Here is a 72,089-nt window from a genome sequence, read left to right as displayed (position 1 = left end):
TAATCTATGGCTGTTTTCCTTTGGGACAAACGTAAGAGGTGCTAATACCTTCCCCAAACGTAAATACAACTCCCGAATCTGGAATAGTCTTCATGACTGGTTTCCTTCGGTTTTTCCGACGTTTTCCAGAAATAAATGTTGGTGGCGACTCCGCGCATTTTCCTCCTTTGGAAGACGCACCCGTGAGCCTCACCTCGCTCGCCCGCAAAAGGATAGGTTGCGACAGTTGGCGACTCCACTGGGGACTGTTTTTGTGAGGTAGGCCTATTTTAGGAAATTGTGGAATTGTAAAACTTTGTGTGTGCATTTTTTTTGAACTATGTAAATATAATAAATGTTGTCTTTTCCACATTTTTACATTGCATTCTAAGCACCCACGAGTTTGAGTAAAAAGGGGGGCCCTATACCCGGGTTCATGGAAATCTAAGGAGTGGAGGTGAATCTATGGTCATGCTAGGTCTCCGACTTGCTTGATAATAGTGAAACCTCGTCTAGAGCTTTCTCTCTATATAATGTGTTGTCGTTGGTATTCCATACCGCCGCAATATTATTATCTTGAGTGATGATACCTCTAGAAAACAGCCATGTGAGATATGGATCGTTGGGAGTAGTTATTAGAGACCCCTAGATATTATCCTATGGGTCCCCAAATAGGGGCACGGAGCAAACACGCTGCGTGCCATTTTAAACACTGCTATGCATGTAGTCCTAAATGTCATGTACGCCTTTGCTTGTAATTATTTGTGGATATTGTCGTACTATGTGCATCCCCGTGTTATGCTTTTGCGCGTCTACATCATGTCGTCACACACGTGGTGTATGTTGGTCTCATCCTTTGTCATGGGAAGCTGGAAGATCCATATCACCTTCTTAAACTGCACACGTGGGGCACTGCACCCCTGAATGCGCAAGTAAGAAGAGATAATTTTCCGAGCCCTCGTGTCCGTAAATGCATTCATATCATGCATCGCATAAGCATCTCTTCATGGCATCATAATGAACATATCATTCCTGCATTTGTCATTTATCATATTCCAACATCACATTTTGCATGAGTCATTGCATCATCATGCATATGCGTTCAACATACTTTTTGTTCTACAAACTGCATACCTTTTGTTTTCATGTTCGCTCATGCATGATCCTTGCATTTTCCTTTGCAAAACAAAAACAAAAAGGGAAGCATGAAAATCCATGATGCATTCTTAGTTGCATATATTCGGTACCATGAGCCAATCATGTTGGGATCATAAACCCGTTTCACTTAAAAACAAAATGATTGAACATGGTACCTAATGCGTGGTTAACTAGGAAATGATGTTTCTTTGGGCATCTCAATCTCATAATTACATTTTCCATGCATAGCATGCGTATTCCCGAGTCTTTCATCTCTATGAAATGTTGTCAAAGTATTGGCGGTCGAAATTGCCATTCCTTGGATTATGGGGTTGAACCAAGCTCATACTTTTACGAAAAGGTCCATCATGTCAAGTTGAAGTATGGAAATAACCATCTTGCAAAAAATTGGGGCAAAAGATGGATCGTGTTACATCATTGCTTCGTCTACTGCCAAACACGTTTAGGATTGTTGATATCCTTGTTACTTCCAGTTTCACCTTGACAAAGATATCATGGACCATGTTGAAAATCTAAATTGATTCAACCCCATGTCCTGCGTAAAAATTTGCAATACTTCAACTATGCATCATTTGCATACATCCATGCTTTTCATTGGTTGCATTGCTCATTGCATTCTTTCCTTGAAAAAGAAAAAAAACGAACTTAATCACTGTTATAAAAAGAAAAAGAACACGCTTTACGGCGCCCTTACCGAACCTGTGCTAGAGCAAGAGTAATAGGTGAAGTAGAAGAGGTGCAAGAGCAGATGGAGGCCAACATAGGAGGCCATGAAAGAGAAAATGGCCACGATAATGGAGGTCATGATGAGCATGAGGAAGATAATGGAAGCCAATGCGGTTGCAGTTGCCGCTACCAGGGCTGTTGCTAAGGTAAACCCGATGCCCCATATGGCCTCAACCAAATGAATCATCCAACCTTAGCTATGGTAGGCAAAGATTTGGAAAGTACGAATGGCCCCATGATGTGCAAATTTAAAACGAGCACGCCTTCCCGCCATATGGCTTGCCTCCCAACTTACACCGGCCAATGTGGCGTACACTCCCAATGAGAATGTCAATAACTCCACTTCTATACTCATTGAGAGCCAACAACCTCAATCTGATCATGCACATGTCTCTTGATCCATGGGGGAGGCACATAAAATGCCCCACCACAATCTAGCCGACTTCGAGCCTTGCCTCGGATATGCCACTAAAGGGCAAGTAGTTGGTGATATACCCCTGTAAAACACTTGGGAGGGCCCTCAGTATCACCCACAACTACACCTCTTGCATTCCACAACAAGTAAAAACCCTCATGCTATGGCAGAAATGGGAAAGTTGGATCATCTAGAGGAAAGGCTCAGGGCCATTGAAGGAAGTGAAGATTATGCCTTTGCTAACCTAGAAGAGTTGTTCCTAGTACCCAATATCATCACCCCTCCCAAGTTCAAGATGCTGGACTTTGACAAGTACAAGGGGACTACTTGCCCCAAGAACCATCTAAATATGTATTGTTGGAAGATGGGGGCATACACAAAAGATGAGGAATTGCTGATACATTCCTTCCAAGAAAATCTTACTTGGGTAGTTGTTACCTGATACACTAACTTGGAACCTTCTCGAGTCCACTCTTGGAAGGACCTAATGGTTGCCTTCGTTAGGCAGTATTAGTATAATGTATTCGGATAAGATGCAACTACAGAACATGTGCAAAAAGGGGGCACGGATCTTTCAAAGAATACGCCCAAAGGTGGAGAGACCTGGCAGCTCAAGTGGCACCTTAATGACGAAGAAAGAAATAATAACAATGATAGTAGCCATATTACTGGTGTTCTATTATGGAAAATGGTGGGTTACACACCTTCAAGCTTTGCGGATTTGGTCTTCGCTGGCGAAATGATCAAAGTGGGTCTAAAAAGAGGCAAATCTGATCATCATGCTTTGATAAATGCAAAAAAACTAGGGCAAATGAAGAAGGTGAGAATGAGGGAGAAACCTATGCTGTGACTGCCATTCCTATACAGCCATGTTTCCCACCAACCCAACAATGTCATTACTCAGCCAATGACAAACCTTCTCCTTACCCGCCACCCAGTTATCCACAAAGGTCATCCCTAAATCAACCATAAAGCCTGTCTACCACACTACCAATGCTAAACACCACCTTTAGCACAAACCAAAACACCAACCAAAAAGGAATTTTGCAGCAAAAAGCCTGTAGGATTCACCCCAAATTCTGGTGTCATATGCTAAACTTGCTCTCATATCTACTCAATAATTCAATGGTAGCCATAATCCCTGCTAGGTTTCCTCAACCACCATTTTTTCGAGGATACGACTTGAACGCAACATGTGCATATCATGGAGGAGCCCTGGGGCATTCCATTGAGCACGGTATGACCCTGAAGCATAAGGTGCAAAGTCTAATTGATGTGGGCTGGCTGAAATTTGAGGAGAATCACTTGTTGAATCCTAACACTAACAAGCGACACCACACATGGGGCAATTTTGAAAGCTGTTGTTAGATGTCTTTAATGACTCATCTGGATCTTCAAGTTTATGCCACTATTGTAAACCATAGTTACAATGCTAAATAAAATGGATAAATCTGACATCTTTGTCCCTCATCCTCTCGTAATTACATCTTTGCTTCCACTGGAATGTGGGTGCAAGCCATTGGTTTGTTTGCTAGAGCGACATGCGCTCCTGAGTGCTGACTTCCAAGACCGTTCAATCAGAAATTACTCGTCTTGCACGTTGGTGGGGGTGCCGTAAAACAACGAGTAAAGTTCAAAAAGAAAAAGAAAAAAAAAGCATTTGATTGACTGTGTTTCCAAAACGTTCATGTGACCTCATTTTATCATTCCGGAAAGTTTGTCTTTTTAGAGAGAAGTGAGTTATCAATAATAGTATGTGGGAAAAATAGCCTCAGTTATCTTAAGAAGGGGGGGTTGAATTAAGATACAAAGACTATTCCCCAATTAAACTTTCACTCTCTCTTTTTGGATTAACAATGCACCCTTAACATGAATTACTCCAAAGACAATTCAAAATAAACTTCTTTAAAGCAAAAGATAAATAGCAATAAATAAAAGAAGTTTAAGGGAAGAGAGGAATGCAAACTTGATTTATATTTGTTCGGCCACTTCTCGTCCAGTCCTCAAGCAACCCACTTGAGATTTTCCACTCTCTTTGTAAAACTCCTTCTACAAAGTCTGAACCACACAGGGACAACCCTTCCCTTGTGTTCAAGAGTCCTCTACAACAAGAGACCCACGGTCTCTTAATCCCTTTTCTGAAATAAGAAGAAGAGAAGAAGAAATCTCTCTTAAAAGAGATAGATTGTACAATGAAGATCAATCAAAATTCCTTATTGGATATACAAGTGGTTGACCAAGGAATCTTTTTGAGAGGATAAGACATTTCTGTTCAGAAAAACTTTCTTAATCTTTTGAGAGGATAAAACTTTTTGGGCAATGAAAACTCTCTTTAAATTCGTGTTTCCAAGTCACCTTTGATGGCCATTCATAAACCATTTGAATAGATGTGACTCTTGGAAATTATTTTCTGAAAATCCCCTTTGGTAATCGATTACAAGACTTGTGTAATCGATTACAGGCTTTAAAATTTGAATTAAAACGTTCAATAAACTGCTAGTAATCAATTACCATCCATGTGTAATCAATTACACCTTATAAATTTTGAATTCGAATTTCTAGTGACTGTTATCAACATTTTCAGCTGCTGGTAATCGATTACCAGAGAGTAAATCTCAATTTAAAAAGATTTAATAGAATTCTTTGGCCAAACCTTTTGCTTTTTCAATTTGGAAACTTCTTCCTAAGATTCTAGAGATCAACTTGATCATATATCTTGATTTTCTTGGATTCTTGGATTCTTGTCTTAGAAGCACTTGATCCTTTGGCATCATCAAAACATAAAAACATCTTGCTTCTACATAGGAGTCATTTGACTTAATCCATCAACTGAAAAAATCCTTCAACTATTTCTCGTCCTTGGAAAATTCTTTTTGCAAGAATCAACTGCTTCTTTCGTTCTTCCTCACTACGAGGTTGTGAAAACAAGACAACGATGGTTACCTCGTAGCCCTACACTGGGGCAATGAAAGGCACCATGCATAAACCTCAAGCGAACCTAAGGGCAAATTAGAAGTTCTCACGCAATAGGTTCCCAGCTACAAGGTCATGACGAAAGATAACAATTGGTACCTCAAAGCCTTACACTAGGGCAATGAGGGGCATCGTGCATGAGCCTAAAGTGAACATAGGGGCAGATCAAAAGTTCTCACCTGTCGATGTTTTTAAACAAAAGGGAATAAACCCTAGAATTTTAATGGATTTATTAAACATCAAAAAACTCCATTGTCGTCACTCCAAAATGGTCAAGTGACTAAATCAAACAAAACATACACTCTGAGGGAGTTCACGGAGAGATTTGCAAAAAATAGGATGAGGTTGCATGAATTATCACCTCTTTCAAAAGGACAGTCAATCTGTGTTTTCCAAAAAAAAAATTAAATCAAAATCACAAAATAGGGAAAGAATGTCATGAACATTGTACAACTTTCCAATACATTGCATTGTTGCATATGAAGTCCGCGTTTACCGCATTTCAAGACAAAGGTTGCATGCATCTGCATCCCTAAAAATCATGTTAACTTCATAGATTTCCTACATCTAATGTCCAATCTTTTGAATTTGGGATAATCGACCCTCTCAATGAGTCGATCTCTTGCTTTCTCATAAAAGTGGACCCTTGGGTACTAGTACCTGTCACCTTTAGAGGACTACATGTCCTCGCCTTCAAAGGGTTGTACGCCTTCGCCTTCAGAGGGCTACACGCCCTCACCTTCAGAGGACTATACGTCCTCCCCTTCAGAGGACTACATGTCCTCACTTTTAGAGGACTACACGTCCTCACCTTCAGAGGACTACATGTCCTAACCTTCAGAGGGCTGCACACCCTCACCTTCAGAGGACTACACATCCTCGCTATCAAAGAGCTGCACGCCCTCGTCTTTAGAGGACTACACGTCCCCACCGTCAGAGGACTACACGTCCTCACCTTCAGAGGGCTGCACGCCCTCGCCTTCAGAGGGCTACAAGCCTTCACCTTCAGAGGACTACATGTCCTCGCTTTCAGAAGGCTCCACATCTGCGCCTTAAGAGAATTTAAGGTCCTCTGCCCTTAAATGCTTACCGAGACTTGCGCTCCCGGTTATGGGGCCAGTATTTTTCTTTTATCAGTTCCTAGGCCACCCCCTGATATTGAAGGGCGACCAACTGTGCAAGCACAACCAGAGAGGGAGGCTATCACGCAGCTACTATGCATACCGAGGCAAGATTTCACCCGTGCCGCTGCAAAGAGATGAGTGCGGGTTATGCGCACCAACAAGACCACTCTTGCACAGATATGGATGACGTTGCTGCTTAGCAACATTCCACCCGGCGACCGCAATGCCAATCTCCCCCTACGGAAATATCAGTTGGTCTGTGTCGTTCCGACATTGGTAAGTATGCACTTCTCTCAACTGGTTTATGATGTCATCTATTATTTGTAGGGATCGCACCCACAAGACACCCAGTGGACCCGAAGAAGTCCAACAGGGTCCTAGGGTTTCCAGCTCTGATTACGGGCCTCTGTCAATTTTACGGAGTACCCGTCGCCCCCAGCAAGGTAATGCCATCATGACATAGGTAAGTATGCACATCGCTCAACTGATTTCTGATGTCATCTATTGTTTGTTTGCAGGGATCGCACCCGCAAGACATTCAGTGGACCCGAAGAAGTCCAACAGGGTCCTAGGGTTTCCAGCTCTAATTACGGGCCTCTGTCAGTTCTACGGAGTGCCCGTCAACCCCAGCAAGTTCATCAGGCCCCTATTAATTGGGCTTTCATCAAGAAGTACTGCGCCCCCAGGCAGGCGCAGGGCGAGACACCACAACAGCCTAGGGATGGCCGGCAACGGGCAACAAACGCACTGCCACCCCCTCTAGAGTTCACCTCAGCTCATCCACGAAAAGGTTAGAGCGTTGCCTATGACCCGTGGCCGACCAGCAGGCGACCAAGTCCAAAGCTAAAGGTAAGCAAAAGTACTAGGTCCGTGATTGACAAGTCATCAAGCGTCCAGCTCAAGACGTTAAAGAAGCGCTACTAGGAGGCAACCTAGTACCCTTTAAATTTCTGCTTATTATTTGATCACCCTTTGTTTCTCAAGTCATAGTAGGATACACCTAGTTGCTCATGATCCTAGGAATTTAAATAAAACAAGCACAAGCTCGGAGGGTAGTCATACCTCACAAAATATATATGTGTATGTTTAGGTAGCAAGATACCTTAGATATGCATGTATATAGCAAAATACCTCACAAAATATATATGTGTATGTTTAGGTAGCAAGATACCTTAGATATGCATGTATATAGCAAAAATACCTCACAAAATATATATGTGTATGTTTAGGTAGCAAGATACCTTAGATATGCATGTATATAGCAAAAATACCTCACAAAATATATATGTGTATGTTTAGGTAGCAAGATACCTTAGATATGCATGTATATAGCAAAAATACCTCACAAAATATATATGTATGTTTAGGTAGCAAGATACCTTAGATATGCATGTATATAGCAAAAATACCTCACAAAATATATATATATATATATATATATATATATATATATATATATATATATATATATATATATATATGTATGTTTAGGTAGCAAGATACCTGGGATATGCATCTATATAGCAAAAATATACATATGTTTAGGTAGCAAAATACCTCATGAAAAAAAAAAACAACTGAAAACAGAAAAGTAAAATATTGTCTAGCTGAAAAAACAAACATGCTTTTGGAAAGAGATAACTTCCAGCTTTTCTTTGAAAAATTCACTGATCATAACCAGTTTTTGAAAAAAATGTGTATACACCTGAAGGGTGAATGCTGTGAAAATTTTCCCGAATGCCCAAAATGGACTCGGATGAATGCATAAATTGATAAATTAGCATATTTTGGAAACACTGGGTTGACTTAAAATAGGGAAAATGAATCCTGAGCCCTAATGTCACATGACCATAAAAACTTGATGCTTGAGTGTCCACATGGGTGCATGCATGACCAATTTTGCATAAAATTTCCTAATCATCATTGTTGCATGTGTATCATGGAAATAATGTAGGACATCCCCTTTATCCCCGAACCGCTGGCCAAAACCCTGACATATATCATGACTAGCCGTTCTACAAGCCATGAGCCAAAATCCCAACTTATCATAAACCTTGACCCAGGGTGAGAATGTCAATCCTTTCCCTCGGAAGAAAACAAAAAAAGAAGAAGAAAGAAAAGGAAAATTCCAATCAAAGAGTGGGAGAAAGCAAAAAAAAAGAAAAAAGAAAGTTCCTGATCAAAGATCGGAAGAAAACAGAAAAAATATGCAGAAAGGCCTTTGGACTAGACAATATCTGAACAATACATAATTGTCACCAAGTAAACAAGAAAAGAAAGGAAACCACGACCTAAAGTGGTCCTCTCCCTTTGATTGCCAACCAAAATCCTATGCGCTAGCGACTTTCTCGCCCCGCACTAAACAAAAAAAGAAAAAGGAAAGGCAAAAACACTCAAAGCCAAATTCCCCACCTAAAAACCATTCCAAAAAAAAGAAGTCCTATTGATCCATGATCAAGCATGTAATCTTTGATTTGATAGGAAATGATTTTCAAAATCAAGTCATGACATATCTATGGTTCGGAATTAGGATAAAACACTTACCTGTGTGAGATTGATACACTTTGAGTGATTTTTTTCTATTGAACTCAGTGCTTCCTCTAAATGGTCATTTAGAAACGAAATGTTAACATCCAAAATCTCATTTACGGTTATGAGAAAATTTCATCAGCATACTCTCCTTCCCCGATAGACACATTGTTTTTCATCCAAAAAGCATATGTTGCTCTGATCAATTGGAAGTTTTGTCTCTTTACTAAAGCATGTTCGCATTTTAGTGAAGAAAGCACCGAGGCTATTTTTAGTCTCACAGTTACCAAGAACTATGTAGGTTTGAGTTCCTCATCACAAATTGAGGATACGTAGGAGCAAAAGTCCTGCTTTTGTCGACCACCCCAACTTTTGTTACCGTGACCCAAGAGTCCAATGGCGTGCGGAGCCACATGACCGTGGGATCCCCAAATTCGTATGTTCCATCATTTATCATTTGTATGTTATCGTGTTTCTATGACTTGAGGACTAACATTTGTTTTTGTTGTTTTTCAATTGTCTTTTGTTTTGTGCATACATTTTGTTTGGACTGTTGCGTTAGTGCTTACTTCGTTATTGTCGATAATGTTTGTTGAAATTCCGGAACCTTGTAGAGTTTTCCTTTAGGAACGTCGTCCTAAAAATAAAACGAACAAAAATCATGATAACACCAAGAATTGAAAAAAAAGAGGCGTTGTGAACAAATGTCATGTCTATATATAAAGAAAAGAAAAGAATTTTTTTATGTAAAAAGTGTATGGAAAGATTTTGTGTGTGTGTAAATAATGTGTGAAAAGAAATTCTTGTGTGTGAGCAATGAGTGTATATAAATAAATTCTTGTATAAACCACGAGTGTATGTTGAAAAACGAAAAAGAAATCTTTGAACAGGAATAGAGTTGTTATATAGACCGTGTTGATATAAAGAGAAAGAGTTTTTGATACGTGTGTATACAGAGAAAGTTTGTCGTGTATAGGAATGTAGGTGTACAAAGAAAAAGAAAGAAAGACCTCGAAGGTCGGCATGCTATGGTCATAGGAAGCATAAATCATTCGTAGAGAGCAAACATATCTTTTGGAAACAAGAGACTGATGCTAAGAGTTTATTTTCCAGAATAACCGAGATGAGAATGGATGGATTCATTGAACCGATGAAAGAACATAATTTGGAAATATTGGGTCTACTTGTGTAAATCCCAAGCCTTAGTATCACAATTCCATAAACTGGATGCTTGAGTACCCACCTAGCTGTAGCCATGACTAATTTTGCACGTTGTTTCCAAATCATCATTGTTACGCGTGCCTCGTGGAAATAATATGGAAATTCAACCCGAGACCGACACCTTGACACGTGAATTTGTTTTGCCCCAGATATCAAAATCGGGCTCGCGCGATGAAAAGACCATGTTGAGACACAACCTTAAGCTACCTTGAACCTTGGCCCATGAAAAGAATCCTCATCCTTTCCCTCAAAGAAAAGGACAGCAGAATCTCCTCAAAGGAGAGCGAATAACGAATGCTAAAACCCGAATTCCCAATCAAGGATCGGAAAGGAAGAAATGAAAAGAAAGAAAAGAAAAGGAAAAGAAGTATTCCCGATCGAAGATCGGAAGAAAGTAAAAAGAAAAAAGATCGAAGGAAAAACAGAATAATTCCCGATCAATACAGGAAATCAGGAAAGAAAACAGAAGATCTTCTGACCAAATAAATTTTCGGCAGGGTAAATGACTGCCGGCAAAGGAAAACCCATTTTTGGAGTAGTTCTTTCTTTGGGATTGCCGTTCAAAGTCGCTCTCGACTGGCGATATCCCGCCCCACATAAACAAAGAGGAAAAGACCGAAACACCCAGCTTCCTCTCCAAAAAACACTACCTTCGAGAAGATCCTATTGGTCCGTGATCGTGCATGTGATCTTTTGGTTCGATAGGAAATCATGTGCAAAATAAAGTCATGGTGCAACTATGGTTTGGGATTAGGGTAAAACACTTACCTGTGTGAGTTTTTATACACTATGAGTGATTTTATTCCCAGTTTCAGTTTGACCCGACGTTTCCCCTGAATGTTCATTTAAAAGCTAAATGTTGACATCCTGCCCTTCATTTTCGGTTACAAGGAAAATTACTTTTGGCATAAGTATATTGTTTCTCTAAAATATGGTGCTCTCGTGAATGATTTATTTTTCCCTGCTAAAGCATGTTTGCCTTTTAGGTGGAAAAAACCAGTGGACCATTCGGTCCTGCCAACAAATCTTATCCGGAGCCCCATGAATTGATTGTCATTCATGCATCCTCCACCATCGAGTCTGGAGCTCCACGAATTGATTGCCTAGCGTTGTTTGTCTATCCTCCACCCTCAAATCTTATCCGGAGCCCCATGAATTGATTGTCATTCATGCATCCTCCACCATCGAGTCTGGAGCCCCACGAATTGATTGCCTAGCGCTGTTCGTCTATCCTCCACCCTCAAATCTTATTCGGAGACCCATGAATTGATTGCCTAGCGCTGTTCGTCTATCCTCCACCCTTAAATCTTATCCGGAGCCCCATAAATTGATTGTCATTCATGAATCCTCCACCATCGAGTCTAGAGCCCCACGAATTGATTGCCTAGCGTTGTTTGTCTATCCTCCACCCTCAAATCTTATCCGGAGCCCCATGAATTGATTGTCATTCATGAATCCTCCACCATCGAGTCTGGAGCCCCACGAATTGATTGCCTAGCGCTGTTCGTCTATCCTCCACCCTCAAATCTTATTCGGAGACCCATGAATTGATTGCCTAGCGCTGTTCGTCTATCCTCCACCCTCAAATCTTATCCGGAGCCCCATAAATTGATTGTCATTCATGAATCCTCCACCATCGAGTCTGGAGCCCCACGAATTGATTGCCTAGCACTGTTCGTCTATCCTCCACCCTCAAATCTTATTTGGAGTCCGATGAATTGATTGTCTAGCGTTGTTCATGCGTCCTCCACCATCGAGTCCGGAGCCCCACGAATTGATTGCCTAGTGTTGTTCGTGTATCCTCCACCGTCCTATTCGGAGCCCTATGAATTGATTGCCTAGCGCTGTTCATGTGTCCTCCATTATCAAGTGCGGAGCCTCCGGTGACTGGGAAATGTGGTTTTTTTGTTATTTTCCCGATCGGTTCCTTCGCCAAACATGTGTATATGTATATATTATGTTATTGGTGTCTTTTGTTTGTGTTTGTTTTGTGTTGTGCAAAGAAAGAAGAAAGAGAGACGGGAGTCGTCATAGACTAATCACGGAGAGGGCAAAGACGGACGAAATCAGTGTTTTATCTTTGCTTTCCTCTTATCTCCGATAAAAGGTAAGTAAAGAGGGGCAACAGTCATACCCTAATTTCGTCCGGGTACCATTGTTTGATGGCATGCAACCTTTGTTTGACCGCTTCGAGGTACTGGGCACCCTGTGTTGCACAATACGTGAAGTTCCGTGACATGCCGGAGATCAAAAGGAAGCATTGTTACACAGTCCGTGAGTTTTCGTAACATGCCGGAAATCAAAAGGAAGCATTGTTACGCAATCCGTGAGGTTTTGTAACATTCCGAAAGCCAAAAAAGGAGTAATTGCGTGACCCGTAAGGTCCCGTAACCTTACAGAAAGAAAACAAGTATCATTATGAAATTCGTAAAGTTTCGTAATGTTACGGAAAAAGAATCACCAAAAAAGCAAAGAGAGTGTATTTAGTTAAAAAGGGGTGCAAATAGCAACCCGGCCCACTTGGGCCTTCCAGGATGTTCCTCCAGAAGGCGGTTGCTTCTGGAGGAAGCAACCTGGCTCGCCTGGGCGAGCTGGGTGGCAAGCTCCTCCCCTATTTTCCTATAAATAGGGGGAGGAGTGAAGGAGAAAGGGTTCAGCCCTTCTAGTACTTCGTAATCACTTAAAATTAGTGAGGAAAATTGTTTCCGTGAAGAAAATTCAAGCCGAGGCGCTTCCGTAACGTTTCCGTGGGTGATTTCGCGAAGATTTTCAACCGTTCTTCGTCGTTCGTCGTTCGTCGTTCGTTCTTCGTCGATCTTCAGTCTTCAACCGGTAAGTTCCCGAAATCGAACTTTTCAATTCATTCTATGTACCCTTAGTGGTCCCCACTTGTTTCGCGTGCTTTTATTTTCATTTCATTTACTTTACGTACCCCCTTTTGACGTGCTTCAGTCATTTACTTAAGTCATTTTCTCGCCTAATCAAAAAATAAAATAAATTTTCACCGATCATTTGATTTGTAATATCCGTTAATTTCTGTTAAAATGAAATCCGACTGTTCGGTCATGCCGTAACCACGTTGGAAACCAAAAAGAGGTAAAATAATAATATAATAATAAAAAAATATCTTTTAGTAAAATAAACCAAAAAAAGCAATCAGACGTTTCTCTTTGGGATTTCTCTTTCTTGATTGAATTGACTAATAATTAAAGTGAAACTAAGGCTAAAATCAACTCGCAAAGTCAAGCTCGTCCGCAAAAAATCACTAAAATGGATTTTAAGGTTCGATACCTCAGTTTTTCTCACCAAGTAAAAATGGGTCATTTTAAGGTCCAACGCCTTAAAAGGACCTCCTTCCAAGTAAAAAGAATCGCTTGATTTCCCCTTTAGAAAGAACTATGTAGGTCTGATTTCCTTTTCGATGGAGGGTACGTAGGAGCAAAAGCCCCGCTTTTGTCGACCTCAAAAAATAAAAAGAAATAAAAATTTAGATACATAATTTCACACAATTCTAATCTAAGGCTGTTGTCCTTTGGGACAAACGTGAGAGGTGCTAATACCTTCCCCAAACGTAAATACAACTCCCGAATCTGGAATATTCTTCATGATCGGTTTCCTTCGATTTTTCCGACGTTTTCCACAAATAAACATTGGTGGCGACTCCGTGCATTTTCCTCCTTTGGTTGCGACACCACTTCTTCCTTACAGATTCTTCTTTGTTGTTTTCATGAGATTTTGTCATGAGACACAAGTTGACCTGGTCTTCATCATGATCTTGGAATGACCTATTCCTGAAATTACTTTTGAAAAACAGAGAATTTAAAGAGGCCATGAATCTTGAAGTTGTAAAACTTTTCTCAAGATACCTACTCTGATACCACTTGTTGGATCAAGTGGCCTCGGAATAATTAAGAAGGGGGGGGTTGAATTAATTATTAATGAACCAATACTAATTAAAACTTATCCTTCTCAATGTTATTAGATTTAATTAGGCTTTTACTACTAAGTTAAGAAAGTAAAGAACAGGAATTGAAACTTAATAAAAGTAAAAGCGAAAATTAAAGTGCACAGCGGAAATTAAAGAGTGTAGGGAAGAAGAAGACAAACACAAGAATTTTATAATGGTTCGGCAACAACCCGTGCCTACATCCAGTCCCAAGCAACCACCGGTTCTTGAAATTTCTTTCAACCTTGTAAAATCCTTTACAAGCAAAGACCCACAAGGGATGTACCCTCCCTTGTTCTCTTTGAACAACCAAGTGGATGTACCCTCCACTTGCACTGATCCACAAGAGATGTACCCCCTCTTGTTCTCAGTTACAACAACCCAAGTAGATGTACCCTCGACTTGTACCACAAAGGATGTATCCTCCAATGTGTTAAGACAAAGAATTCTTAGGTGGTTAGTCCTTTGAATCTTTGTAAGGGGAAACAAAGGATATCTCAGGTGGTTAGTCCTTTGAAATCTTTTGTTTAAGGGAAAGGGAAGAATCAAAAGAATTCTCAGACTGTGTCCTTTTGAATTCTCTTGAAAAGGGAGAAGGGAGACACAAAAGAATTCAGGCAGTTAGTCCTTCATTCTTTTGGAAAAGGGAGAAGAGAGACACAAAAAGAGTTCAGGCGATTAGTCCTTGTTGAATTCTTTTTGGCAAAGAGAGAAGAGAATGAAAAGATATATCACACTTTTGTTTTCTGTAGAAGAACTTGGTTTGGAAAACAGAAAACTTAGAAAGCTTTTTGGCAAAGGAAGAAGAAGAAGAAAGATGAGTAGGAAAGGTTTCAAGATTTCTCAAAAGTTGTTCAAAGAAGTTCAAAAAGTTATTAGAATGCAAGTCAAGGTCTTGCTTTTATAGACTCTTCATGTCTGGTCAAGAAAACTATTGGAAGAGTTATAACCTTGAGAAAATCATGTCAAGAGTTACATCTCTCGACTTTTTATTCAAAATTTGTCACTGGTAATCGATTACACAATGTCTTTTATGAAAAGATGTGACTCTTCACACTTGAATTTGAATTTCAACGTTCAGATACATTGGTAATCGATTACCAATATATTGTAATCGATTACACCATTTAAAAATCATTTGGAACGTTGTAAATTCATTTAAAAGCTTTTGAAATCAAACTTTATCACTGGTAATCGATTACAAGAAACTGGTAATCGATTACCAGAGAGTAAATTCTCTGGTAACTTAGAAAATTTTGAAAAAACTCTTTTGAAAAACAAAATTGTGCTATGTTTGGTTTTTGAAAAATCCTTTTCAATACTTTCCTTGTGAAGTCTTCTTGATTTCTTCTCTTGAATCTTGAAATCAACTTCTCTTGAATTCTTGAATCTTCTTGATTTCTTCTCATGAATCTTGAAATTAATTTTGATCTTGAACTTGTTGACTCAATCTTGAAATCATTCTTTTGGGCTTTTTGTCATCATCAAAACTACTTGATTCATACTTGAATCATCATCATGAAACTTGCTTCTACACATTTGCCTCTGCAATAATATCCTATAACACCATTTAGTTTGGTTAAAGACTAAATCTTCATAGGTATTATTCATATCATAAGATTTTTCTTAATAATTTCATTCATTGTCTTTTTTGATTTTTCCTTTTGTCACAAGACTAAAAACCACATGATTCCATTTATGCCCAAAAGGAGGTGATCGAAAAGAAAAAAATACAGCCACAACGAGAACAACATTGAAAAAAGAGGGTGAAACTAGTTTATTTAACTAACATATATAAAGGATAAGAACTGCTTAATACTAGTACCAAAATACTTAATATCAATATTCCAACAGTAACTCCTTGTGAAAAGGATTGGGAATCAATAGAATCTCTTCCTCTTTCGTTGAGCAGTCAACCCCTTTAATTTGGTCCGATAATCTCCACCGTGTGGTTGGTTTCTTGGTTCTTGGTGAATATCTTCCCCTAATTTAACATTTTCTTTGTCCTACGGAACGAGAAGGCAAGAGAGAAGAATATGTAAGATATTCACTAATGAAAATATAAATTAGAAAGGTTATCTCACTTTTACAAATTATTGATAACGGAATTTATAACAGATAAATTTGAAGCAATATAAGATAAATGTGCTGCAGATCAGAACATATAACTCATAACAACATAATGTATTTATCAACAACATAAAAAACAACACAATGTATGATTTATTAAGCAATCTCTAAAAAACAACATAAATGTGCTGCAGATCAGAACATATAACTCATAACAACATAATGTATTTATCAACAACATAAAAAACAACACAATGTATGATTTATTAAGCAATCTCTAAAAAAAAAAATAAACGGCGTTTTAGGATCACATTTCTTCCCCAACTTTATCCCTCCGATTCTATGTAAATTTGCATGGAACATAACTATAGGCCATGCAGAAAGCAGGAAAACTATAATCATCGATTTTAATTTTTTCACTTAGATCACATATATTTACTAGTTAATTCAATCGGGTTCAAATTAGGTAAGATTATTAGAGTGACAAAACTTATTTTTTAAATATTTAATATAATTACATATTCAAAACTCAAATTTAAAACTATTATATAGGTGAGAATAATCTCCTCTCGCCGGTTAATCCTCAAGTTCAGTAGATAAAAAAAAATAAAAATATAATATCATATATATATATATATTGGAGCATGGTACTTACGAAGCGAAGGCAGTATTCAGAGGGAACACGTTTCTCCAAGCTGAAGAATTTATCAGTATCGGTTTCTGCCAAATCTCCCAGTGGCAGGACCATGCATGGCAACTGCAAGATTATTTAATTAAGCAGTTTAATTAGGTCCCAAATGGCCTGTATACTTTTAAAAAAATATATTTATAATTAATTTGAATTATAATGTGATATTTTATTATGATATATGATATAGATTATATTTTTATTAGTAAGAATGTAGTTTTAAGATTGAATTGATTCAACAATTGAAAACTTCGGATGAAGATGGAATGAAAAAGATTTGGTATTCATCTTAAAATGATTTTAAGTTCTACTAAATACTATAATATTGAAGATAAAGATATTTTCAGACGTATAAACAAAAGAAGATCACATTTCACTGAAAATATTAATTATTTATAAAATATTAAAAATACTTAATTATACAACTATTTGATTAGTACTAATTTTATAGTTGAAAAAAATGAAATTTGAGAAATTATATTAAAATTAAACTTTAAATACCAAAAATCTTCCTGTAAAAAAACAACCTAATATCTTAAAATTTTTAGACACGCCTTATCCAAGTGTACTTGCAATCACATTCAAGAATGGTATGAGTTGGGTGTTCTTTCTTTAACTTTTTTAACACAATTGTTACTATAATGGTTGTGATGCTTAGTCTATGAGTACTTGTGTTAGTTATTATAATTTTTTATTATATTTGTGTTCGATTCAAAACGATCTTGTACACACACACAAAAAAAAAGAAAGAAAAAAGACACACTAAATAATCAAGACTCAAAATCTTCCTGAGAAAGTTAAAGCCTTAAATGGGAGTTTCTTTTTTTAAACAATTCATACATAAAAAGTTATTATATTATTTAGGCACTTTATTAAGTACATAACATATATTTAGTAAAATTTCACTCCACCAAAAAGATGCAGCACCAGAATGAAGCAAAATAGCAACAACAGATTCCACAAAAGTTTTATTTTTTTTCTTTCAACTTTGCAATTCATTTCAAGAGAATATGATGTGGTTTTCTCATAAATTATTCCATGGAAAATGTAAAAATTCATTAACAATTTCATAATCTAATTTTGTTGCTTTGTCACTATGCAATCTCTTTATTTTCTTATTTAATTAATTTTCTTCTTGAGAAATAAATCATTTAAAATATCAAAAGCATCGTCCTTCCCCACAAAAACAAATCATTTTAAGAAGAAACAACTTTATTCAATTTAAACATTTTATTCGTAGCATAACCCTTTCCCCCAAAAAACATTAATCTGGGTAGGGGTATACAAATCAGCCTTTATGGTGTGAGTAAATCCAACTCTATTGAGAAGATAGCATGAAACTAAGTTCTTCCTCACCTCTAGAGTATGCATAACATCTTTAAGATTTCTTCCTAGAGGTAAAATTCAATTTCACTTCTCTTGTCCCAACAACAACAATGGTGTAAGAATCACACAATAACACATTTTGGTTCTTAGCAACAACATAGGTCTTAAACAAAGATCTATCATAGCAAACATGACAAGTTGCATCAGTGTGTATTCAACACCCCTCATATCCATCAACTACATTGGTTCTAAAAATCATTTTAATAATTTGATTCTCGGTAAGATATGCGTATGGAGTAGGACAGTTCTTAAGGCGGCAGTTTCTAGCGTAATGACCAAAATTATGTACCACACTTATAATAGTTGAATTGTCCTGAGTGGGGGTTTCTGCCCTTTTTTATTACTCATATTTATAACTTTTGGTTTTAGGACAACAAAAGTTGATTTGATGATAGTAAGAACTTCCTTTTTTTATCTTATTTTGGGCTTCTCCCTCAATACACAATTGAGTAATCAAACTTTTCAGAGAAAACATTCTTGTTCACTTTTAGAAACAATGTTTTTATAGGTCATTTTTAACATCAACTATAAAAATTGATGTTAAAATCCACTATACAACATCGATTCTCCCTAAAATCGATGTGGTACAGTAGTAGCAAATAGAAAAAAAAAAGCATAAAAACCGATGTTGTATTGTTCTATACAACATCGATTTGGGGAGAACTGATATTGTATGGTACATTACAACATTGGTTTTGGGGAGAACTGATGTTAATTTTGTATTTTTTAATATTTTGTTTATTTATTAAATGAACCCAAACCTGCAAATTAAAAACAAAACCAATCCAGGCCAAAACCAAATCAATCCATGCAGTATATATTATATTCAAATTATTATTGACCTCTTCTTCCACATGCAAGTTTTACTTATCAGCTTCTTTTTGGTCTTTCCAAATATAGTATTGATGTCTTCAACCTGCTCAAGAACCTGCTAACCAGTTAAGGGTAACTTCCATTAAAAGCTTTTTTAATCACTAGTAAGGGTGATAATGTTCCAAAAAATGTCGATGTCGAGTGTACACTTTTTTTCTTCCATGTTTCAGTTGTACACAGCTTGTGTCTTCTTCACAAATAGGGCATGCACAATGGCCCTTAACATTGTATCCACTCAAATTCTCACATGCTAGAAAGTCATTAATGGTACAAAATATCATTGCACACAACTTGAATGTCTTATTTTGATTCCCATCAAACATGTCAACCCCCTCATCCCACCACTTTCTCAAGTCTTCAATCAAGGGACTTCGATAAACATTGATGTCATTTCTTAGTTGTCTTGGCCTTGATATCATCATAGACAACATCATGTATTTTCGCTTCATGCATAACCAAGGAGGCTAGTTGTAAATTACTAGCAAAACAAGCTATGAACTATACTTAGTGCTTAAACTGCCAAAGGGATTCATTCCATCAATGGCAAGTTCAAGCCTAAGATTTCTTGTCTCTTTCACAAAATATGGATAAAAATGATTAATTTTCTTCCATTCAAAAGAATCTTCCAGATGGTGGAACATTCCATCGCAATTTCTCCCATCTGTATGCCAAGTAAGGTCTTTTGCATCATCTCCATTAGCAAACAAATGCTTAAACCTTAGAATGATAGGAGGATACCATAAGACCTTCACTAGGGGACCTTTCTTTGCGTTTTCATCACTGCCACACTCGTCATCATCCTTCACTTTGTACCTGATACTCCACACCTGAGGCATTTATGCATTTCTTCAAACTCATGTTTGTACAGTATGCAATCATTAGGGCATACATGAATTTTTCGATACTTCATACCCATCGGACACAATATCTTTTTTGCCTCATAGTAACTCTTTGGCAATGTGTTTTCCTCTGGAAGCATACCCTACACTACCTTAAGCAACAAATTGAAGTTTTTGTCACTCCACCCATATTTGACCTTCACATTAATTAGACCTAACACCACTGACAATAATGTCAATGACTTTTTGCACCCCGAATACAAAGGCTTCTTCAAATCACTTTACAATGTATCACACAAAGGGACATGTGCTTGATGAAAAGACTCGTGTCCAAGATCACAAATCATATCCTCTAATCGATCTCCCATTTCTACATCACAAAGAAGATGTTCCCATATGTCGTCTACTAGTTGTCGTCTCCCATTCAAGCAATTAATACAAGGACATAATATTTTCCATCTTCATCCAGTCGACTTCTTTCCAAGGCAAATTCCAAGAACTGTTCAACCCCTTCCTCATACGTAGGGCTCATGCGACCTGCATTCATCTAACTTCGATCCATCTGCTAACTCTATGATACTCACAAGGTTATTTCATGCATGAAAACCTCACTTTTTTCATTAAAGGTGCGATCCTATCGCATTCAGGAAGACATTTTTTTATACTAGATTCATACTGGTAGGTTAAGTCTCTTTTCTTAGATTTGATGAAATTTTGGCAGCATTTTGCTTTGATCTCCAGGAACACGACATGAAAGTAGTGACATGAATTCCACCACAATCAAGTATGTACTCGGAGAACAAAGTAAAATGCATTATACCAAAATTTAATCAAATCTTAGAAAAGAGACTTAACATATACATATGAATCTAGTATAAAAAAATGACTTTTTCCAAACTGTCCAAACAAACAATTCAAGAATCAATACAATGATTAATACAAATTGTCCATGTTAGTCATTGTATTGAATATCAAACGGGAAACTAAGGTTCACTCATAATGAACATAACTTGTATATAAAACAACAATCATTAATAGAACGAAGAGATACATTAACATAATCATGCCATAGTTGCAACAAGAATGGTTATCCAATAGATAATAATGGTTCCAAGACTTGTTAAATATTTGCATTGAATATAGTATTTGTAAGACAATTGTTACCTCAATAACTGGGGTATCTGCGGTCAGTGACTTTGGGGAGCTTTCAGAATCTCAACTTTACCTAACTGTAAATCTCCAACATGATCATCAAGTTTACCTAACTGTAATCTTACTTCTATGTTTCTATGATTCTCAAGGCAGACATAATTTTTGCATGCAATAAAATGGAACAACGGTAAAGACCAAAATGGTCAAAAAGGCTTGTTCAATGTTCAGTACCAGTGTTCACTTCCAACCTGTCCATCTTGAGTTTGACTACAATTTCTCTAAAATGTTCAATCTTGTTTGGTGGCTCAATCCTGAACGATAAAGGTAGCCTAAATAACTACGGCCACATTTTATTAGCACATTTAATAGATGTAATATCAATGAATTTTTAATACATGGATATTATCACTACTAGAGATTATACTTGAAGTTTTTTCATTTTTACATAATAGATCAAAGAAACAAATTCATGTTGTGAATAAAGAAACAACTTTTCTTTCCTTAAAAAATTCAAAATTGGTTTAATGCGTTATTAATTAATATATCAATAGTACTATGTAGCTTGCTAGTGATATAATAAATTAGAATTTATTTTTATTGTTTCCTTTTATTTGAAGTAAGTGGTTTTTTTATGAATGGGATTGGTATGAGCCATTATTGTCAAAATTAAGAATGATGGTAGCCCTCCATCTGGGCCATGGAGCCAGCCAGCTTTAATAGAATCGGTATGACAGACAAGTAACCAAAATGGAGAATTTGTAGCTAGTTGCATTGCATTAGCACGAATAAAGCACCTTGCCTTGTGTGGCATACATTTCAAGAGTTGAGTGATATAAAACATCAAGGTGGATGGAACTGTAATTGCAAACACATGTACTTTGCATAACAAAATTACTACAATCTTAGTCAAGTCCCCTTTTTGTATCAGACAAAGCTCAGTCATCAGAAAGTGATACACAACATATTATTAAATTAAAGCAGCATATGTATTTTCCATATTATGATATGATTTTTTGTATATTGATGATAATCATAACTAGTATTTTATACAACTTTCCTAATGATTAATATCCCCTAAATACCTAACTAAGAAAGTATCTTAAATAAAGCAACATAAAGATTGTTTGTCAAGGCAAGAATCAAAATCACCATTGGCTAATTCCTTTATTAACTTATTGATAACTTTGATTGTACTTAGCCAGCTGCAAAATATTAGTATACTATTGGACTTTCTAGGAATCTCAAGTTTTTGAGATCATCTGGCAAAGGAAACCTGCAAATTTTTTCCACACAATCCAAGAAGCAGAGTTACTTTCAAAGTAACCTTATAATGTTCAACTTTGATATCTTATAATGTTTACAAATAAAAACTTCAAAACACAAACTTACCAATAGAGAGAGAGAGAGAGAAGAGTAGTAGGTTCACACCATGCTAGCAAAAAGTGGACTTGAAGCGCCACCACGGAGGGATTCAAAAGCACTGTCTTGGAGGATTAAAGTCACAGATGATTTGCCTCGAGAGGATCCCTAAAGTCGCAGAGGTTTTGGTTGAGTCACAGTGAGCACAAGAGCAAAACACTGAAACAAATTTAATTTGGGCAAAAACACAACATCAATTTTTGAAAAATCAATTTTAACAACCATCAAACAACATCACTTTCTGAAAAACCGTTGTTAACAACCAGCAAACAACATTATTTTTTCAAAAACCGATGTTAATAACATCAAACAACATCGGTTTTTCAAAAACAAATGTAAACATGAGATGTTAAAGCCATATTTTCTAATAGTGGTTTTATACTTAAGGCTTTATAAATAAAATAAAATAAACTTTCCAACTATGAGGAAATTTATCAATTACTATAACTATTTGAAATTATTCATATAAAGTCATACCTTCAAAGGTGATATCATGAGCAATCTTCTAGAGTGATGTTGTGCTTGGTAGATATATATGGCAGAAAATGGATGTCTTAAAATTGTTGCTGCAAAATCCGAACATGATAATAAAAAAAAATGAGGTTTGGTCATAGATTGGGTCATTCTCGTTAAGAGGTTTCACAACTCTGAATAAATTGTATAGTAATATACCTCGTTGTCCCAAGGATAAAACAATCTTCTATAATTGAGTAAAGGAACTCTCTGCACAAAAGAGAACCTAAGAACCAACACCCAAAATAATACTAAAAAATGCTCGAAAACAAAAAAAAAATATGAATACTCAATTTTTTGCAAAACAACTTTCTTAGTATTTCAAATTATTTCCTTTATTTTTTTTAAACTTAAATATCTTTTTAAACATAAATTTTTTTATCATTCATTACCAACGGCTATAAAACATTGATTAACTTCACAACTGCTAAAAACTTTAAAACGTATAAATAACTTCCAACAACTAGAAAACATTAAATAAAAATAATTATCATTCAACGGCTAAACAATACATTATCCCAAATTATATTTTTTAATAAATCTTTCAACACTTTACCTGTCCAATTTCATTTTCTCCTTGTGGGGATCTTTTAAGCCAACATTAACTTGTGACCATCGAAATTTCAATCCCTACCAGTTCAGCCCTACTCGAGCCTTGCTCGCCAAGCATAAAACGTGGAGTGTAACACATCTGTTTGACAAGCTTAAACTTAATGTTGGATTATGGTATTGGAGCGTCCCCCTTTGCTAATGTTTGCTCATTCTCTTCTTGTGGCTTCCTTTCTCTTTCAAGTTTTCATTGCTCTTGCCAGCTAAGTTATTTTCAACCAGTTCTTCGAAGAGTTAACTGAAGGATCTTTATTGCTAGAAACATGCATGGAAGATAAGGATTTATCATCACTTTGTATGCTACCTGTATATTGTAAAGTGAAAAGCTAAGAAAAATTAAACATCTAGCACTAATTCTTTAAAGTAAGTGGTTACACAGTCAAATTATAGAGTTAAACTCTACTCTAATATATACCTTAAATTAATCAGAATTTTGGCAACACAAGACAATAAAATTCACAAAAGATAGTTCAAATGATAAACTTTGTGCTTCACTTTGGATGGGACAAAATAGAATGCATAAAAAACAATCATGAGATTAGTACCAAAATCTTGAAATTCTATCCTCCTCGGCTGGTAACTAAATATTCCCATGCCTGAATCTACATAAGCATTTAAACAAGAGGAATAAAAAAAACTATTGCATGGTGTATTTACTCAGTAAAAAGAAAAAAAAGAATTACACTGCACAATGTATTTGCTAAAAGAAAAAAAAAAATCAAAATGCATGCAAATCCCATAACTGAATGTAACTTGCTCTTGGTAAGGCTTCATTACCAAGTTGAAAGTGTATCCTATAGTCTTTTTCCTGAAAAATATAATATAATGAGATTATAAAATAGGGAAAGACTTAAAGAGAGTTCATATGTAAGAGTGAGATTTTCAGACAAAACACACATGCTATTTGAAAACAGACAAAACAAGACCCAGCAAAGACAACAAATTAGTAAAGACAATAGAGGAAGCGAACATACTTAAAACGACACCTAATAGTTTACATAAACCATAAAATTACAATTAAGACTAAGATACAAGTCACGTGAGTCGAGTTTATATTAACAAACCTATAGAAATTAAGGATTGTTAAATGAAAGCAACAATCTTCTGTCTTCATTCAGAGCAAGTGAGGTAGCATGAGAAATATCTTGTGAGGAAAACATTTCTAAAAAGTAAAGAAAGACATCCAACTTCTTAGCAAGAAATAATTTATTAGGTAATAATATACTATATTAAGCAATTTATTTTTACCTTCCTCAAATTTCTCAATTTCCTCAAATTTCTCAATTTCCTCAAAATCCTCATTTGTAAACACTGGTGAGGGTTCCCCTTTTAACAAATCTTGAGTGAAACTAAGTGCTTCTACCATTTTTGGTGTAAGGAAACTATGGTAAGGATCAAGCATTGTTTCTTTGGTTTTAAATGCCAACTGAAAAGCCATAATGGTGATAGGTATATCCAACTCACCTCACGCAATCTTTGCAAAGATAAAAAAAAAAAAAATCATCTAGAATTTAATCTCCACCGATTTAAAATATCCAAAGCTTCGGTTTCTTAGAATTCTTCTAAATATTAACTCAGATTTGGTTGGCCAACTTGATTGGAAGAATTGATGATAGCCATAATGATCAGTACTACATCTACTTGACCGATTTGACCCAATTGATTAGAGAAACTAGTGATAGTTGTAACAATCATTAGATTGAGTTTCTTGTGACTCACTTTGAACTCTTCAGTCAACGTCAAAGATTGCGATCAAGTTTCCATCTCAATTTTAACACAATTACATGCCAAAAAGGTTGACACTAATTAACATCTGTTAACGCTGAAGTCATCCCTCATTATTAACTAGAAATAATATCAGTTATTTTATTTTAATTTTTTCATTCGGTTTAGCCTCAACCTTAGGTTGTGTTTGATAGAGAAGAGAAAAATAAAGTATATGAAAATAAAAAGGAAGAGTGAAAATAAATGATAAATAAAGTGATAAGTAAAATTGTTTGATTAAAAAATTAGAAAAGAAATGAGGACAGGAATAAAGAGATAAGTAAAAATAAGTAAGAAATAATACAAACCAATTTCACTATTTAATTTTAAACTTATTTTCTCCTTTATTTCTTTTTCATCAAAAATTAAAAATTATTTTCATCCTCCTTGTATTATTTTCATCTTTTAACCAAACAGAGTGTTAGATTCATGATAAGTCGATACTAATATAGGAGGAAAAACCACATTTACCACTGATTTAATTTGCCATATCAAATAACGAAACCAACTAAAACTAAAAGCATAGCCCCAATGGTTAAATGACTATAATTTGAACAATTAACATAGGAACTAGCTCCAGAGTGAAGTTTATAAAGGAATATGTGGTGAACGAACTCTATAGAAAAAAAAATAATGAAAATAAAAGCAATTGTATACTGCAATTTCTACTCAGCAACTTCTATGCAAACATCAAACCTCCCCTTTAACTGTCCAAGGAAGGCTTTAAGTCTTGACTATTACAAGCAAGATGGAGTAATAAGAGTGTCTGATAAATCGGTGGTTAATAATTTGTTTAATCTTTTTTATTTTTACAGGTTTCTTCTTTCAAAAATAATGTGTTTTTGATATAATTGAGTATTAAATGTTAATACTTATTTAACGTATAATTGAGATTCAAATTTAGTTCACCATGTTGTGGAAGATTAATCACTTTCATTAGACCAATCCCATTGGTAATAATTTGTTTAATCTAATAATTATTTCATTATACAAAATGTAACTGTTTAAAAATTCATTTACAATAATTTATTCTAATATCTAGTTTAGTTTTAACCCTTTGTTTAGATTATCAGAGAAGTAGGGAAGAAAGAAGTAGAATAGAAGTGAAAATGAGTAAAAAAAATACATAGATTTTTAAAGTGTTTAAATTGAAAAAAGTAGGAGAAAAGTAAAAGAGATAGAAAAGTTAAATTTTCTCTTCCCTCATTTGGTTAAATAGACAAGTGGAAAAAAGTAATGATTTTTGAAAAAAAGACATATTTACCCTTTACATATATATTATATAACATTTTTTAAAAATAATATATAATATTTTTTTGGAAAGACAAAAGAAATTATTATGCTACAAAAATATTTTTTTATCAAGTGTTTATATGTCTTTGTGGAACACATTTTATATTTCTATTATTCATTTTATTGTATAGTATAGTAATGTTAAAAACCAATAAAAACAATGTAGGACAAATAAATATTTGGGGAATTTTTTTTTTCAAATTTAGTATTTGGAGTAAAATTTAAATTAATACCCGAACGAGCTAAGTCGTAAGGTAAGGTAACTTACGACTTCTAAATTAAAAGTCATAAATTGTATTAAATATTTTTTTCTATTGAAGTTGTAAAAAAAATTAAACACAGCTTTAAAGTCATAAAAAAAAGATTTTCACATGACTTTAAAGTCGTAAAGGATTTTTTCCTTTTTTTCATTGAAATCATAAATTATTTTTTACTTCATTTTTTTTGCACGACTTTAAAGTTGTAATGTATTTTTTAAAAATCTAAATATTCTTTTATTTCAATTATATAATGAATTAATGTATTTTTTTAGTTTTATTTAATATTTTATATATTTTTATATTATTTTATTTAATATTTTCTGTTTTTTAAGGATTTTTATTTGTTTTGTAAATTAAAAAAATAATTAAAAAGAGATAAATTTAAATAAAAATATTAAAATGTATTACATATATTTTTAACAAAAATATTAAAACATTTTGTTACCAATATCAACAAATAATATTAAATTATAATTTATCAAGTAATATTAATTTCTATTTCAAATTTAAGTCTTTTGTATTACTTTTTTTAAAATAAATAATAATAATAATAATCCTTAAAATTAATAAAAAAAAAATATAGAAAATATTAAATATAGAAATATATTAAATAAAAAATATTTAATAAAACAATATAAAAAAATATTTACGATTTTAAAAAAATATGCAAAAAACATTGAAATCCTAAAATAATTTAGGATTTAGGATTTAGTAAAATAATTTACGACTTTAATTAAAAAAAAACTATTACAACTATAAAACTCTTACAACTTTAAAGTAGTAGGAATAAAAGAAATACAAAAGAAAAAAAAAACTTACAACCTCAGAGTCGTGTTTAAAAAAATATAAAAAAAATAAAGTAGTAAAAAAATTTACTACTTTAATGAAAAAAAAATTATAACACAGTTTACAATTTTTTATTCAGAAAAGCAGGTTACCCTACCACTTATTCAAGAATATTAATTTAAATTTTACTCCATTTGATAGATTTGAAAAAAAAAAAAAAAAAAAAAAACCCTTTTGATCGTATCCCTTATATGTTCACTTCTGTCTTCACAACTTCCCTCTTCTCATTATCCAAACATCCCATAAAAGTGTGTTTCAGAACACATTCATTGCTCGGAGCAGTTGTGCGCCAAAACAAAGCAACCATAAACTAACCCTCGCAACGGTAACAGTATCCGGTTTGTGCAAAAAGTTAAAGAAAGAAAACCAAACTCATACAGCATTCTTGTATTTGATTGCAAGAACCCTAGCTCAAAATCCTTTCTACAAATTTTAAGGTGTTAGGCAATATTTATAATTAAAGTTTAGTTTAATATAATTGATCAATTATTTTTTGACTACAAAATTATTAATCCATTAATCAAAGTTATATAATTAAGTGTTTTTAACATTTCACTATCAATATATAAAATGATAAAGTCATTCAATTTATCTTTTACATTAATTGATGTCAAATAAGATTAGAGGGCGTAACAAAAAAATATGATTTGAGTAATTTTAATTTTTAAAAACTACTTTTAACAATAATTATAATTACAAGTATTATTAACACTATTTTTGGAAACAATTTGAAATAAATATACAATCTTTTGAAATATTTAATATTTTTAGCGAAATATAAATTTCTTTTGTTCGTACTTAATCTTACAATTTTTTTTTTAAGAAATCAAGATCTTCAATTGTATAGACTTAGTAGAACTTAAAATCCTTTTAAGATTTAATACCATATCTTTCTCAATCTATCTTCATCAAAAATCTTAATTGTTCAAATAATGTAATCTTAAAACTACAATCTTACTATTAAAGATATGATCTATATCATATATCATAGTAAAATTTATCACCTAATAATACAAATTAATAATAATTTTTTTGTAAAATAATGAAAAAAAAAAAAGGCAATCTGGGGATCTAAGCCAACTGCTTTAAATAGCATCGCAGTTGCCATGGTCCAGCCATGCCACTAGGAGATTTGGGAGCTTGTACTGTGAAAATTAAAAAACCTGATGGCCAACGAGACTAATCAATTCGTCGAGAAACGTGTTCCCTATGAACACTGCCTTCCCTCAAACGTAAGTAGTTAGTACCATGCTCCGATAGTATATTTTAAACATTAAATTGCATGCCATATGATAGTTTTCTTTTTTAACTTATTGCAAATTTAAAATGGATGACCACAAATTCATCGATTAACTAACAAGACATTCTTCTCACTTATCGGTGGTGTCAAGTTCAAATTTTAAATATGCATGTGTGTATACTTATAAGAAGAAAAAACTTTATCACCTATATCTTACACGATTCGAATGAAATTGTTTCCAATAATATATATATATATATATATATATATATATATATATATATATATATATATATCCCTCCCCATCTCTCTTATGCAAAAAATATATATAATATTATTATTTATATCTTATATGTTTTTGCATAAGAGAAATTTTGAAACATAAATTTAAATTATATTATTAGAATATAAAATTAAACAATAATTATTCAAATATTTTTAAAGAAAAAAATTGAATAACTATTATTTTTAAAATATTATATTGTTTTCTTATAATTTTAAGAAGAGTAATTGCATAAAGTTGTATATTTTATACATAATTTATATATTTTTTATATTTACATAAACAAAAAAAAAACATTATAAACCCAATGGGTACTAGTTTGTCCGAAAAAACACGGATTTGATTCTTGTAAAATACATTTTTGGGGAGGAGTGAGAAACCTTAAGTTCTAAACCTTGAATCAAGTAATTACAGTTGTTATTAATAAAAAAAAAAAATCTTAGGTGTGACTAAACCTTGAACCAAATGATTACCATTGTTGTTAATAAAAACAAAAAATATATATCATTTTTATAATTAATGTAAAATAAAATAAACATGATTTTTTTAAAAAATTATAAGTAACTTTAATGAAACATAATTTTGTCATCTGAACATCATTTTTATCTTATTATTAGATGTATACCAAATATTTGATAAATTAAAGATGATTTTACTCTTATTTTATATCCCATCATGTTTACCCTCTGAAATCTAATATAATCTACTGGTGTATTTAAGAGTAGAGACACCAATCCAAGAATCATGCCTAAACTTAGCATGCCCCTCATATCACACTCCCATTGAGAACCATAAGGGAGCAACACTACTCACATTCCATATTATTACACAAGTCTCTCTCCACCACACAAATGCAGATTTAGTGTTCCATCTATCATTTAGAATCACTATGTCCAACAAACCATATTATATACCAGAAGGTTATACCATACAGAATTTTTCTCGGTTAAACATTGCCATTTCCACTTGTTGAGAAGGCTTAATTAAATTAAAAGTTCACTGATAAAAAAAATAAAAAAATTAAAGAGGTCAAGATGTTTAAAGCGAAGTCCACCAATGCATTCATGCTGACAAACCTTATCCCAATTTATCATGCACTTTTTTTAACATCATCACTTCCACCTCCAATAGAAAAAACTTTGAATTCCAATAAGCAAAATTGATACTTTTTTCGGCATCTTAAAGGAAGACAAAAAAAAAAGTTGCTAAGTAGATAGTACTGAATTGAGCGTAACATAATCTCTCAAAGACAGATACGTACCCTTCAAAGAAGCAAGCCTACTCTTAATGAAACCATGACAGGCTTCCATCTAGCCACTTTCCTTGGATTTGCACCAATTGGAAAACCCAAGAATTCAAAAGGAATCTCATTAATATTGCAATAAAGAAAAGAAGCTTCCACCAAAACTGATCATTCACATTAATACCAATAATATTACTCTTAATGAATATTTTACCTTCAATTGAAACAAGCTCAAAACTTCTGAGAGCATCCTTTAATAATCACAAATTATTCATAGAAGTATCCCCAATAAGTATCTTCGGCATATTGTAAAAGAGATATCTCACCCACTCCTCCAACCTCAAAAGCTAAAACTTTCCATCCCATTGGCTCATACATTTATAGGGACTTAAATTTTAGTTTAATTTTATAGGAGAATTCTACGTAACCAAAAAAAAACAAAAAAAGTTCACCATAAGTTTTGACTGAATGAATTATATAATTAATTCTTCAAGAGATGGTTAATTTCTACTTTTAATAACAATCAATACATCTGATTGATATTTGCTAAAATTTTGATGTAATATCCATGTCAAGTTCAGGTAAGAATGTCAGGTCACAAACTTTCTAAATGCAGTCTAAAATTAAAACATTGACCGAGTAAACTACTGTGAAATTTTCCAATATGAATTGAAAGTTTCACAAACTGTATATGAGCCAATCCATTTCATGAAAGAGGACAGGCTGCCATGTCCCTCGGCAATTCGGCATGGATGAAGATGAGGCAACCTCCTATCTGAATTGTAACGAGAGCATAGACACAATTCATTTGTATATTGGCACAAGAAATGCCATAAGTCCAATCATCCACTAGATGTAAGCTTATACAGCTCCATTGGAATAATAAGCATTAAAAGCTTCCAGAACTTGCTTGACAACCACAAAAAATCTGATAATGGAAACTGTTCACATCAGAAATCTTCAATTTAGTGGTCATCTTCGTTGGTTCCAGGGCAGTTGCCCAAGAGGACATCACTCGATTCGTACTGAACAAATAAGGAGGAAGAAAAAAATATTGCAATCAAATTAGAGGCTTCTTATTTGTCAACCATACTGGATTTGCTATTTCATCTTATAAAATGTATTAAAATGAGCTTCATTGGTGTTTACTCACTTGGCATCCACAAAAGAGGCAATAATTAAATTCATCCCTCAGTTTCATCAAAACATCGTGCAAGTCCTGCATCCATTACATTCCATCACCAACACCATCAAAGTTAAAACCAATCCAAATATAACTAAGTTCAACAATAATGAGCTTAAAATAATAAATGAATTACAAGAATTTCAGAATGCAGTTAAAAAAACTATAGGAGAAACAATTAAGAAGAATCTACAATTTGTCTACAGAAATAATTTATGGCAGAACATTCTGGCATCGTTTGACTCATGTAACTGACCCCATTAGTTATGGTTTTTTAGTAGTAAAAAATCTAGAAATAATGATCATGAGAAGAAAATGCAACTATTCAGTTTCCAGACTATTTTTTGGCATGCAACTTAAATGAATACCAAAAACTAGGTTAAAAGAAATATAAGTGAAAAAGATATGGTTAAGTTACACACACACCTCTTCTGTTATTTCTTCCTCTTCTTCTTCTTCACCCTCTGCGTCATCGTCATTCTTTTGTGGCTCCACAATTTCCCTATTCTCCAATTGATCAAGGGCAGCCTTTGCCTTATTGTAATTAATTATAACTCTCCTACTCTGCCACTGTGACTTTTGCCTGGACCCAAATTCTTTCATTAGGTCCTCCTCTTTCCTCCTTTTCCTGTCCATCATGATTCCCTCATTTTTCCTCTTCTCCTTGTGGGGATCTTCTAAGCCTACACCAGCTCGTGACCGTCGAATTTCAATCCCCACTGGTTCGGCCCTGCCCGAGCCCTGCTTGCCAAGCGCAGAACCTGGAGTGTAACCCATCTGTTTGAGAAGCTTAAACCCAATGTTGGATTGTGCTATTGGAGCTTCAACTTTCGCTAATGTTTGCTCATCCTCTTCTTGTTGCTTCCTTTCTCTTTCAAGTTTTCTCCGTTCTTGCCAGCTATGAGTTTTCAACCGGTTCTTGGAAGAATTGACTGAAGGATCTTTCTTGCTGGAAATCTGCACGGTATAAAGGGAGTTATCATCACTGTGTATAGTACCTGTAAATTGCAAACTAAAAGGCTAAGGAAAATTAAGCATCTTGCAATAATTCTTTGAACAAGCAAACAAAATAACACCCAGTATTCATGCTTCATTTTTTGACTAAATATTCAAATTTGGTCTTCCTAAGATACATGAGACATCAACAATAACCCAAAAGCTTAAAATTGGCATCCAATTATCTCATTGCCGTATCTTTGTCTTTGAACACCAATTTGATCCCTATAGATGTGCATTTAGATCAATTGTTTTATTCAAATTCTTCAAAGACTAACTTATGAAGTCGAGTGTACCTTTCGAGGTCTAATTTTGAATATTTACTCTTACTTTTCCAAAAACAAAACTTCTGTCCATGGACTAGTGCAGGATTATATAAAGTGGGAGAAAAAACAACACACACACACAGTTTTAAAATGCGGTCTGCAAACACAATTGTGACCGCAACATCAAGGTTTTTCATGTCTCTGTAACCGCAATTGTAGCTACATCAGCAACATTTTGTCTGCAATATCATGGATTGCAACAAAAGTGCAACGTTCACAACAATTTAAAACCTATATATATATATATATATATATATATATATATATATATATATATATATATATATATATATATATAATAAGGAACTAAAGTGATTGGTAAGCAAAACAGACTAATTACATGCAACACAGATTTCCAGAAATTTAAAAAAAAAAATTCTCCCAAGGAAATGTAGCTGTATTAGAATAACAGCAAATGAGAACCAAATTGATTAATAATTAGATCAAGCAACATCTTTTTCTTCAGAACTTAGACTTAAATTTCAAGCCCAAATTGTAAAATCATGTGGTATGACTAGAGGGGAATGAAAAGGGGAAAACTTTAAAACCAAATTTTATTCAAGTACGTGAGATTCGTTGAAGGTCGTGTATCTCTTACTCTCTTTAAGCGAGTAAAAATCCTTCAAGGGTAAAACGGGGAAGGAAGAAGTCACCTTTTTGGATGAAAACAACTTGGGAGGGAAGAGAGCATCGGAAGGAAGAAACTGAGAAAGGTCACCCATGTAGTCATCATCTTCTTGTTCCTCGTTTCCCTGTGCTCTGTTTTTGCCCTCCCTGTTCGCCGGTGATTCATCCATGGCGAACATAAGCGACGATGGGCTTTCGATGACGCGCTCTGGTCATGAATGTAAGCTGCCATGGGTCCCGTGAAGCCCATGGATGGTATTTCAATCTGGGCAGGCCCAGCAGGATTTTCATCATGAAAAAAGCCCAGTCTATATTAATTTTCAAAAGGCAGTTTTTATTTTCACTCCCCCATATTACTAATACACTCCCCTTTCCTGTTATAGATTGAATATTTCCCTAAACTATCCTCACAAATACACTCCCCTCCTCTCTTTCTCCCTTATATATTATATAACTCTGTTCTGAAAAGAAAAAAAAAACACTTCCCCTCTCCGAATCAGCTTTCAAAATTCGGTGTCAATAATGAAAATTGATGAACCAATTTAAAAGGGGACAGTTGCGAATGCATTGAGAAGTCACACATCTCAGAAAATTTTTTATCGAAGCAATCAACCACAAAATTAAAATTTTCAACCATAAAATCTGCATAAAAGGGTCAAATTTGAATTAGAACAAAATCTCTGTTAATAAACTCTATTTATTGGCTCGGGTGAAGGAATGCTTAAGAAGTGATGGAGTACTACTAGTGTTTGTTTAATTATACAGCAAACACACCAGTAGGTAAGTTATGAATTTCATGGAAAGATTAGGGGAGTGTACTTACTGGGATAATTTAGGGGAAAAAATAAAAAACAATTGGAAGAGGAGTGTATAAGTAATAAGGGATAGTGGAAATAGTAAACACCTTTTCAAAATAATTAAAGCTTAGAACTTAAAGAACTAAAAGAAAGTTGAACCTTAAATTTTAGCCACTATGCAATTCAGAAGTTGATATTTAAAATAAAATAAAAAAAGCAAACATACTTAACTTTTTTTATTATCATGTTATTAATATGAAATATCTATCATATGTTTAATATGTGTAGGATTAGTCATCTTGGGTAGAGTATCTCAAGCACATTTTTTTCATCCATAAAACTCAAATCTAAATCTTGTTTAAGAAAATTGAGTTCAATATTACTCTAATCAATAACTTGTTGGTAACCTACTTAACTTTGCATCTTGTGTACAAGTACTATCTATCTTGGTTTTTTTATAAAAAAAAATTATTGTGATAAACAAATATAAACTGAGGGGGGAAATGGTTTAATAATGACAATATAAATATTTTATATCTTCTAATCATATACCGTCATGTGTAGAGGTGAGTATATGGATTGATCCGGTCCATTTAAGGTTTAGCCTTTGAAGCCCACATTTTAGGCAAACCAAATAAGCTCTAGAATAAATGAACATTTGTTCAAAGTTAGTATTTATCCCACAAAAATTCATAGATAAACAAGTTGGTCTAAGAGCCCAAATAGTAATTTAAAAAAATATATTTTAAAAAAGTGAAAAATATATAAAATTAGAATAAAAAATAGACTTCATTTTTAAACTAAAATGTATCACACTAAAATATACCAACATTTTAAACACAACAAATTAATAATAACCTAAATTAAATATCAAAATCATAATATAACAAATTAATAATACTTACACATTACACATTGGACTTAGGTGGGTTATATGGATAGTCCGTAGATAAAACCCACGAGATCCACAGACTTAATGGATCGACTCAAAAACTCAATATAGCCAGTAGATTTTAAGAAAAGATGCTCGTTAACGGCATGGTTGAAGGTTTAATGAGTTGGTCTACGGATATGAATCTGTATGCCTACCCACTAATCATGTATAATAAGATTATTAATTTTTATAATAATTATCTTAAAATTTATATCAATCATAAATTTATGATTAAATTACAATATAAAATTATTTTATATTATAATTATTTTATATTATAAGTAAATTACCATTAAACTTGAACTATTAAATATTAAATGTAATTTTGACAACTAACAATTTAGTTCACTTGTTAATAGGTTTAAGTTTGAACTCAATATTTAAATTGATGGGTTAAACGAGCTTAAATTGTTATCTGTTTTAGTTATTGCGTTGTGAACTAATGATGCTTGACTAAACTTTTTCAAATTTTAATTTTTAACCCTTAAAAAATTAAAAATTAAATTTTAAAAAAATTTAGGAACTAAAAACTAAATTTTAAAAATTTTAAGAATTTTGATCAGTCAAACTTTTATTTAGGGACTGAAAATCAAATTTTAAAAAAATTTAAGAATTAAAAACTTAATTAACCCTTAAATATATATATAGAAAGAATTTTGTTTGGTCACAAATATGACCTTATTAACAATTTAGTGAACCAACTTCAATTTAAAAAATAAGGTTCCGTTTTTTATTTAGTTAAAGCCTAAGCAGGTACGTAGTCAGTACCAAATCAGAGAAATTAATAGACAACTAAAAATCAAAGTTGCGCTTGAAATGGTGAAATAAGATTATCTAAAAGAGAATGAAAAGAAATGGTACTAGATATCGTTATTTGGATTGCTTAGAAGAAAGAAAGAAAAAATAGACTGAAATGAAATAAAATATAAGAAAATTTATTTTATCCTATTCCATCACTTAACCCGTGTATTATTATGCCTTGATTTGGAAGCAATGTAATAGAATCATATTTCTTTAACTCTCCTACAATGGTTTTTAAACAACGCAAACGCAAATTAAGCTTCGTGATAATTATGTCCGATAAGTGTGTTCAAAATTTATTTACAATATTTTTCTTTTTAAAATGACTAGGAGCACACTTACACTTCAGCATTGCGCGCCAAAACAAACTAACTACAACTAACTCTTATTCGTGGACCCCACTCAACCAGAATCTCTCTCTCGCAACTGTAAGTGTCACAGTGTCACTGAACTCTGCAAACTCTCTCACTCTGCGAAAACGAAGAATCAGAGTCAGGTAAACTCGTTCGTCGATCATTCCAAAAACCTTAACCTCTCTCTATTTTTGTTTTAGTTTTCTTGACGCTTGAATTCTATTTTTTCTCTTCACTTCGTTTCAGTTCCAATTTAGATTCCGTGTTTGGGAACCGAGAAAGAATAATGGTTCGCAACTATGTGTTCGTGAATCTTGTCCTCGTCCTTGTCTTCTCGGCAACTTTGGTTTCTCGGTGTTTCGCGTTTACGGATCCTCCTGACGGTAATTTAAATAACTGTTTATATTCGTTCTTGATTCTTCAACTATTAATCTTTCACTGTAAATTGATTAAGTAACTTCGCGATGTGCATTTGGCATTGTCTTCGAATCTAATCAATTTCAAGATAACATTGAAGAAAATTATGCGATTTGGGATTCGAGAGATTGTGTGTAGTTACGTTTTGTACAGTTTTTCCGTTGTCTCTGAATGCTGAATGCATATTTTGTGATTTTATGCGACGCTTAATAGCTTGTTTCATGCATTTTGTGTGTAATAGTTTTGGCCTTTCGCTAAATTATATGATTTTGTTAGTGTTTCCAAAACTAGGTTCCATTTAACTTACTTTGACATAATAACCAAAACAGTAGAAGATTACTTGTTATTGTTGAATTCATATAATTTAAAGATGACGGATTTAGATAGAAAATAGAAAATGCATGTACTTGTGACTTGTGAGGGTTGTATTTGTAAATGAGAATAAAAAAATAAGTATTTGCATGATTAAAAATCTCGAATTATTGATATTGAACTCGTTTTGGTATAGCTCACAATTTACATGGGTTTCTGCTACTAAACTAAATATATTTCGTAATTTCTTTATGAACAGTCACAGCTCTGCAGGATCTATACAGGGCCTTAAACAGCCCACCAGTGCTGAATGGATGGAACGGTAACGATCCTTGTGAGGAATCTTGGACTGGAGTAGCATGTTCTGGCTCATCAATTATACACCTGTAATGCACCGATTCTGTTGATGACACTCACATTCTTATTATAATGCCACTAATAAAGTAAACCTAATATACCTGCTCTCTTCTTCATGCAGCAAAATTCGTGGATTAAACCTTACCGGGTATCTTGGAGGCTTGCTCAATAATCTACAAAACTTGAAGCAACTGTAAGTAATTGTATAGCTTTAAGTTCTTATGGGGATGGTTTGTTGTCAAGATCTGTTATTTACTTAATTCCATATTCTGGTTTCTTTAGAGATGTCAGTTCTAACAACATAATGGGTGAAATACCACTGGCTTTACCCCCAAATGCCACACATATGTAAGCCTACTGTTTGTTCGTTTTTTTTTCTTCTTCTTCATTTCCTGTGTGACTATGTGCTATGCTTAGTGGTAAGTATGCCAGTATCTTTCAGCACTGTGTTTTTCTGACAATTTTTCTCTCGTGCAGAAATATGGCTTGCAACTTTTTGGACCAAAATATCCCCCATACATTGTCAACCATGAAAAAACTAAGACATCTGTGAGTAACATTAATATTGATTTTAGCCCAAGCTTGATAGAGGACATATTTCTATAGAATGCTCTTAACCAAAACGTCCATTGACTTGTTCCTTATGCTCCCTTATCTCTATTTTGATCTTTACAAATGGCTGCAAATCATCACTTCTTGTCTTCCAGGAATTTAAGCCATAATTTCTTGGATGGACCCATTGGCAATGTATTTACTGGCTTAGATGATCTCAAAGAAATGTATGTTTTCTTCCGGAGTCTTCTGCTATTGCATTTTAATTGAAATGAAAGGACAAGTGATTCAATCATTTAGAAATTTTAGGTTCCTAAAACCTAAACCATTTCCATAGGTAGGTTTTTCTGTATGTTACTAATCTTGAATATTCAGGATCTGTAAGAACAAACGATGAAGCCAATCAAAACCTCATTTTTTAATAATTCACAAGGGAAAGAGTAGAATGTGAAATCATATAAAATATAAACTACATAAATCAGTACCAAAAATATAAACTACATAAATAAGCCAAAAGACTGATAACATAGGCCACATAATTATTCCTCTTTTGTTGGAAATGCACATGAATATCATGATAGCTAGGATTTGAGAAGCACAAGAGCAAGTAAAGCTCTAAAAGATTAGACTATATAATTGAAAATTAGATCGAGTCATGAGAAAGTGAGACCAAAAAATGTAGATGCTTTGGCTATTTTGTTTAGATCCCAATCTGTCAACTAACCAAGGATGATTTCATACCATCAGGGACCTTTCGTACAATAATTTCACCGGTGATCTGCCCAGTTCATTTGGCACCTTGACAGGCCTTAATAGATTGTAAGTTTCATCTTTATGACACACCTACCCTGTTTCCTAAACTTGATTTGTATTTCATCTTATACTCAAACAGGACTTTTGTTATATATGGTCGTGTTGGTTTGATCTGTAGCATGTTGCTTATTTGCAGGTTCCTGCAGAATAACAGATTCACCGGATCAGTCACCTACCTGGCTGAGCTTCCACTCATTGATTTGTAGGTTATCTCTAAACATTTTTAACATTGTCTGAGTGTGACTACAGTTCTATTATTTGCTAATTTGTTTGTTTTTTCAGGAACATTCAAGATAATCTGTTCAGTGGCATTCTTCCACAGCCTTTTCAGTCCATACCAAACTTATGGTTAGTGATAAGTTTCTATCATCACCTTCTATTTCTTTATCGGATATGAAGTTATGGACACATCATCGAAAAGTCACATTCTAGCCTCAATTAGGATTGGAGGGAACAAGTTCCATGCATTAGACGACTCTCCTGCCTGGGCATTTCCTTTGGACAATGTACCCATTGAGCAAAACACTAGTCGCCCACCGATAACTCAGACGAATGCCGTCGAGAACTACGATCCTCCTAAAGTAAGGAAGCAAAAGAAGAAACGTATGGGTCCAGGAGGAATAGCTTTCATTGTTGGTGCAGGAACATTATTGGTGACAGGTTTTGCGCTCTTCATTGCGATCCGTTTGAATAAGCTCCATAGACAGAGAATGGAGGACTATGAAAGCAACCATAGTTCATTGCCTACAAAGAGGCATATAGATGGTGAGGCACTCCTAGTCAAATCCAAAAACCGCATGACTGAATCACATGCTAATAACATTAACATGATCTCAAAATTGTCTTGTTCATTCAACACGCAGATTTAACATTAAAATGACCGAATATACAATACTTGTCAAATTTCACTCTACTACTTTATCTTTATGTTTCATATGTTTGATACCATTCCATTTATTAGTTCTGTAAATTCATTTCCATCTTAGATCGTGCTTTTCTTTTTTTCTATCCATTTTTAATGGTGGTAGACGTCTCTACAACGGCAGTAGATGAGAGTCTGCAGATCCCACCTTACAATGCTGCATCCCTTTTGGGTCCAAGGCGATTAACTTCCCAGATCCATAAAAGAGCAGCAGGTGAAACATCAAGAAAAAGCTTTTCCGGAAGAGACAGATTCACTGGAAGGACAAAGGTTTATACAATAGCTGAGGTTCAGTTGGTTGCAAACAGTTTCCATGAAGACAACCTTCTGGGAGAGGGGTCACTAGGCCCTCTTTACAGAGCTGAATTTCCAGATAACAAGGTACTACCTTCTATGTTCTAAACAGTAAAACACGTTCAGATTTCAAAACTGTTGCTTTCAATATATAACAATTTATTTTTCTTCTTTTTGAAAGGTTTTAGCAGTGAAGAATATCAACATGGCTGGCATGTCTTTCAGTGAAGAGGAAAAGTTCTTAGACGTCGTTTGTACCGCTTCCCGTCTGAAGCACCCTAACATTGTTTCACTTAAAGGCTACTGCTTGGAGCATGGGCAGCATCTTCTTGTCTATGACTATGTCAGAAATTTAACTTTAGATGATGCTCTTCATTGTGCCGCGTACAAACCTTTATCGTGGAGCACACGTCTCAAAATTGCTTTAGGTGTTGGTCAGGCCCTGGAGTAAGTTCCATGTTGCCACTCAATTTTTTTTGTTAGAAAGTAGAATTCTGTTTTAACTCTCAACCTTGACATAAACAAATGTTTACAATTACAGCTATTTGCACTCGACATTCTCTCCTCCTGTCTCCCATGGAAACTTAAAGGCTACCAATGTTCTACTGGACGAAAATCTCATGCCTCGTCTTACTGACTGTGGCTTGGCTATTTTGAGACCGCTGACAAATGACAAAGTCAAAAATCGGGTAAGTTTCTGCAAGAATCAGCATCATGTTTAAATAGGTTACTTATTGCTGTTAAGGTTCTAGTGACTGAATTTATATTATGCAATGGTTTTGCATCATTTCGGCCCCAATATTAAGGTTTTTGGAGTGTCTGCAACCTCAATGCAGCAACTGCGGCCACATCCACGTGAAATCATGATTGTGGCCACAAACGCAATTTAAAACCTTAATTATGCCTAGCAAAAACTATACCTAAAGTAGCTAAAAGATAGCTCATTTGACAAAAAGGAGATGTGATAGGAATTATCTAAATTCGAATTTCTAGTATGAAAATATTTGTGTAAAATTGAAATAAAGAAAATTATACTTTGACCATTAAGTAAAACATGTCTATGGTTAATTAATTGGTGGGCTTGAGGAATAGTCGCAGCCATACCCAACCGAAAAATATGTTATTCAAGTGTATTTCAACTAGTTGTAATAAAACCTGACTAGTTGATCCTTTAGCTTTTCCAGCAATACAAACATATTTAAGCAATTGTCATTCTGGAAGACTGTCAAGAAATTCCGCTTTCTCAGTTTGAAAATGCATTGTTGGAACTGGATTGGAACACCAAATAGCTTTAGATTTAGGGGTTTCCACTATAGCCAAACACGAGGAAAACATCATTTATACCAATACTAATAGGATATTTTTATTTGGGAATAGAGATACCGTCGCATTTGCCAAAGCTCACAACTTCTTTTAGCTTTTGGATGATTTATTCTAAAAAAACGGACGTCCAATTATGAAGATAAGGTCTTGTGTCCCTTGCTCTTGTTCATTTGGTACAATAGTGTTTTGCACTTTGTGACACTCTTTATCTTGACATAAATTTAGCGAAAGGAAACATAGAATAGCGGGAGTGATTTAAAAAGATTTATTCACAACTTAATATGAAACTTTTCAGCTGAGTAAAATGTTCACATTCACCAACTAACTAAGTTAAAACTTATCGGTAAGAATATAAATACATGTTTCAGCTCCAAACAAAAACTGTATCAGTATTACAACTGAAATTCCAATAAGAAACATAGAAGTAAATCATGTTCAACTACATATTGCAAACTAGCATATCATAAAAATAACATAAAACCCTAAGCCCCGATGTCACATCCTATCAGAGCACGGTGTCTCAGCATCCTCTAGCATAAGGTTCTCCATAGTCATCCACCTAACCATGCTCCCACAAACACAAGGTTCGAGATCATCATAAAATTCAAACACAAACAGCACACATGGAGTGAGTTATCATATTCCTAACTAATAGAGAGAAATGAGACAACATGTAAATATACATATCATATAAATGAAATACAACTTACTTAAACACAACTCATGTCATTCCATCACTTATCGTATAACATCACGTCTCAACACAACACACCTCACACATTTTCACATCATTCATGTACTCAAGGATCAAAACACAATATCACTCAACCAATCAATAATGATCAATACACAAGCATTATGTAACAAATATATTAAGACTCAATCCTAGATGCAATGTGATACCATGTTAGTAAAAAACCTCGTCAAGCGCCCAAAAGTACATGACAAGACAGACCATACATTAGTAAGTTAAGTCACTCTCACTAGGTTAAATCATAGGGAGACCAATTATGGTCACGCTATTTTGCAAGAATGCTCCAACCATATGGGATCGACACATGCTTAAAGGAGCACTCAAACCGGGTGCGTTTACCCCCAAGGCCTAGACTCTGAAGAGTCTATCAGGACCTCTTCCTCCTTATTCAAGTACAAGCCATAAAATATTTTAACACGTAGACTCTATTTATGAACTATACAAAACACACGACTCCTCAATTGTTCTCAAAATAATTTTAACTTGTTGTACCTCAAAGTGATTCAACTCGTTGGATTCCCAGAATGGATCTCATCACAATATTCATCGCTCTTAAAGGGTCTTACAATTGTGTGATTGTACAGTACATAGCTCACAATTCAATGCGTACAATATCTCAATACTCACGTATCTTACAATTCAACACATACTCAATTTATTACACACTCAATCTTAATCACAATGTTATAATTCCATAGCAACATGTTTAAAGGATCTTACAGTTATGTGATTGTACAGTTCATAGCTTAATGCGTATAACATCTCAATACACGTATCTTACCATTCAACACATACTCAATTTATCACATACACCCAATCTTAGTCATAATGTTATAATCCCAAAGCAACATGTTATCACATCTCATGAATTATATACACATGACATAGTATTAATATTTACATGGCACACAACATGTATATATTAAATCGAACTATATTATTTTTAATTAAAAAGAGTTAATAAATAATTAAACTAAAAAATAAATTAAAAGTATTTATCATTGAATCTTAATATAATAATTTCCTTCAATTTAATTTTATTATTTGAACTATTAATTCCTAATTTATTTTAAGATTCATATACATATATATGTGTTATAATCATCAACATGTAATAAGCTTATCAGACAAAAACATGACAAAGAATGTTTCTAACCATCTAATTTTTATGCTAATATAGTAAATCTTGTCCTATTCTTTATAAAGCTTTATGATTATCCAATTGATTCAAGAGTAAAGCACAACCCTGCACATTCCCATGGTATCATGGAGTATTATATGAAGATCTTTATGATCATCATTAATAATCAAAATATGGAGGTTGTTGGCAGTTAATTGAACAATGATATATTAAAATCAAATAAATATCTTGTGACACAAATATACTGAAAGTGCACTCAATTCACAATAGTAAAGCAATCAAATGTACAATCTATAGGTACGAGAAATAAGAGAAAGACACATTATAATTATAGATAATTTTTTTAAAGCATGAAACAAGGGAATAGAACATATCAATTTCACAACAATTTCACATCATGACATCAATTAGTCTGTCAAACACAATCAATTCGCGATTAAAAGCATGCGAACAGAGTTGAATTTCACAAAACATACCAAAATAACTCAAAATTGATCCTCTAAGGATCTCTACACATGTTCATTCTAATCTCCAAGCATGTGTAGCTCATCCCTTATCTCTAAGCAGACTCATGTGTGTAGTTCGACTACGATAGTGGCGTCTCTAGCGGTTCCCTAAGACTCCTCAAGTTTTTCCTCTGGTTGTTCTATTAGTGCTTCTAAGCGTTAGAGAGAAGGAAAAAAGATTTGAGCCTCAAATTCACTGTCTTTGTGAGAGGGACATATCTCTTACTACAGACAGTATTTCATAAGTTCCAGTGGTGGAAATATGTGAAAATGAGTATCGAAGGTGATGTCCAAATTTCAGGATGATCCAACGGTTAACGAGTCTAAAATTGTAGTTTTACTGGAACAAATTTGGATGTATACAGAAGAAAAAAAAAGATAGGATTTTGGGAGAGGAAAAAAGGACAAACAATTTGGACGGAAGAAAGAGTTTTTGACCTAATATGTCTATTTATAGTTAGGGTTCCAAATCTACTATTTATTCTATTTTTTCTTTATTTTATTATTTCATGAAAAAAAAATTTTATTTTACTCCCTATTAAATAAATAAATAAAACATCACTTCTTATTTTCTAAAAACACATATTTATTATATTTAACTTAAAATTATTATTTTAATTAATAAAAATATTTTTTCTTATTTATTTAATTAAAAAATCTCATCATATTTTTAAAATTCTATTAATTTTTTAAAAATTTATTTTATTGAAAACTGGGATAACCCCACTTTGTAGGTATAGCTTAAAGCTGCTTAAATTTATAAAGTAGCAGCTGCAAGATGAACTGGAACCTTGATATTAATTTAAGTATGCCATGGACAATAGATTCACTGATTATAATTTGTTGATTGTCGAAAACAGGCTTCTGAGATTGAAATTAGGGATACAGGATACAGTTCACCTGACCATGGCCAACCGGCAATTGGCAGCACGAAGAGTGATACCTTTTCCTTTGGAGTGTTGCTTCTTGAACTATTAACAGGAAGAAAACCATTCGACGGGTACGTGCTAATTTCTCTTCAATCCTGTCCTATTTCATTTGTTTCCTCTCTTGATGAATGATGACCCTTTATTTCTCTTCAAACACAGTTCCAGGCCAAGGGAAGAGCAATATCTGGCAAAGTGGGCCTCATCAAGGCTTCATGATGGCGACAGTTTGGAACAGATGGTGGATCCAGCAATCAAAAGGACGTTTTCCTCCAAGGCTCTCTCTCGGTATGCTGATATCATCTCCCTCTGCATTCAGGTATAATAACCATATTAGATTTTAAATATCGAGTCAGTAAGTTATAAACTCGAATTTACTCATGATTGTGTGCATGGGTCATTCTGGTTCTTCAAATGAGTAGTGATACTTAGACACTCCAATATTCTAGACGGCCCATTGGCACTCTTTCTTTTGTGTCTATTTCTCTCTTCCTCCTGTTATATCAGATACCTATTACATCCATAGTAGAAATACATTTAATTATTTATAATTTTATACAGCCTACTAACATCTCTCATTATTTTCAATCTCTCTCTTCCTATCACATTATTAATCTTATCATATTTATATTTTTTTTTCTCTTTCTTTATTCTCTCTAAGTGTTGGATATAATATTGGATGTCCAACAAAAATTTTCATTACATCTATCACTTTTCTCTTCTTTTTTTTTTCTTTCTTTCTCTAGGTGTGTAGGATAGCACATCATTCATTTCTCAGTTATATGTTCGTTCGCTCAATCTTTTTTTCTGGGGGTGTTGCAATGAAACTGAACATGTCTCTCGTGCAGCCTGTAAAGGAATTTCGACCTCCAATGTCTGAAATCGTGGACTCTCTTGTATCGTTTTCTCAAAAGCTCGTTTCAAAGAGTGGTGCAGCAGATGGCACTGAACTTGATCCACTTGAGAGGTCTTTTCGCACTACCACCTCGCGCTTTATCGGTTCACCCGCATTGAGCTATGTATCTGCCTGATGTGTACTCACTCGGTGATACAGAAGCTACACTTTAACAGTGTAAACTGGTTGACATTAACGGGCTAGAAATTTAACTTGATTTCTGCTCGCTTCTTTTGTTGTTCCTCTTCTTATTAGGCACAAAACACGTGCTTGAATTAGCTGGAATTTCTCATGTAAAAAGGATTAGATTGAATTTCACCTCTGGAGAGGATCAAGCTTTTTTGGACCGTTGAAACTGTTTGCTTAATGACATGAATGTTTAATGTTTAATTACTCAGTTACTATTGAGTATTGACACAGCTTGGATTCTTTCACTTAATAATAATACAGCGAATTGATTCCTTAGATGGAGGTCTTGGTCGGAGACTACGGAACTTAATGATAGCTTATTCGAATTATTTGATTATATAAATATGATTTAAATATATTTTTCATCCTTAATAAATATCTGATTTTTATATTTATTTTCTAATAAAAAAAATTTACATTGAATCCCTAAAAAATAACTTTGTTTTTTATTTTTAACATTTTTTTAATTTCTGATAAATTAATGAATTTTATATTTATTTTCTGATAATTTTTTTCATTTGTTATTAGTTTGAATTAAAATAAAATTTATTAATTTATCAATAATTAAACATAAAATTTGATAATTTATCAAAGACAAAAATAAAATATTATTTTATTAAGAACTCAATGTAAAAATTTATTATGAAACAAATACAAAATATTGAGTATTTATTAAAGATCAAAAATATATTTAAGTCTATAAATATTTGTATAAATATTTAGAAAATTAATTAAAATAGCTTATGTATAAGTTTTTTTCATCTTATTTTAATAAGCTCTCCAGAGTAATTCATAAAAACAATTTCATTTTTTATTAAGTAATGCATTCATAAATATATATTTGCATGTACTTATTTAATAAATACTCAACTAAGTTATTTGCTCTAACTCTAAATAGCAATTACAAGATGTCCATAAGTGCACGGCACATGTTAGCTTTTAATTCATACTCCGTTTGGTATTAAATATAAAGAAAATAAAAACTAATTCACGCTAAAAATTAAAAAAAAATTACATTGCACCAATCTCAATTAAAAATTATTTTTTTTCTTAATTTATCCTTTATTAGAATTTAATATAAGGAATAAAAATGAATAATGAGAACTAAAATTCCAATTAAATTAAAGATATTTTAGATATAATAACATAAAATAAGATAAATAGTATACTTAAATACTAAAAAATCAATTTTGAGCCCCAAAATTTGAAAAAGTTGAAGCAAATATTTGTTACTTTAGATTCAACTTGATTTTGAAATTGATGTTGGTAGAATTGAAAGTTTAATCCAAAACACACTAAATAAATCAAACATATTTAAACAAAGTCTTATTTGTTTCGGTCTATTATCACTCCTAGCGTGAGCTTACCTTTAAGATCTGAAAGTAAATTTATACTACATTTTAATAATTAATATCAATTTAATCTTCAAAGTAAATTAAGAATAAATTTACCCTCCTAAATTTTCAAAACATAAGTTTTTTTCTCCCTAGAAACCTACTAGTTTGATCTAGTGATATTATAATATTTTATGTCGCACTATATGTGCTACGACTTTTGAGGAACTTATAAGCTACTTATTTGAATAACTTATTTTCCATAAGTTACTTCAAGTAGCTTATTTTTTATAAATTATTTCAAATAACTTATGAAAAATAAGTTAACTTATAAGTTATTAGTTTTTTTCTTCTTCTCAATTTTATCCTAACTATTTTATTTGAAATTTTATTTTATTCTTTTTATTCAATTTAAAGATTCCCTTATCTATTTTTTGTATCATGTTTCATAATCATCCAAATGAGAGACATACATATCCAAGTTCTTCTTATACAGATTAACAAAATGAATATTTTAAGAAAAAAAATTATTTTTGTCTTAAAATAATATTATTAATAAAGTATTTAAATGTTAAGAAAATGATTTTAAACAATATAATTATAATAAATTTTATTTTATTTAATTTTACTATTGTTTATAATAAAAAAATTAAAAATATTATCCTACTTTTAAAGATGATAAGTTATTAGAAATAAAATTCAAATATTAAAAATATTAAAAATTTCCTCACTTCATTTGACATTTATCATTTAACTTATAAATGATAAGCTTTCAATTAGTTTATAAGTTTTCAACTATTTTATAGGCTAATTTTATCAAACATAACCCATAGCTATTGACCTATAAATCCTTAGTTATTGCCTCCTCAATCTTACTCCGCCTCTCTAGTACCCAGTAACTTCCATATGATCTACTCTCCTAATAGACTTCTACAGGACTTCATACGTGCCTAAACCCTCTAAAACAAATTTTCACCATCTTTTCTACAAGAGATTCTGTCTATGTATCTTTTTTATGTATTTTTTTTTTCAACAAGAGATGTAACCTTAACTTATTTTTTTCTTTTCGTTCTTAAGTTTATCTTGTCTAGTTTACCCAATATTGAGGGATGCCCAACCATGCAAAATATAGAAGCCTTGCTGGCTAAAGAGATGCACGCAGTGCATCCTGCTCAATCAACTCAGGCATGGTCCAAAAATCCAAAAATGATGAGTTAAAATGGACAATTTGATAGTGTTGGAATAACATCAAAGAATCAATTCCTTCCCATAAATTTATGGTGATACCATGAAAAAATAAAAGCAATTGGTTATTACTTTGCCTTTGCCACAAAAAAATAATTGATTACTTCTCACCATAAATCTAACCCAAATACACTATGAATGGATGATTGCATAAATCAAGCAGATAGATACCCTTTATCTGTTGCCCTGTGCTAGTTGCTTTAATTTCTTAGCTTCATTCATATTCCTTGCAATCAAATTATTCGATGAGATGTATATGCCACATTCAATGACATGGCCCAACATGAACTGATATTCATTTTTTGATAATAGTGAATCTGATGTTTCGTAATATTATTCAAACTTTTTAGTGGACACCTAGACTTATAGCAACTCGGTCAGATGACTTGGCTCTCGTGCCGTGGGAAACATGCACTTATTGCCTAGGCTCTACATCCTTACTTGGAATTAAAAAATAATACAAATAATAAGCCAAAAAAATTGTATCCAGTGGTATCCTCGGCTTGTAAAACCAACAAGGACACAACAGCAGAATGACCAAGTACCAAAAGTTACTTCATTCAGTGAGAATTATCAGCGCATGTACCCTTGGCATTGTCAAAGCACTGTTTGTCAGAAATGAACAGGTAATATAAAAAATAAGAACTAAAAGAAATTTATCTTAAGCTATTTTGGCAGCCACTATCCACCTAAAGGCTTGATCATCATCGGAGGAAATTTCTCTTCCTCATGCTCCAAGTCCACTAGTCAAAATAGCATTGATCTCTCCAATTATATTAACTGGTCTCCCATCAAACATGGATGAAAGTGTACTCTCACATAGTTTTTTCAGCTCTTTTGTTTTTGCCACAGCCGCATCCTGCAATTCACTCAAGAGTTAATTTGTCTCTTCTACAAGAACAGGGGGCAGATTAGGGAGAGGGGGTAACATGTAAAGTTGAGTTGTCACAGATATACATATAGAACATAGACTTTTGCCCGCATGGGTACTGGGTAGCAAACAATTGAGAATAAGGGGAATGGAGAGAAAGATGGAAGGACTAAAGCAATATACATAAACTGATCTCTATCTCCTAGTGTAGGCAAAACTAACAGTGAAAATGAAAATGAAGTGACATTGTTCTGTTCTTGTAAAAAAAAACACATCTCATCCTGACTCATAATTGTCTTAATAAAGAAATAAGGGTAAATCAATGATGCTACAAGACTATTTTGCATGTGGATAATTATGCCCACTCTCACCGCAATACGTCAGCTAACTGCTATCTGCCAAGCAAGATTTAAGTACTCCAAAAAGAAAATCCCAATAGAGAACTTGCATGTTTGATGGTGCTTTTTTCGGGAGAAACAGATTTTCTTTACAAAAATTATCTCAGGAAGTTGATAAAATAAAGTGATTATTATGTGGAGAGAAGACCGGTAGATTCTGTAGTGAGGAGAGTAGACCAGATGGAGAGAAGACAAACAATTCGAGGCAGAGGAAGACCCAAAAAGACTATAAGAGAGGTTATAAAAAAGGATCTCGAAATTAATGGTTTGGATAAAAGTATGGTACTTGATAGAACATTATGGCGGAAGTTGATCCATGTAGCCGACCCCATCTAGTGGGATAAGGCGTTGTTGTTGTTGTTGTTGTTGTGATTTCTTTAAAATAAACTTAACACACAATATGAACAAATGGTAGATCCTGAGACTCCTGACTGAAGACAGAAACCATTATCAGATTTTTCCATTCTCTTTTTTTTTATTATTTTCTTTTTCAGGACCTGCATGTTGCCATGCTTTGACATCACATTTTCCATATATTATAAACTTAAATTTTCCTCTATACACATTTTAGATAAAAATTAAGAGACAAAAAAACTCATTAGAACAGTAATTTGATTACCCTTAACACAACCAGGTTGTCAAAATAGAATTATGAACTTGTTACTATTTACCAGAATAAAGTGCATCTAGTAATAGTTAAAACTAGTGTAGGAATCAAATGTCACTTTTGGCAACACAAACTACAGGGACAAAGGGGAAGGAGATAGAGAGAGAGAGAGAGAGAGAGAGAGAGAGAGAGAAAGAGAGAGAAGGGAAGATCCTACAAATTTGAAAATCAGTTAAACACTACAACTTCTCTCCCCTCAAGAATAGGAAGCACATAAAGGTAGAACTTACTTGCTTTGACCATGACGAAGATAAAGAATTTTGCAGTTCCATACGTTTAGCAGCCAAGTCCTTCAACCCCTCTTTCAACTTGACTTCATGATGTTTCTTTTCTTCTAATGAATTGACTAGTCTATCTAGAAATCTGAAATTTGGCCCAACACCACAATCAATTAACACAGATCAGATACAACAGGAATACTGCTAAAGAAAAAAGAGCCAAATAAAGCATTTGACATGATAAAGGCTGTTAATGTTAGTATACTTAATGTGGATTGGGTGAGTAAAACTGCAAGTCCAAATATTTTAGCATTTTAAAAGATGAAGAAAAGAGAAAAGCATGCTTCAACATGCCATCCTAAACGTGAGCATTTGAAGTTACACAGTAATACAGAAATAGACAAGTTGAAATTCACCAAAAAATCATCATCTTACTATATTACATGATAAACCAATTACTAAAGTCTTCAACTCTTTTGTTATGCAAGACAAAAATTACAAACATCAAAATAAACTATATCAAATCCAACAGTGGGTCTATGGCTCAACCTAAATCATTTTGTCTGGATTTTGTTTGAAACATAAATCACTTGTTCTTCAAGGTTCCAACTATCATTTCCTGTTAATAATATGTAATTCAGTGCATAAACTTGCAATTGTGAATATTAGTTGCCATTTTCAAAAGTAAATTTCAACTACATTTAGTCATCATAGAAATCCAAAACTGAGAAAATATCTGACACAACGGGATACACAGTGAATGTGCATCTCCTAAGCATGAAATTTTAGGTATAAAATATCAAGCAGTACCTTTTGGAGTTGAGAATCATAATCAGATCCCTTGTCTTCCTATTTGTCAGCAATGAAATTGCCAAAGAAATATCACTTTGCATTGTTTCAATGGCATCAGCAGCATACTGCTGTAGTACAAAGGGTGCAACTGCCTGGACTTGATGTTGCAGGGACAAAGTTTCCTCATTCCTCAATTCAGCCAACCGTTGATTTAAAAAGGATTTCATCTGATGGCATATAAAATCATTACAAAATTTAAGGTTTAATCTGAAAATAATAATGACATCAAAATAATAAATTCATACAGGGGAGATAACTGTTTACTAGTAAGTAATACAACATAAGATGTAAACAAAATTTGCTAGAGCTATGTTTCTTTCCCTATCTAGGGATGTAATATGAAATTTGGAATTGCATTATCAAAATCAAAAACTTAATGAGTAAAGACAGTAAATTGGCATAAATATTATATACCTCATACAGATCATCAAGAATTTTATTTCTGTACTCCGTATCTAAAAGCTGGCTCCTTTCTTCCTTGTTTCCTGTCAATTGAGATAGGGAATCAGGAAGAGAAGTCTGATTCTCCAGCACTACAGTTGGGGCATTATCATCATCAATGACATCAACCTGAGGAGTATCCACACTAATATCCCAAGATATATCTGCAGGTGATCCTATTTCTTGGTTTGATATTGTTAGATCAGATCCGATGTCAGAGGCATTAATGATTTCATATGGACCCAATCCATTACCATTATCCTCTGTTTCTTCTACAGTTCCAATGTCCCAATCAAGTTGTGAACTATCCACAGAAATATCCCAGTCAATGTCAGGCACAGCAATTTCAGTATTGGCTATTGCAGGATCCAATCCATTTTTGCTTGAATGAACATTAACATCATTAATAATCTCAGAGTCAACAGCAACATTTAAAGATGGGGGATTTTCGCGCATATTCTTCAAGTTTTGTAGTACGTCTCCCAAAGATCTCTGTAGTAATGATTTTCATCTTAAATAAAATATATACTGAACCATGTCAATCTTAATCCCTTCCTTGCAGGAAGGTCATGCAAAAGAGTTGCAAGAACAATGCATCAAGCATTAATGAGAATTATACAATGAATAAGAATTCTAGTTTTGCCTTACATCCTTTTCAATGTGAGCATCCCTGACAAAATTGGAATAATACTCAATTGCCCTTGACAAGTTGTCACTGTTTACAACATCCAGAATTTTGCTAAACGTGCTCGGAAGTAATAGTGCTGTCTCCAAGAGTTCTACTCTGACATTTTTCCCCTGCAAAACAATAAAATCACAACCCACTTGTAACAGAAAAATAAATTGTTTTCTACATGACACAACAACAAAGTCATATCCCATTAGGTAGGTCAGCTACATAGAGCAGACAACGCTAACTTGCTTTCTCAAGGATATTATTCATCACAAGATCCCTTATAAGTTATAACACAGCTACAAAAATTGTTTCCTACTCAACAAAAACACCCCAAAAATGCCAACCTGTAAGCCAAGCTCCTGACAAGCTTCAGCATATTTGGTGGCCGAAAGCGCAGCACTTCTTTTTATATCAGCCTCCTTGCGATCTAGCTCTAACAGATGCTGCTGAATCTTCTGCACCTGTTTCCTCTGATAAGGGCTTCACAATGGAAACAAATACTCAGCAACAAAATAACAAAAGCCTTTAAACAAATAGAACACCACATGTTTCTCTTGATGAAAACCATAAGATCACAATGCTCACATTTCATAGCTCACATTTTGAATCAGAATCTGCGCAGCCTCACCAAGGAAAACATGATCCTTCTCAAAGGACCGCACAATTGCTTCCCACGCACCCTACCCAAATAATAATAGCCACAGTTAACAGTAAAAGGTCAATGGTATATATACTATAAGATGACTATGAATGATTATAGTGCACATTTTGTTTCAAGAAAAAAGCTTATATACAGTTCCTTATGCAGTTTTAGTATTGTTCTCAAATCAGAATCAAAGTTTTACCTGGGTAATCTGCAAAACAAAGGTTTACATTAAAAGTCAACAAATATTAACGAGGCAAAACTCCAATTCTACTTGGTGAACAACACCAAAAGTACCTATCAAATTGTGTATAACTTTTTCCTTTGTTTTACATATTTTCAAGAGTATCCTTTAAAACTAATATAGGTGCAAAATTCTCCTTCCAAAAGATATGCATACTCAGGTCTCAAACTTGAGATCACTTGTTAAACTAGAACAACCCTGTACCAGTTGATCCATGCATTCAGTAATAATAGTATGCATAGTATGAATGACTATAGTGCACATTTTGCTTTACTGATTTTGAAGAGCATATCTTACCGCAGCACCTGATAAGCGACCAAATATGTTCCTGCTCTCCGAGGTAGACTTTAAGAGATCATCATATATCTGTTTAGCCTCCAAATAACCAATCCCTGAAAATAGCATTGCCACTTTATTGATCATTAAAATTATCTAATTTAACAAACCAAAATATATATTCACAATTCATAATCAGTAAACAAATAACATTATCACATTTTGGTCAACACAGAACAAATAACAAACATTTACTTAAATTTAAAATACACATAAATTTTAAACCTTCGGGGTCTAGGGTTTGGAAAAAGGGGTCAGAGTCCTTAGGGAGAGAGGGGAACTCCTTGGAAATTCGGGCCCTGATCGCCGCCACGCGCTTGCGCCAATCCGCGGGCACTCGCTTGCGATCCACCAACCATTCTGCAAAGGTCGCAAATTCGAATTAAAATTCAAAAACCGAGAAAAAAAAAAAGACGAAAGAAATTGGTGAGAAAGAGAAAGAAAGGAAATTGGGACCTCCCAGACGAGAGAAAGTGATGTCGATGGGAAGGTTGCGAACGTCATCGGGAGTTTGCATTGCGAAAGAATTGAATGAAAGAATGAATAGATGGCAATTCGATAGGGAACTTCGTTGTTGAGAATTCGAGTTTTTCGATTTTGCAGAAACGCTCCGCTACGATATCACACACAGCACGCGACTCGCAGCTTCAACTGGCTTGGTAATAAAATTTTAATTTTAATTAGAGGAAGATCGAATTATAATAATGTAATTTCATAATTATTATATTATTTTTATAATTTCATATAAAATATAATTTTTATTAATTTAATGGTTGAATTATATTTATATATTAGTAAGATTATTTGTGTCAAAATTGAACAATAATAAAATAATCAAATTATTTATATTTTAATAAATTTATATTATGTCGATTTTAATTTATATGAACTAGATAACAGATGATTTTAAATTAACATGATCTTTTGTATATGTGATGAATGTGAAAGAAACTTTCAGTCCAATTGTAAGTTTTAAGAAAATATTATTCAATTAAAAGTTATAGAATTGTGTAATAATTATTCAAGTTACAGCGATTTAATTTAATTCCTTCCTTTTTAATTTAGTAGTCTAATGTAGTGTATTGTAAAGGTAATTTTTTTCAACCCAAGTAATTATATTTGAGACATAGTAAGACATTAAATATGAATATGTACCCGATATTCAAACCTTGAGTCAACTACACATTGTGGAAGATTAATTTTTTTTGTAGACCTAATTGTGAATGTAAATTTGATTTTTGTTTCTTAGAAATGGATAAAAAACATTGAGATGTTTTGTAGTGATTTAATTTTAACATATCACATCGTGAAAATTTAATTATGTGTTGTAACTTGTAAGTTCTATTTTTGCTAAGTTAATAATAGTATTTCTTCAAAAAATACAAAACTTCAAATTTTGATTTGTTAAAATTGAATTTCACATTATTTTAACTTGTGACTTGACAAATTAGTCCCTTGAAGAATTTAAAAATGAACAAAAAAAACACAAAAATTCAACACCACATAAAATAACTTTGAATAATAAAACTAAATAAGAAATTAAAAATAGACAAAAAAATCTTAAAAAGACTAAAATTAATCATCTAAAAATTGATAACTAAAAATGAAAAAAAATAAGAGAAACTAAAATCGAAATTAAAAATAATTGAGAGATTTAAAACTTATATAGCCCTTACTTATTTAAGCTCTCCGAAAATATAAAAAGAATGAAAGTATTCCTTTAAAAAACATTATTCAACCAAATATCAACTATTAGGCTATTTAAACCATTTCCTATTACAAGTATTTGAAGATTTTTTTTTGGAATAAAGAATATTTTATTGCCAAAAACTGATCAATACAAAACCCGCTGATCAAAGATCCAGGCCCAAACTGACAAGAAAACCCAAAAAGACTAGAGATTCCTATTGCAATACATCATAAGTTTCCTATTGTTTTCAACTCTTCTAAGAATCACATTTTTTATGGTCTCCCAATGAAGCTCTTCTTTCCTACCACCTTGAAATATGATCCGATTTCTCACAAACCAAACCCTATAAACAGTATTAGCCACAGCCAGCTTCATCAAACTTCTTTTACAACCTTTGCCTTTAGTATTTTCCACAATCCAACCAAGCTCATCATCCCACATAGTAGGAGTGTGAACATACCCAATCCAACGCAGAATCTTCTCCCAAACTAGTTTGATTTCACAGCAACTAAAAAACAGATGTTGGCAAGTTTCAGCCATCTTACAGAAAACACACAAACCATCAGTGGGCATGCCAAACCTGATCATTCTCTCTTTTGTTAACAACCGCTTATTACAAGCCAACCACAGAGTGAAAATTGCATGAGGTCTAGCATGGTTACCTATAATAATTTTTCTCCATTCCACCTGCGGTTTAATACCTCTAATCACTTGGTACATTTTCCTCGTATTATACTTTCCAGCATCACACATCTCCTTCCAAACCGCAGATTGCGTAAGTAAATTTTTATACTTGAAAATAGCTTTCAACGTCCAAGAACAATTTTGCCCCGACTAGAAGTTATCTGCATTATTATTTTTCATATAATAAATGTGTATCCAATGAATCCACAACTTATCCTTTTTCTCCCAAATATTCCAAAGAAGTTTACCAATTGTAGCTTTATTCCAATCCTCAAGACCAATCAGATTCAGTCCACCTGCATTTTTTGGATCATAAATATGATCCCAAGAAATAGGGGCTTTCCTATTGTTACTGCTCTTACCTGTCCAAAGAAAACTTCTACAAATCCCTTCAATATGCTTCACCACTTTCTTAGGAAAAGGAAAGATTTGGAGCCAATAATTTGCGATGGCAAATAACACGCTGTTAATTAATTGCACTCTGCTAGCATATGATAGTAGTTTGGAGCTCCAATGTTGAACTCTTTTCAACATCTTATCGATCAAAGGTTGACAATTACTAATAGTGAGCTTTTTGTTGTCAAGAGGAACACCAAGGTACTTAAAAGGCATTTTACCAACCAAAAAACCAGATTCCTGCTGCAATCTAACTTGAGTATCCTCATCCACTCCTCCAAAATAGATTTTACTCTTGGAATGACTTATCTGAAGACCTATTGCTTCTGAAAACTCTTTCATTTTGTTCATCATCAGCTTCATTGATCCACGATCCCCTCTTAAGAAAATCAGAATATCGTCCGTAAAACACAAATTAATAATTTTCAACTTCTCACACTTAGGGTGGTAATTGAAGTTATGGCTTGAACCAAGGCCATGAAGCACTCTATGGAGGTATTCCATAACAAGAACAAAGAGGAGAGGAGAAATTGGATCACCTTGCCTCAACCCTCTTTGAGCTTTTAAAATACCCGTTGGAGCACCATTAAGGGAGAATCTGTAGGAAACAGAATTAACACAAGCCATCACCCAGCCTATAAACTTCTGAGGAAATCCCAACTCCACCATAATATGTTGCAATGCTTGCCACTCAACCATATCATAAGCCTTTTGAATATCCATTTGCACCAAGCATCTAGGAGACACATTTTTCCTACCATATCCTCTCACCAGCTCCTGAGCGAGAAGAATATTGTCCTGGATATTCCTACCAGGAATAAATGCTGATTGAGTGTCTTCCACCACACTGTTTATCACTGCACTCAGTCTACTAGTCAATATCTTCGAGATCACCTTATATATTGTACTACAACAGGATATTGGTCTCATGTCTTTGATGGTTTTTGCCTTCGGGGACTTAGGGATCAGAGAAACAATAGAGCAATTTACAGTTTTGTACAACTTACTAGTATTAAAAAATTCCAGAATAGCATTTTGCACATCATATTTAACAATGGGCCAGGTTGCTTTGAAAAAATGTGAAGTGAATCCATCTAAACCAGGAGCTTTGGTCTCACCAATATTCACTAAAGCATTCCAAATTTCTTTTAGGTCAATAGGTCTAATGAGCTGCTGAGCAAGATCTCTAGACAAAGTTTTACCATCTCTCAAAACAGGGATATCAATTCCTTTCTAATCAGTTTCTTTAGTACCTACCAACTTTTTGTAAAAGCTCACAATCTCTTTTTCAATACTCTCTTGTGTGCACAACAAATTTCCATCTAAATCTGTCAAAGTATAGATGCCTTTATTCTTATTTTTTTCCTTCACAGTTGCATGGAAATAAGCATTATTGCTGTCACCAAGCTTAAGCCAATTGACTTTAGATTTTTGCATCAGAATGTCTTCTTCCATTTGGGCCAGCTGAATAATTTTCTCATTCTTCTGCTTCACTTCCTTCAACAGCAAATTATCAAAAGGATTATGTTGCAGTAAATTTTGGACCTGATGTAACTCTTGCCTAACTTGCTCGATTTGATTTTGCATATTGGTGAACTGTTTAGACAGAGGTCTTAAAACACTTTGGAGCCTTTTAAGCTTGTACCAAAGTTTTTCCATAGAAGTCCCTCTAGATTCCACATGCCAGCTACTAGCAACCAACTGCATAAAAGATGGATCCTTACTGATACAGTTGATAAATCTAAACAAGTAAACTTTTCTAGGCTTTTGTATCTGCAGGCCAATTTTGATAGGAGAGTGGTCTGAAATATTAGGATCCAGAACTTCATAAGAGGCATCTTGATACTTCTGAAACCAATCAACATTACCAATAACTCTGTCAATCCGAGAGTAAATCACATCAATAACATGCTTATTCGACCAAGTGTAATGGTTCCCTTTCATATCAGCTTCAAACAATCCCATATTTGACATCATGGTTTTAAGGTCCCTAACTTCAGTCTCAACAACATTATTACCACCAATTATGTCCTGACTATTCAGAACATTATTAAAATCACCAATCACAATCCAAGGCCCATTCAGATTTCTACCAATGTCCTCAATTTTGTTCCACAGCTCCTTCCTTCTATCCAATTGATTAAAAGCATAAATCACCAAAGCTACAAACTTAAGAGATTGATCCAAGGAGTATATTTCCACATGAATGAATTGCTCATCAATTTGAATAAGTTTCAGATTCACTTCCCTGTGGTCCCATAACAACCAGATTCTCCCATTCTCATGTCTATCATAATTGTCCATATAATTCCAACTGCCACCTATTTTATTCCTTACTTTCTTAGCATTATGCATTTTAACTCTAGTCTCTAGTAAAGCCACTATAGGAACATTAAAAGAATGGAGGTAGGAGCTAACCTCTTTATTCCTAGCTACCTTGTTAATGCCCCTCACATTCCAACTCACCATCATTTGTCAAGTTGTGTTGTTCCCCTTAGGACAATCTCCAATCCTAAGTGGGGTGAAAATGTTTGAGTTCTGATAAGGCCCAAATGAACTTTTAGAAGTATGGATCATAGCTCTTTTACCTCTATCCACTTTTCCTGATGTAACAACTGTCCATTCAATTTGTGTCTCTTTATGTGGCTCATCTTGCTCTCTTTGTGGTTCTTCCTGTTTCTTTTGTGGTTCTTCTTGCTTCTTTTGTGGTTCTTCTTGCTGTTTTGCACTCTTAATGACAACATTCATAGGCTTCTCTTCATTCTGTGTCGCCTCATTTTGCTTGGTAGGTTTCCACACCTTTTCTTGTATAAGTTTTTTCCCAGGACCTTTCTTAATGGCACAATCATGTCCAATCTTCAAGCATGATTGACAATACATTGGTCTCCATTCATATTCTATTTTCTGCTACACGAGTTTCCCTTTGTGATCCATGATGTCAACATTTTCAATAGGTTTTTGAGTAACATCCACTTCAACCAGAACCCTCGCATACGAGATTCGTAGTTTCTTCGCAGTACATTCATCTGTTGTTATAGGTTTACCAACCATACTAGCAATTTTCGAAATACTCCTTTCTCCCCACAGATGCAGAGGAAATTGAGGTAAAGTTATCCAGATTGGGAGAACTCGCAATAGATCTTCCTTCATCTCAAAATCAGATGTCCACTTGCGGAGGAATAATGATTTACCGTAAATGAAATAGGGACCTTGTTCCATAACCAGCTCCATGTCTTCCCTATTCTTGCATTTCACAATAAAGTAACCATCATCATTGTAAGATAATTCTGGTTGTGAAATGAAATTCCAGGTCTTCTCCATAAACTTCTTCACAACATTCATAGAAAGAGACTCACCTAGTGCAAAGAGAATAATCGAATTTTCCCAAAATTCAAGTTCCCCAGATACATCAGATTCATCAATCGTAATTTTAGCTTTACCATTCACAAATGTTGGAGCTACAAAATCAACCGTCATTCCACGATTCAAGCTTCTATTACCCTGAATTACCTCTACCCACGGTTTAGGTTGGGATTCCCCTTCCCTCACCGTCAACTTCAGTTCTTCAACAATTTTCATCACCGGAGCCTCCAATACCTCACTATTGCACTTTTCCTCCGACAATATAGAAGCTCCTCCAATTTCCGAAATAGATTCCTCAAATTCAACAGTCACTCCTTCAATTTCCGAAACTGATTCTTCCAATTCAACATTCGTTTTTGTTATTATCATCCTTTCCACCCCATTTCAGCGTGTCTCTGCCAGTTTCTTCGGTCGGCCAACACCCCTTTTGCCCATGGAACCAAATCCTATCAGAGCATCTTCAAGGACTTTATAATGACTGAAAATTAAGCAAATATAGTATTTGAAGATTAAGATCATTGGTTTGAATCAATGAAGATATATTTTATTGCAATTGAAAGACAGGGCATTCTATTATTGCTATGTCAGAATTTGAAGAAAAAAATTATGTTGGAATTAAAGACGTATTACGCGTCCAAATCTCTTATATGTATTTTGATGATTATAAAGGATTATTAAAATGGTGTATTTTGCTCTCTCTATATATATATAAAAGGAGGGATGAAGTTACTCTCATAGTGGTTTTTTATTATCATTTATTTTTTTGAAATTTAACGATCAAGATTAACTACTTGTTATAACTATTGAATTTAGAGAAAATGATATGAGGTGAAGTTACACATAAAAATGAAAAAGTTGAATACCATATAAGTGAGGAGAAGAGACATAAACATGAGTTAAATTATTTATGACTCATTAATGTAAATCTGTTTATTTCATTCCGTTTCAAATAGATAGTAACTCTCTTAACTTGATTCTTCCCCCGTGTGTGTACATGGGTGTGTGTATATATATATTACCCATGTGGTATCCATTTAGCTAATACCTATGGATTTTTATAATATCCACGCATATTTGTGGGTACCATGGATACTTTTACAAAAATAAAAAAAATAGTTTAATTTTTTTTAATAGACACCTTTATTTTAATTTTTATCTATTCTAATATTTTTTGTAAAAAATAATTTTAATTGTTCCAGGTAAAGTTATTTAAATATTCCACAAGTGTAAATGTGCATGAATAGTTCTAAATAAATAAATTTTGTGAGCTCCAACCAAAATTATCTAAAAAATACTCTCTAAAATATAAACTCAAATAAAAATATACTAATATTGGAAAAAAAAAAGTCCAAGTCCTGCATCAGTTAGCTAGAGATAGTAAAAATAGAGTATATAAATGAAGGGTAACTTTCATTTTATGAGTTAGCTTTTGAGGTTGAGTTAAGCTCAAACTCACATCCTAAGATGATATCAAAACGTATCCTAGATCCATTAGTGAGTCACCCACCATATTATGGGTAATGCTAGGTGCACCCAGAATTATTGCTAGTGCACCCGTCACTTAATGGTAAAAGTCTAAAATACCCCTGTCCTTTTTTTAAAAAACATTTGTACACCCAGCCTCTTCTTCTTCCTTCTGCGACTGCGAGTCTTCTTCTTGAGCCTGTTCTTCTTCTGCGCGTTCTTCTTCAACATTATTACCGGCGTGTTTGTGGTGCTTTGGAGGTTCTTCTCTTTCGACATTGAGGATGTGCATTGCACTGCTCCATTGACGTCGAGGTAAGCCTCTTCTCCCTTTTGTTGTGTTGTTTGCGTTTCTACTTCCATTTTTGCTGGTGTAGTGTAGTTTGTAGGGATTTAGTTGATCCCCATTGGGATTTAGGCCATCCGCAATAGACATAGGTTAGGATTTAGATGATCCATAATGTGTTTTGATTCGTAACAAGCATGCGAATCAACTTGATCCGTGAGAAACATATGGATCAAGTTGATCTGTATGCTTCTCACGGATCAAGTTGATTCATAGGACGCATATGGATCAAGTTGATCCATAAGCATCCTATGGATGAAGTTGATCCGTGAGAAAAACTTGATCCATAGTGCTTCTTACGGATCAAGTTGATGCAATCCTTCCCCGCAAGGGCATTGGATAGAAAAACTCCAAGTAGATTGGGCCAGAGATGCAAGAGAAGGCCCTAGGGTTCTTATGAGCCTTAGGGTAGATTTCGGGCCCATGGGCTAAGTATGAGCCCACTTATCTTTGTAAATATTAGATTAAGGTTTCATTATTTTTGGGCCTTGTATTTAGGGCTCCATAATGTAGGTAGGGTACCCTAGAAATATAGGATTTTTCAGCCCTTGTATTTTAGGGCACCTAGACTAGTTTTTGTATTAGGGGTAGTTTTGTAATTTCACATGCACTAAGTGGATATTTGATGTGTGTGGTTGGAAATAAATTTAATTGAATTGGTAGAAGCCCAATCCAATTAAATGTTAGAGGGGGAGGTGAGCATTTGCTTACTACACCCCATTGTCACATCATATAGTCACACTTTGTGCATGTCCTTCATGCTTTTCATGCCTCATGACACCTAAGCACACTTAGTGGAGAATCTTGGAATTGATCTTGGATTAGTGGGCTGAACCATAACTAAAATTCATTAATCATAATTAGTGAAATTTTGGCTCCAAAGTTTGGCTCCACAAATTCAATTTCAAATTCAAGTGAAATTTGAATTTCCCTCCAATTTTGTGTGACACTTAGGCTATAAATAGAGGTCATGTGTGTGCATTTTTTTGAACTTTGATCATTTGAATATTAACTTCAGATTTCAGAGCTCCTTTTGAGCACAAAATTTCGTGCTCTTCTCTTCCTCTCCCTTCATTCATCTCCTTCTTCCTCCAAGCTCTTATCCATGGCCTCCTATGGTGGTGAGCTTCTTCTAGACTCATCTTCTCCTTGAAGTGGCGTCTCCTCTCTCTTTCCCTTTCTCCATTCCGCTGCCATTCATCTTCCAAGAAGCAAAGGAATCCATTGATGAAGAAGATCCTAGGCCTACAAGTTGATCTATAGTGCTTCATATGGATCAACTTGATCCGTAAATGTCTATTTTAATTTAAAAAAAGGCCAAATAGGTTATAATTTATGAAAAATGATTTTTATTAGGGTTTGGGGGTTAGTTTTGAGGCTTTTAGGCTGAAGTAGAGTACGATTGAGTAATGAAATAAGTTTCAAATTATACGTTAATTCTTTGATGAAGTTGATATTGGTTTGAAATTTGGTTTTGAGGCCTTTTGGTTTGTATTGTATAATGTTTGAACATGTTGAGGCTTTTTGGTTTGGTTTTGAGGCTTTTTGGTTTGAATTGAAGTTGATATTAGTTTTGAGGCTTTTTGGTTTGTATTGTATAATGTTTGATATTGTATATGTTTAGGATGCAATAATTTTGCAGTTTGTAGCGACCCCTATCTAAATTCTAGTGTATGTCTAACACTAGTTCTAGTCCTTTATTTTCTCCACTGAACCTTTAATTAAATTACATTTTTTTATAAAACAGATAGATTTTAAAATTTTCAACTCAGCTTTCATGAAAAATAACTTAAAGTTTATAACTCCACAGACAGATATAGAAAGATATTAAAAAGAAAATTAGTAATATCGTCTGTTATGCCTTAAACTTTTTTTCTTGCTACAACTCCTGAGATATGACTTCCTTCAAAACATAAGGTAGAACCTGGCAGTCGCGAGAAGTTATTCAAATTCCAACTAGACAGGGCATATCTATCTGACTCATTCTTAGTTAAGGATGATGTCTTAGGAAAACCACTTCCAAGTGATCCAGTTTCCAAGTCAACTCCATAATACACCTTCAAAAATAAAAGAATAATATATAATTTTTTTTGCATAATTATGTGACAGTAAGACTAACGATATTATCAATGAACTGCAATTAGTACCTCAACCTCATCAATTGGTTGCTCTATTATTCACCAATATTCACCTTCAATTTCCTCCACAGAGGGTTTCCATCTCTGTTGGTGACTACTATCACTAACTTTTCATATTCATTGGCATCATTCAATCCAAAGTAGCAATCTTTAAAAACATTAGCATATTGCCAAAAGTCTTTAAGTGTGAAGTCTGACCCTAATTGGAATCCAAACTTCTCTTCAGGCTCAGAAGCAACATTAGCTTCAGAACCTGATTTGGGAGTTCTCGTACCCATGCCCATCTTTGACTTCTTTCTACGTTTTTGTTTCCTTCCCCTAATTTTCTTTCTCGTGGGTTTCCTGTTCTGAAGCATGTAAATTTGCTGAATACGAGTGGGAAATTTTGCATTTTCCCATAAATCTTTCTCCTGAAGAGGGCGAGGTGGTACCCAACAAGGTGGAGGGAAAATCCTACATATGCCATAAGGTTCAGCTTGGGAGAAAATCTTAGCTATGTAACCAAGTGTGTCTTCAAACTCCTGATTAGAGTATAAAAAAAAAGTTAATTCAAAATACAATATAACCACCACCAAAAACTATAATACTATGATGGTGGTAATTATAAGTACTTCGATCATGTAAAATTTATGGAGTTTCAGGTAAAGGCAAAACAATGACTCAATCATGCAGTTAGTGCCATCTAATCTTCAAAAACAAGTTATACAACATCGATGCCCTTCATTTGCTTATGTTGGTAAGGTATAAGCAATGTATGCCATGAGACCATATGTGTACACTGTTGGAACAAGTGGCCTCGGAATAATTAAGAAGCGGGGGTTGAATTAATTATGAACGTGTCTTGACTAATTAAAAATTTATCATTCTTAATGTTACTAGATTCAATTAGGCTTTACTACTAAGTTGTTAGAAATTAAAGAACACAATCAATAACTTAAACAAAAGTAAAGTGGAAATAAAAAGTACACAGCAGAAAAGTAAAGAGCGTGGGAAAGAAGAAAACAAACAAAAGTATTATACTGGTTCGTCAACGACCCGTGCCTACATCCAGTCCTCAAGCAACCTCTTGAGATTTCCTTTCCTTGTAAAAATCACTTACAAGCAAAGAGCCACAAAGGATGTACCCTCCCTTGTTCTCTTTGAACAACCAAGTAGATGTACACTCTATTTGAAGCGAACCACAAAGGATGTACCCTCCCTTGTGTTCACTATTACAACCAAGAAGCTACTCGCTTCTTACACAGAATTCTCAGACGGTTAGTTCTTTGAATTCAGTGTTTGGGCAAAGAATTCTCAGACGGTTAGTTCTTTGAATTCTTTGTTTGGGGAATCAAAAGAATTATCAGACGGTTAGTTCTTTGAATTCTTTTGACACGAGGGAGAAGGAATGAAGAAAAAGAGAAAAATAGAAGGATAGCACAATTTTTATTTTTGCAGAATTTTCCTTTCTTCAAGGAAAGATTGAACAAAAACTTAGAATGAATTTGACAAAGGTTTTGCAAGAGAAAAGCAGTGGAAAGTTCAATGTAATAAAATATGTTTTACTGTGTTATTGTATATTTAAAATGCGTGCCAAGGTCTTATATTTATAGAACCTTGATGTCTTTTGAGAAAACCATGTTAAGAGTTATAACTCTTAACATTTTCTTCAAAAGCATTCACTGGTAATCGATTACCATAATGGTGTAATCGATTACACAATGTATTTTATGAAAAGTTGTGACTCTTCACAATTGGATTTGAATTCCAATGTTCAGATTCACTTGTAATCAATTACTAATATAGTGTAATCGATTACACTATTTGAAAATCATTTTGAAACGTTGCAAAGCACTGAAACCAGTTTGAAAACCATTTTGGTCACTGGTAATCGATTACTACCAAAAGGTAATCGATTATCAGAGAGTAAAAACTCTAGTAACTTAGAAGATTTCAGAAAATCCTTTTTTAAAACAAAAAGTGTGCTATTTGATGTTTTTTTGAAAAATACTTTTTACTACCTACTTTGACTTGGCTTGATGCTTCTTGATTTCTTCATTTGATTCTTGAATCTTTGAGTGGAATCTTGAATGCTTGATTCTTTAATCTTGAAACAACTCAACTTTGGCATCATCAAAACATCTTGGTGAATCATCATGGTAGCTTTGCTTCCACATACACTTACACTGTTCTTGCTAGCGCTTATTCAAATGGTGGGGAGATGGAAGATTATGGTGTCTGTCCAAGCGTTGATGAGTATGACAAGTTAATACAGTCTCTGTGGTTAGAGGCTTTGGATTGGGAAATGGCAGAAAAACTACAGGAGGAAATGAAAGAGAGTGGTTTGCGTCTCAAGAGCATCACGAGGGGTTTGATTAGAGCTGTCAAAGAGACAGACAAGGAGGTTGTGGAGGCTGAAAGCATTACTGTAGTGGCATAAACATTGTTCAAAGAGACTATATTAACTTCCATCTTCTAATTCATGCGATTTAACTAGTGATCCATTGGTTGGATCAGTGACCTAATATTTTGACCAGATTGATTTTGATAACACTAATTGGAAGAGACATCTTACTTTAGTTATTATTATTTTGTCTTGTATGAGAAAGCATATCAAGATCATATACAGACAATTTTGTCAATCTTTAAACCTTTTGGCCAAATAGCTAGTGAATACAATAAAAGGTGGCTTAATGATGAAAAATAGTTGGTTGCTCAATTGCATTTTTTCTTGAATTGTAATAAGGTTAAATAATTTATTGAATAAATATCAAACACTATGTATATGACATTTTTAATTCATCCATTGATAGTCATATCTAATTTAAATAATATTTTTTTATAGTATATATGTTTAAAGTTTGTAAAATATGTATTAAAATTTCAATGGCATTGTCATTAATAAACAATTAGAAGTTGATTTTCCATGATGGGTTTTAGAATATGTAAGCATTATTATTTTTACACAAATAAATTGAACATTATCTTTTTCATTGTGTTATTATTCATTTACTATTTTTATTATATGAGTATGTAAAATAAATCATCAACTTAGGTTAGAAAATCCAAACTTTTATGGTTTGGTAAGAAAAACTTTGAGATTAACAAAGTTGATACCAAGTTATTTTGTAAATGGATAGAAATTTTGCAAAAATAACCATGGGGTGAAAAGCAAGACACCATATAACAGTGAGATATATGTTAATGAAATTGGACGAGATAAAATCTCAAATGTTTACCATGGTATTCTAAGAGATATTCTAGAATAGGAATGAACAAGTCAAATACAAAAAAAAAAATTATTGTGATTGGTTTAATCCTTCAAACCATGGGACAAAAACACAAATAATGTAAGATTGTAGGACAAAAAAGAGAATATGGAAGATTGTAGAAAAAAATGAGTGAATATGAGATTTTTATTATTTTATTTTTCTAAAAATTGTAGGTCAAGTTTACTATTAACCTTAAATTGGCCAAAAAATGTCAATGTTGATTGGTTAGTAGTTATCAAGACAAATCCAAGGGAAGTTAATGATAGACATACTTTGAAAGTTGCTTATCAAGTTCCCAAGTAATAAATTAATGCAACAATTGAGGATGATTCCTATCAATCTCCTATAAGATGATGAGATTGATGATGAAGAAGTTGACTTGGGTATAATACAAGCAAATGATTTCATTGACAATGAGGATGAGAACATTTCATGCATAGGAAGAAAAAGGAAAAAGAAGAGGGAGATGAAGATTAAGAACACATGATAATGTTATTTTAATATTATATTTTGAATTGTCAATAATTATCTGTATATTTGTAAAAGGTTTTGGTACATTACCTTAACTTTGTGTGTCCAGATTAATTGTTATGCATGTGTCTAAATTACTATTTGATGTAGAGAAAATATTTATATTACTATTTGATGTGTATATGTCTAGATTATTTGAATTATAGTAGAGATATTTTTGTTCTTATTTCTTGTGATAATATTGTGATACTTGATAAATAAATATCATATTCTAAAAAAGCAATGCAACTAAAAAAGGAAGAGGAAAAAAATGTACACAAGCTCATATATGTTAATTAAGTCACTCAACCCCAATCCAAATCCACTTAACTTTAACCTATTCAATCTTAAACTCAGCCTTCACCTCCACCTCTGTCCACCTAATCTTAGCCTATCCCTATTCAAGTCATTAATATGCATGATTATCCATTTGCTAATAAAGCTACATTTCATCTATTAAAGTTACTATTAAAGTTAGTGGAGATTAAAAAGACATGATAATTTTTTTAAAAATTGCTTACTTTGGATAATGTTATTCTAATATTACATTTTAAATTGTCAAATATTGTATGTTTACAGAGAATTTATGTACTTTGTCTAACTTTGTGTGTGTCTAGATTAATTATTATGCATGTGTTTAAATGACTTGAATTATAATAATGATATTTTTTCTTATTTTTTATGATAATATTATGATACTTGATAAATAAATGTCAGATTCTAAAACTTCAATGCAACTAACAAATAAATGGAGAGGAACAAGAAGTGCACAAGCTTATATACCATTTATAATATCATTACCTATCCTTAAAGCTTATGTTAATCAAGTCACTCAATGTCAACTTCAAATTCAGTCCACTCAATCTCAAACTCTACCTCTACCTTAGTCCATCCAATCTCAATCTATCCATATTCAAGTCGTTAATATGCATGATTATCCAATGTATTGAAGCTCCATATTCTACATCCAGTCATGTTAGTGGATATAATGATGGATGAAAAAACTATATACTTCTAAAAATGGAAGAGAGAGTAATTTTTTTAGTATATGATATGAATTTTTTATTTTCATTATGGTTTAACTCATCAATATATGTTGTTTTACATAGGTTTGACCAACACAAGTTTGTAATTGAGACAATTATTTCAATCATGCGTAGTAATTTGGAGGAGGCAAGGAAATTGTCTTTACATAAAAAAAAATGTTGTTTGATTTATTCAAGGTAATCAAATTTACAACTTTGATTAAAAAGATTTCATTATTTATAATTGTTTTTAAAAATGTGTTTAATATATTTTTATTTCATTATTGTCAAAATTAATTTAATTCAAATTTACTTGGTAATCTCAATTTAAGGACACTCTGCAACTTAACTTTGAGAGAAGGGGTGCAACTAAATTGGCTTAGCTAGTGGAAAAAGTTTAAAAGAATTTAGATAAAAGAAAAACCAAATTCATATAAATTTACTCTTTCTCAATTTTGGTCCCTATATTTATATTTTTGCATTTTTAGCCTCAGTAAATTTGTGCCTTTTTAATTTAAGTCATTTTAAGATTTCAATTTTTTTTTCTCATTTTAGTTCTTGCAAGTCGTATTTTAGGGATTAAAATTTGAAAAATGTAAACTTATTGAGACTAAAAATGAATTTCTGGAGATAAAAATAAAAAAATGCAACGATACATGAACTAAATTCATATTTAAGTTGACAATATAAAATTTATTACAATAAGAATGTAATAAGGAATAAACTTTTTCATATTCAAGAATCATGATTTTTGTGAAGCATGAATCCTGATAATCATATTTTCTGGGAATGAATAAAATTTATTTGGTTGGTCATTCAAAATATTTAGACAAATTTCTTGGGAATCAAAGAATTACTTGATATTTTACCATATTAAATAATTTAATAAGAGTGACATGATATTTTTATTATAGTAAAAGAAAAATTAAACTCGAAAAAGTAAGATTCTCTCCTCCCCTCATGAGAAAGTTTTCATGGGAAACATAACCAAAAAACATTCATCTAAAACCTTCTTTTTCCATGTATATATTATGAGAAACTAAGGGGACTTTGATAGGAGAGAATTTTTTTTGTTGACGGGGAATCATAGGTTGGGAAACTTAGGGAGTGTTTGATTTGATTGTTTTCTGTTTTCATTTTCACTAGAAATAGAAAATGGTGATGGAAATGCGTTTGGTTGGATTTTTGAAAACATTTTCAGTGAAAATATTTTCTCAAACGAACCAAAAACTGAAAACAATAAAATCTCGTTTTCATTGTTTTCAGTTGAAACCAGAAATATCATTTTGGATAAAATGAAAACGCGGTGGCAAGGAATGTAATTTTAAGCAAATTTAAAAATACGTTTCCTTTTGAAAACACATTTTCAGTGTTTTTATTTGAAAGCATAAAACAAGAAGTCAAACCAAACATGTTTTCAGAATTCTAATCTTTTGAAAATGAAAACGGTTTTCAGAAAATGAAAACAGGAAATGAAAACAAAAAACAAAAATGCAAACCAAACTCACCCTTAGTTTTCCATGTCTGATATACATCTTAAAGAATAACATTCATGGAAAAGAAGATTTCCCAAGAATGTTTTTAAGTTATATTTTCCACAAAAACATTCCTATAAAGGATGTGAGAATCTTATAATTTTTTGAGTTTAATTTTGTTAACTATAGTAAAAATATCATGTTATTTTATTAAATCATTTAATGTAATAGATAATTAAAGTAACTGGTAAAAATATCACATAATTAATTAACTCTTTGCTTTCCAGGAAATTTGTCTATATATTTCCAATGGCTAAACAAACAGATTTTGTTCATTCCAAGGATGATTTTTAGGATTCATGATTCTCAGAAATCATGATTCTTGGGAATAAAAAAATTTCTTCCCTATCAAATGCTCCCTAAGTTTACTAACCTATGATTCTTTGTAAACAAAAAATTTCATCCCTATCAAACACCTTCTAAGAAAAATCTATTATCTATTATCTATCTACTATATTATATAAAAGAATGTTTTGTTACTGACATATACCCACTTGACATTACCATGTTTATTCACATTATACTATAATTGCATAATCATTAATGATTAGAAGATTATAATGAATAATGTAATTATATCTTATAATTAAAATTAATTAATAACACTAATATATATTTTTTATTCTAATTATAGTATTAATCATGATTAGAATATAATAACTGATAAATATATATTTTCAAATTCAAATTAATGAATAACACAAATATAGTAATAAAAACATATCATACAAATTAATTAATAAGCATACTAATTAATTTATATTCAAAAGCCACTAACAAGTCTTGATCTGAGTTATACGAGATTTAGTCTCCTTACGTAAGATTTTTTGGGTTTGAACATTGTGGATGTAAAAAATGTGGTTAGAAAAAGAATTCTACTAAAAGTTGTCATTTAGGTTCCCTAACAAAGATTAATTATTGGCAAGGTTGGTGCTTCATACCAATAACATAATATCCAAAAAAATACTCAAAGGTCAATACATTATATTCAAATTAAAAAGTTCAAATATTTATTTAACTGAATATAAAGTTCATATCAATAAAATAAAAATAACAATAAAATTGTGAAAAATAATAAAATCAATATTTGCTAATTTTAATCAAATTTAAATTTTAATTGACATAAACAATACAAAAAATAATATTAGATTAGAACTAATTTATTAAATACATGGAGGAAGAGGAGGAGTATAGTAATCCTATAAAACTCAAACAAAATGATTATCAATGAAGGATACAAGTGATCAAACTAAAACCAATTTCACTTAACAATATTTTTTTATTAAAAAAACCTAGCCCAAAATGCAAATGATTTTGTCCATTTTGAATTCATTAAAATGCACCGTTTCATTAATTAGAGTAACTATTTGATTTTTATAATTTTAACATTCAAATTGATATTTGTTTCAAATTCATAGCATATTAAAGAAATTAAAAATAACAAAATTAATTTAAAATATTTTTTTGTTACTATTTTTTTAATACAAATTATGTATATAGTTAATTTACACGTATATAGAAAATATATTTAAAAGGTAATTACTTTTCAAGACATACATTTACAAATATATAATTGTATTGTATATTAGTTACTATCGATAACTATCATGTGTCACATACTAAAATATATATCTACTAACATACATTTTTATTAATCAAAATATAATAGTTAAATACATTAAAAAGTTATAAGTTATAAATTATAAAATTCATACACATGCAAGGTACAAAATATTTAACTAGTTAATATATATATATATATATATACACACACACACACACGTGTGTGTGCGTA

The 72,089-nt window shown here is 33.2% G+C and overlaps 3 protein-coding genes across 3 annotated transcripts; 1 reads left to right on the top strand and 2 right to left on the bottom strand.

The window, feature by feature from the left end:
• Nucleotides 1–31,030: 31,030 nt before the first annotated feature.
• LOC114392447 (G patch domain-containing protein 11-like) lies at nucleotides 31,031–33,900 on the bottom strand. Its single transcript, XM_028353595.1, has 4 exons — nucleotides 33,708–33,900; nucleotides 32,159–32,689; nucleotides 31,703–31,768; nucleotides 31,031–31,574 (listed from the first exon to the last, which is right to left on the bottom strand). Exons 1-4 carry the CDS (start codon nucleotides 33,858–33,860, stop codon nucleotides 31,515–31,517), a joined length of 810 nt encoding a protein of 269 aa, XP_028209396.1. The 5' UTR covers nucleotides 33,861–33,900; the 3' UTR covers nucleotides 31,031–31,514.
• Nucleotides 33,901–36,852: 2,952 nt separating this feature from the next.
• Nucleotides 36,853–46,136, top strand: LOC114371432 (protein STRUBBELIG-RECEPTOR FAMILY 2-like). The gene is made up of 15 exons (XM_028328881.1): nucleotides 36,853–36,949; nucleotides 37,555–37,681; nucleotides 37,774–37,845; nucleotides 37,935–38,000; nucleotides 38,360–38,431; nucleotides 38,952–39,023; nucleotides 39,154–39,219; nucleotides 39,300–39,365; nucleotides 39,460–39,752; nucleotides 40,004–40,320; nucleotides 40,415–40,680; nucleotides 40,775–40,922; nucleotides 44,818–44,957; nucleotides 45,046–45,202; nucleotides 45,732–46,136. The coding sequence occupies exons 1-15, from the start codon at nucleotides 36,853–36,855 to the stop codon at nucleotides 45,912–45,914; spliced, it is 2,142 nt and encodes a 713-aa protein (XP_028184682.1). The 3' UTR covers nucleotides 45,915–46,136.
• Nucleotides 46,137–48,987: 2,851 nt separating this feature from the next.
• On the bottom strand, nucleotides 48,988–54,550 carry LOC114392441 (CDK5RAP3-like protein). Its single transcript, XM_028353587.1, has 10 exons — nucleotides 54,349–54,550; nucleotides 54,118–54,252; nucleotides 53,854–53,948; nucleotides 53,255–53,349; nucleotides 53,014–53,149; nucleotides 52,642–52,791; nucleotides 51,967–52,485; nucleotides 51,511–51,719; nucleotides 50,713–50,845; nucleotides 48,988–49,405 (listed from the first exon to the last, which is right to left on the bottom strand). Exons 1-10 carry the CDS (start codon nucleotides 54,407–54,409, stop codon nucleotides 49,274–49,276), a joined length of 1,665 nt encoding a protein of 554 aa, XP_028209388.1. The 5' UTR covers nucleotides 54,410–54,550; the 3' UTR covers nucleotides 48,988–49,273.
• Between the last annotated feature and the right edge of the window lie 17,539 nt (nucleotides 54,551–72,089).

Source organism: Glycine soja, chromosome 2 (assembly GCF_004193775.1).
Source record: "Glycine soja cultivar W05 chromosome 2, ASM419377v2, whole genome shotgun sequence".
NCBI lineage: Eukaryota > Viridiplantae > Streptophyta > Magnoliopsida > Fabales > Fabaceae > Glycine > Glycine soja.
The sequence above is the reverse complement of the archived record's forward strand: the minus strand, read 5'-3'. Positions and strand labels throughout refer to the sequence as shown.

What these genes read in the sequence shown, in the direction of transcription:
- LOC114392441 (XM_028353587.1), bottom strand. Translation starts at nt 54,409, where the DNA reads ATGCAAACTCCCGATGACGTTCGCAACCTTCCCATCGACATCACTTTC. An exon ending in ATGCTCACATTGAAAAGGAT is followed by an intron (nt 52,486 to 52,641) that starts GTAAGGCAAAAC and finishes TCATTACTACAG; the next exon opens with AGATCTTTGGGAGACGTACT. An exon ending in TTCTTGATGATCTGTATGAG is followed by an intron (nt 51,720 to 51,966) that starts GTATATAATATT and finishes ATATGCCATCAG; the next exon opens with ATGAAATCCTTTTTAAATCA.
- LOC114392447 (XM_028353595.1), bottom strand. Translation starts at nt 33,860, where the DNA reads ATGTTCGCCATGGATGAATCACCGGCGAACAGGGAGGGCAAAAACAGA. An exon ending in AGTTGTTTTCATCCAAAAAG is followed by an intron (nt 32,690 to 33,707) that starts GTGACTTCTTCC and finishes TATACCGTGCAG; the next exon opens with ATTTCCAGCAAGAAAGATCC. An exon ending in AGGAAGAAATAACAGAAGAG is followed by an intron (nt 31,769 to 32,158) that starts GTGTGTGTGTAA and finishes TAATGGATGCAG; the next exon opens with GACTTGCACGATGTTTTGAT.
- LOC114371432 (XM_028328881.1), top strand. Translation starts at nt 36,853, where the DNA reads ATGGTTCGCAACTATGTGTTCGTGAATCTTGTCCTCGTCCTTGTCTTC. An exon ending in GAGCTTCCACTCATTGATTT is followed by an intron (nt 39,220 to 39,299) that starts GTAGGTTATCTC and finishes TTGTTTTTTCAG; the next exon opens with GAACATTCAAGATAATCTGT. An exon ending in GGAAGAAAACCATTCGACGG is followed by an intron (nt 44,958 to 45,045) that starts GTACGTGCTAAT and finishes CTTCAAACACAG; the next exon opens with TTCCAGGCCAAGGGAAGAGC.